Genomic DNA, 62719 nt, shown 5'->3' with positions numbered 1-62719 from the left:
CTAAAATAGATCTAAAAAAAAGAAATCTAATCTAAATAAATAATTTTCATAAGAACTTATTAATTTTTTTTAAAAAAATAGGCTTTTTTTATATCTTATAAAACATGTTTAGTAATATTACAGATTTTTAGTTATTTAGAAATATATTATTAATAATTTTAAATATATATATTTTTTATTAGGCTTTAGAGAAGTTAAATTGAACTTAGACTAAATTCACCATATTTGTGTAGTCTTTGCTTATAATGTCCTAGAAACTTTTGAAACATTTAACTTCTTTTCCATTTGGACTTGCAACTTTTTTTACTACCATATATTTTATAGGTAAGGCTAGATTTTCTTTAATAATAAATTTAATCAAACCAATATTCAAGTGATTTATAACCTTTGATTGAATAAGAATTAATACATTATCTATCACATTTTTTCTTATTTACATGTTAATTAGACTAATATAAAGATTAATATAGAATTCCTAATGTGCTTCTTTAATAAGACTTTTTCCATATTCTTTAATACCTTAGCCACTCTTAATATGTATAATCTTAAGTCTCAAATGTCTATCTTTAGTTATCTAAAAAAAACACCTTTATCCATTTATTATTATAAATTTTCTATCTTATATTTATTTTTAATTCTTAAAATAAGATTTTTTTTTTATTAGAATCAATTCATAATGCATTGTAAAATCATTGAAGAATACTTATAGCTTAAATTAGACTTACACCAATTCCTCTTCAAGTTCTATTTTTTAAAATCTATAATATGCTTAATCTTTAAAAAATAGATTACAAAAGCTTATATATTATTAAATTCTATTTTAAAAAGAACCATCATAATAGAAAGATATCAATATTTTACATATTTAGTCAACTATCTTTAAATTGTTAAAATAAAAGGCATTTCATTTATAACATGATCTTTGAATACTTATTTGATGAAGTTATATAGATAATTTTAGTGGTAGATGATTTAACATAATGATATTATCTCTTATTTTATAAAAATAAATATTTTTTTGAGAGCTAAAATAATTATTGGTGTAGAACCTATTTAGTCTTATCAATATGTAAAAAAAATCTATTTTACTATCGTAAAAGTGTTTAAGTAGCTTGTATATATAAAAAAGTCTTCTACTTGTAATCTTGATTATAAAAAATTTAATAATCATTTCTTGCTAGGATTAAACTACAATTTAAAGACTTATGTTAGTAAAGCTATGTCATATTCCAATCACCTCAAAGAATCTAAAGATAATCTAAAGGTACCACGTCTATAATATTTATATATAATCTAATATTATTTTTAAAGTTTGTTTAAAGAATAGATATTTGCCACTTATAATTTACTTCTTAGAATATTATTTTTATTATAATTTTTATATATATATATATATTTTTTATTGAAAAAAAATGAGAATGCACTTATCTCTTATTCCTACTCTATTTTGATTCTTTACAAATTTTGATACAACTTCAAGTATTAAAAAAACAATTTTTGGCCATAATTAATTTTATTACATAATATTTAATATTAAAGTAGTATTATATTGCATCTAAATATAAATATTTTATTTATAAAATTTTAGTGAATTATTTAAATAAAAAATATTATGAAAAAAAATATTCAACTTTATTTAATACAAAGAAATGAATAAAGAAAATCTAAATTTTATAAAAATTTTTTTTTAATAGATATTAGTTTATAATCTATTATTATATATGGCTCATAAAATTGAATAAATATAAGAATTTTATAAAAAGAGTAATTCTTCAATCTACTTTCTAACATCAATATGATACAATCTATGTAAAAAAGAGTGTTTATTTATTTATTTTAAAAAAATTATTTTCTTTACCATTAGTTGTTGCTTAGGAGGTTTATATCTATAAAAGAAGATTCTATATTTTTGTTTTGAATAATGTGTTATATATTGTTGTCTTATGCTTCCCTTTAATAATAGTTCTTGGAGCATCTTGAAACTTGTTCTTACTATCATGTTACATTTAAGATTTTACAATTTTTCTACTAATATTATTTTATAGAGTAGTAGAAGGGTAGTAGTTTCTATGCTAAAGCCAAATTGTAAAAAACTTATTATTATTGCTTAAAGACTATGTAATATTATTAAAAGAGTCTATTAAATATAATAGTAATTATTCTATTCTTTGCTTTGAGTTAACATTGTTGCTAACATCTTTGTAGTTATTTTAAAATTGACTACCAAAATCTTTTGCAACTACTTAGGCTCTCAATACTTTAGTGATATATTACAAAGTAACTTGTTTATTAATGTTTTTACTTATATTTTATACCAAATTAGTTGGATCATTTATTATAGAGATTAGAGTTGTTTTGTTGTTTTTTACTATTCAACTACCTTCTTAGTCATGAATTATTTGTGCCTTTTGTCTAATGATTGTAATCAAAGTTATTAAAAAATAACTTAAGTTGTAGTTATTATACTTAGTTCTTATTAAGCACTTACCTTCCAATCATCCATGTATTTTATTAATTAATGTAGTTAAAGCCTTAAAAAATAAAATTAATGCATATTCTTTTATATTATTATTTTATTTTATTTTATTTTTAATACATATATACCTTTTTGGAGTAAATTCTACTCATAAATCTTTAAGATTTCTGCCTAGTGCAATACCATAGGAATTGATGTCATTGATTCCTATTATAATTAAAATATACTTTAGTGTAATTGAAAAGATTTGAATTATAATAAAGATTATTATTGCCAACTTTGAGGATCCAATAGAGTGGATGTCAAGGTCATCAAAGCTACTCTAGTTTTGATAATATTCTTCTTGAGTAAATGGCTTGTGCATATAAATAAGTCCATCCAAGTTTTTGACACTATGATTCTAACTTATATTCTAATCTCACTTCAAGACTCTCTAGCTTATATTTGATAATAACAATTATAATTCTTTTCTATTTCAAATACAAAAATCCATGTAAAAGTAGAAAATTCTAGCGTTGTCTAAGAAAAATTAATCTAGTTCTAACTTTTAAGATATTCTGATCCAAATTATGATCACTAGACATCCAAAACACTTCTACTCGATAGACAAGATCAGCAACCTTACGAAGCTAAGATTGAAGTGGGTGGGGTGTACATCGGACAGTGAATCTCGAGGAATGTTCATCAATTTCTAACTACAGCAACTGGTTTGCCATCGCCATGTCATGGTACCCAAGTTATTTTTCCGAATTTGAACTTTGAAATGCAGCTTTACATCAACAAGTTGAACATAGGCAAAGTTCAATCCATGGAACACCTAAAAGGCATTTATGCTCGCTAAACACATGCCTATAACCAACGGATTGCTGGCATCTGTATAATCGCTCAATACTGAACAGATAGACCATTTTCCTAGACTGACCTAACCATTTGTGCGAAGAGATCCAGGTCATCCAACACGCAAGAGCGAGGAAGGAATTTCTCAAAACTTTCTTGGAAATTTGAACCAGTGGACTCTGAGGTCACAGCTAGCTTTACAACCCATACAGCGGTTATAAGACCACATAAATGTATAAATAATAATAAAAAAAGGGTAGCCAAGTACAAGAACTAAGAAGAATGAAATCATAGTGTAGAGCTACTGCAAAAGAAAATACCACAAGCACAGCACAGATTCTGAAGGTTTAACTGACGTGCTTCACAGCATAAACATGACAACATTCAAAACATTGAAAGCAAAAAAGAAAAACAAATAGATGAATCCCAAACAGCAGAGTGAACTTGCCAGCTGCAGCAGGAACATCTGTCACAGTTTAGTCAAGCTCCACCAGGTTGCATAAACCAGAAAAAAGTATCATTTTAGAATTAGTTTTGCGGCATCAGCACTGAATGCTGCACTACATTTGTCAATGACTTGAAGGGTAATCAAAATGCCGCGTAACTTGTTTACAACACCGAAACAAAATTTGATGTCATCTCAAAATTAAATCAAAGTCAACGGTCAACAATTCGTACTGGCTGCTGCTAGGATTAAATTCTGGAGCATCGAATAATTTATTACACACAACTAGGACATTTTCAACCCTATTCCTCAGTACTTCGATAATAGCTTGCGAAGATCTTTCCGAATTGCCAGAAGTTAGCTGTTCATCACTCTACATCAACCGATAGTAGTATAAACCCAATGCCATGTTGTGCATGTAGTATCTTGTGAAACTTAGCACAAGCGAGGTTCGAATGAATGTTCAATAAAATTGGTAAGGTAGGTCACCAAGAACTTGAAATCGACCTCTGAAACAACTCGATCCATACAATTTCGGAAGGAGTGGCCCGGTGCGGTTTGTCAGAAGGACATCGTCACGGTATTGTATAATGCACGAAAGTATAATCGAAACATTGCTTGAGCATTTAGAAAACACTAGTTGAGTCGGGCTTCACCTGATGGCTTCCGCTGAGGTCTTCATGCACTTCGTATCCTACAGGACCCATCAAACATATAGTCAGGGTAACCCTGTAGAGGTTCTAATGGAGGCAACATCAATAATCACAGAGGCTTGTATCGATTCCTGCAAATTCATTACATGTGCATCATCAGTATCAAGTCAGCAAAGAGATTACAAAGCGGCTGATCCTCACTCATGGGTTAAGCTAAACCTAAAGCCTCAACTTTTGAGTCAAACCCATGCTGCAAGGCTCATGACATGGATTAACCACCCACTGGAAAACTTCATAGAAACCTCTAAAACAAGGCTCAAAGTCACTGAGAATCTCGTAAAATTCCACTCCCCTAAGCAACCAAAGACCAGACATACCACGTAGGATAAGAAAATACGCCAAAACTGCAAAACTCGAAGCTAAAGAGGCAGTAGCTACGACTGATACGGAGAGAGAGGGGGGCGAAAACACATCCACTTCTAAAATGGGGTTGACAACACGAGAATGCCGAGCACTCTTAAGATGAACAATGAACTACAGCAAGAGAGACTTCAAGGAAACTAAATGAAGATTGTGGCTGCGAGGGTTGTGTGGCGAGCAAACAAAATATCCTTCTGCTTCCTTCTTCCTTTTCCTGGCCCCTGACTTGAGATTCTCTGCGTAGCTGCAGCGATGGCATCCATGCTGATGGCCGAAGCATCTAATCCAGCTTGTTCTGCGCTCACTTACTGAATCGGCATTGAAGCATTTAAATTATAATTCAATTTTTAGAATCTATAAGTTTTGAATTATACAAAAAGAAAACTATTCCAATTCATTTGAATGCAACTTAGTTCTTTTGAACGGTTTATATAAACATAGATATACATCTACTTATACATGTACTATAATTTTTTTATTAAAATATTATTTCAAAACACTAGTGAAATGTTTTTAATCATGTACCATCAAATTTATTTAAATTTACTTTTAAAATCATGCACTAAGATTGTTTAAAAAACTTGTTCTATGATTTTAAAAAAAATACTACTTACATGAATATATAAATATGCATAACTTCTTAAAATTAATAAAATAAAATAAAATAAAATAAAAATTAATACATCATTTTTTTTTTAGTGATTTTTAAAAATTTTCATGTCAAAGATATGAATAACAAACAATAAAAACCTCAATACACTCTTATGCCAATCTAAAAGAGTAGATATTCATTGAAAGTAGTATAGTATTAGAACTAGAATAGCTATTGCTAGAGACAAGAAGACTAAAGATTCTTGAAATTAGACTAAGAACAAGAAATGTGTTGATATGAGTAAAGAAGGCTTCATTCTTACATCCATATATACTACATAACTAAGAGCTATATGACAACATTCTATAAGACTTTCAACAAGTGGTTAACTTGCAAAACATATGTCTAACTTATAAGAGAAGTTTCCAACTTGTGTGGCACATAGTCAATATGTTGGTCCAATTTTTAACCTACTAATTAACTACAAATTTGTACAAAGTCAAATCCTTGTATATAAAGCTCTTAAGAAGCTTCTTCATAAGATATTATCAAATTTATTTATATTTATTTTCTTTCTTTTTTTTTTTTTTTTTTTTTTTTTATAATTATACATGTCCATGACATTGCTTCTTTTCCTTAGGATAAGTTCTACAATGAACAATGACCACATCTTGATTCTTTATTTTTAATTTTGATGGATGTTGTTAATAAAAAACATCAACCTTCATTCATACATTTGTAAGATTCTTGATTATTTCTTACATGTGTTCACTAATATTATATCCACATCAATGTGTAAGATATTCTATGATATTTTGGCATTGCTTTAAGTCCATGACTTCTTCAACCTCAAACTCTTGATTATTATTCACTTCTAAAGAAAGAGGTGGCTTTTGTCTATGTTTCAGTAAATTAATTTTCTTATATGGCTTAAAAAGAAACACATGCAACATGGGATGGATCTTCATAGACCTTGGTAGGTGTATATGAGAAGAAACTAAATTGATATATTTACAAATAAAAAATGATTCAAATCTACAATAATCCAACTTATCAAAAAGGTAATTAATCTTGATATTACAACAAAGTAATTATACCTTGCTACTTATGTGGAATTAAAGTTGTTCTTTGTAATAGATATGTGTCTTGCTCTTTTGTCGTTCTTAAGATTTTTTTAATTGTACCTTCATTGTTGCATGTAACTTTGATAAGCAATTTACTAAATCTTTTATCATAAGATTATTATATTTTGTGAAGTCAAAAATATCAAGTTTTAGATGATAACCATAAATAGCAAAAAAAATATTTGTTGATTAAAAAAATATATTATATTATTACAAGAAAACTTTGCTAATAATAAAAAAATTACTCAATTATCTTAATGGTAATTAATGCTACATTTCAAATATTACTCAAAAGCTTGATTCATCTATTTTATTTATCTATCAAATTAAAGAATAAAAGCCATAGATAGTTTTATATCCACCTTAAATATTTTGAAATTTTTTATCTAAAATCTTAATATAAATTGGATCCATCTATCAGATATAATGTTCCTTGATAATCTATAAGAATAATAAATATTATCAAGAAGATATTTAGTTGTTTCTTTATATGGAATAGATTTTGTACATTGCACAAAATGAGTCATTTTGGTAAAATAATATAATATCACAAATTTGTGAATCTTCTAATCTAAAATAATCTACTATCACAAATATAAAATCATAAGAATTTGAGACTAAAAGATCCATAATAAAATCTATAGAAATAAAAGTCCGTACCTGTATTAATAGTTATTATGATTAAAAAAGTCTAAGGTCGATGACGAGGAATATTTTTATCTCTAGCAAATGACACATCATTGTATAAAGTCTTTAATTTCCTTTCAAATTTGATGCCATTAAAAATCTTCAAATATGAGCTTGAAGGTTTTGTTGTATCCAAAATATCTTGCAATTAGGAAGTTGTGAAAGCTTGAAAAATATATAATTATACTTCACCTTTTAGAATATATAAGCATCCTTAAAAATAGAATAGATTACTTCTTGAATCTAAACATTGAAATATTGTGAGATTTAAATAGATTATTTTTAATATCATAAACAAGAAGATCTAAGAACATATTTGATTGAACTTGTTTAAAGAAAGTTGAATCAATAATCAATATTGATTTCATTATCTAAAAATGAAATTACTCTTGTTTTAAAAGGATTATTTTTTCTTGATAAAAAATTATTTTTCTTTCTTTTGGTACAAGATATGAATGTCTAAAAATGATATTTCACAAAACTTATTGTTTTTCTTATTGATTAGCGAATTCAAATTATAGTAAAGACATATTTTAACGGCCTTGGAATGATTTAAATTATGTAGTAACATATAATATTTAAGGTTCTTCTAATTTGTATGTATAATAATTAGATTTGAAGCTCTTTCTATATAATGAAGTTATTTTTGAAATGAATCTATAATTATAAGAAGTTTTTTTGCTATATCTTATAATTTATCTTAATTATTGAATATTTTTTAGAATAAAAAGCTACTTGGTGAAGTTTGTCATCTACTTTTATTTGTAATAATCTTGTTGTCATATAATAATAAAATTATATAGTGAAATAAATATATATATATATATATATATATATATATATTAAAATGGAGCTTAAATGAAAATATTTAAAAAAAACTATCTTATAAATATAGATAATAGATAAAGAAGTAGAAAAAAATTAATTAATATTGATGTTACAATTTTAAAGAAGAAACTTCTATTTATTTTTTAAGGACTTAAGTGAGTCAAATAAATATAAATAAGATAAATAATTAATATATATATTTTTTTAAAAATATATTTTAATAAAATTTACCTAAAAATATGAAGAATTGTTACTCAAAGAAGACCACTTGTGAACCAAGGTTAAAATCAAAACTCAAGATATAAAATTTCATAGCTATAGTAATTTTAGGATTTTTTGGCTCATCAAAAAAAAGAATGTTGTAGAATACTTAAGAAAATATTTTTGAGAGTTGATTTTATATAATTTAAAGATATTTTGAGGTTTTGAGGGCTTTTCAAAGTAAAAGATGTATTTAATAGATTTAAATTTTGAGAAATAAAAATAATTTTATAAACTTGATTCTTTTGTGAGTATTGTAAAATATTTATAAATGAAAACTTAGTAATTTTTTATTTTTTTTGTTTTAAATATATGTAAGAAATTTGATATCAATCAAGCTATTATATTGAAGGTTGTGAGAGTTTTTGTGGATTATGGCCTTTGATAATTGAAATTTAGGATCAATGAGGATTTTTGAGATCTTACAATATCTACTAGTTTGATTGAAGCAAAATTTTGTGAAAGCCATTTAGACTTAGAAATCTATTTATCAATAATTTTTAAAAAATAATTTAATAATTCAACATAGAAAAATTGTTGTTGAAAAATCAACATTCAATTTGGAAAAGGAAGACAACTAATATTTGAGAGGTTTTGGAAGCTTTTCTATCAATAATTGTTGATTCTTCTCAAATTTTGTGTACTTATTAATTATGTATAGATTAAAATTTAAGTAAAATTTGAATAAAATTTAATATTTCAATTAATATTTATTAAAAATTTAACATAGCTAAACTAGTTAATGAATATTAATTTAGGATTTTATTGATGTTATTAAGGATTTGATTAGGAATAGATTAAGATTTGGTCTAAGATTTGGTCTAGGATTTTTTTAGCATTTTATTAGAACTTCATTAAATGTCACAGTCATAGATTTATTATGAATTATTATTTAGATCATATGAATAGGTAGAAGTAGGTAAAAGTAGATTAATTTCATAATATCTTCTAGAAAAGCTTCCTAGAAGCTTCATAGACGTTGTTTTGACTTTACATGTGTTTATACTTGATTGATAGGTTAGAAACTTAGTCAACAAGTTAATCATGTGCGATACATGTTGGTAGCTTGCAAAACAAGCTAATTATGTAGCACCTATATAGAGAACTTGCCTTGCAAGTTAAGATACGTGTTGTACAAAATCAACACCTTTTCAGAGGTCCTATAGAACGTCACCACATAGCTCATAGGTAGATAGTATATATAGAGGCAATAGTGAAGCCTTCTTCACTCTTTTCAATTCCTTTCTTGCTTCAAGTCTAGTTTCAAGAGTCCCTAGTTTTCTTGTTTTTTGGCAATAGCCATTCTAGTTTCTTTCTTAATATATATATTTAATTATTTCTATTTTGTTATCTTTCTTTGAGAATAGTCTTATTTGTTTATTTATTTTTATCAAGTTCTTGTCCTTGACAGATTGACAAGAGTATACTTACAATATTAAAGTTTTGTCTAATCTTGATTAAGAGTAGATTATTCCTTTTTCTTGATAAGACATAAGCGTATTAGAAGTTGTGGATTATCCTCTTCTAAACTGATATTGTTCTTAGTATTTTCTTTGTTCTTAAGTCCTCTCCTCTATTTGTCTTGAGCAATATTAGTCATCTTCTCTTTTCTAAGTGTTATCATGGCAAAACTTGCTGAAATGAAGAATACAATGGCACAAATGCAAGAGTAATTGAGGGAGTTAATGCTTGCGATGCATCAACTCAATTTACCACCATAAGGAGCAAGAAGTTTATCAGGAAGTGAAGATATAGAAATAATTGGAGGTGCTTCAACATCTACACCAAATCATATCCCTTTTCCTCTGGTGGAATATCCTTTTAGTGTTAGAGAACCAAGAATTGTCCTATCTGAGAAGTTTGATGGCACCAAATCAAATTTTAGAGGATTTATTAATCAAATAAAACTTGTGATTGAACTTCAACTTAAAAGCTATCCAGTTCTAGGATCACAAGTTAGATTCATTGATATGCTTCTTTCAAGTTGAGCATTATCATGGTTTTCATCTTTTCTTGAACGACAAGATTGAGTATTGGATAATCTAGAGGCTTTTTTGGTAGAGTTTTGATCTATGTGTAGAGAACATGATACAATTTGTGTTGCAACCAACAAGATTCATATTTTGGGACAAGACAATTGATCAGTAACGTTGTATGATTCACAATTTTAACTTGCAACTGATATCAAGTGAGATGATGCTGTACTTATTAGCCAATTTCTTTACGGATTACAATGTGAGGTAAAAAAAATTAATACTCAACTTACTTGATCCTTAAACATTGAGTCAAACAATTGACTTTGGTGTGAAGTATGACAATTATTTTTTTGAATTTTGATGTAAGAACCATACAAGTGGACCTCAATGTTATTATAATTCAATGGCAATACCAACATCTCTTCAACACATACAATCAAAAGTAGAGGATATGCAAATTGATGCGGTACGTTTCAAACTTCTCATTGAGTAAAAAAAGACTAGTCGTTGTTAGGAAGAATTGTGCTTATATTATGGACAACTTAAGCACTCTACTCAATATTGTCTAAAGAAGCAATGCAACTACAAAATAACAAGTACGATTATCAAAGAAGATAGTATGTTGAAAAACGAGTTTGTCTAGCTACAATAGGAACTGTACAGTTGGAACCTTGTAGAACACCTAGTGAAGGTCCTATTCTCTCCTCAAACCCTCTCCTTGTTTTACGATAAATGTTATTTTAGGACCTAAGCATCACAAAGCCTCTGCCTTGTTAGATTCAAGAGCCTCAGCATGTTTTTTAGATGAAGAATTTGCTAAAAGATATAGTATACTTTTAGTGAAGAAAACTAAAGCTATTCATGTAGAAGTCATAGATGGTCGTCCGTTGTCTTTAGGAGATATTACTCATGAAACCATTCCTATAGAAGTAGCAACTAATGGTTATAGTAGCTTTATAATATTTAATATCATTAGATCTCCCTCTAATCTAATCATTTTAGGTTTATCATGGCTAGAAAAATATAATCCTAAAATAGATTGGACTTCTCATAGTCTTGAATTTTCTAAAATTATAACTAAGAGTATAGTTAATCAAGTAAAAAATCATAAGTCTAATATAATTAAATCTGTCTTTATAGGTGTAAGTGCTTTCTTACATAGTGTAAAAGAAGGATCACCTTGTATCATTTATGTTGCACCTGTTTCTATTAGTGGAAAGATTTTAAGTAGCATTCCAAGCTAATATCAAGATTTTTAAGATATATTTGAGAAGAAGAACGCAGATACTCTTCTGGAACATCGTTCCTATGATTGCTCAATTGACCTTCAAGAAAGAGTACAACTGCCATTTGGATCAATCTATAGTTTATCACAAAATGAGTTGGCTAAACTCAAGGAGTATATTGAAGAAAATCTGGCCAAGAATTTCATATGCCATTCCAAATCTCCAACAGTAGCTCTAATTTTATTTGTGAAGAAAAAATATGGATTAATGCGAATGTGTGTCGATTATCGAGGACTCAACAAAATCACCATCAAGAATAGGTATTTGTTACCTTTGATATCTGGACTCTTTGATCAATTGAATGAAGCTAAGATCTATAAAAAAATAGATCTACAAGGAGCATATAATTTGGTATGTATCAAAAAAGGAGATAAATGAAAGACTGCGTTTCGAATAAGGTATGGACATTTTGAATACAATATCATGTCTTTTGGACTTACAAATATACCATCAACATTCCAACATCTAATGAATGATGTCTTTTGGGAGTTTTTAGATGATTTTATTGTCTGTTACCTAGATAACATCTTAATCTATTTTAAGAATATAGAAGAATATAAACTTCATGTTCATCTTGTACTACAAAAAATAAGAGATAAGAGACTCTAAGCCAAGATAGAAAAGTATGTATTTTACACAACTCAAGTTGATTTCTTGGGATACATCATTTCAAATGATAGACTTATGATGGATCCTAAGAAAGTTCAAGCTATTATGGATTGAAAGATCCTAAAAACGGTAAGAGATGCCCAATGTTTTTTGGAATTTGCCAACTACTATCGGATCTTCATCAAAGACTTCTACCAAGTTGCAGCTTCACTTACATGTTTGACTTGTAAAAACAAACTTCAATGGAATCAAGAAGCGAAAGTAGCATTTGAAGCTTTGAAGTCAACCTTTATTTTTATACCAATCTTGTATCGTGTTGATTTTTCTAAGCTATTTTTTATAGAAATCGATGCATCAAACTTTACTTTGAATGTTGTATTATCACAAATAGGAAGAGATGATAAACTTCACCCAACAGCTTTTCATTCCAGAAAATTTTTAGTAGTCAAGATTAACTATAAGATCCACGACAAAGAACTTCTTGCAATCGTGGATTTGTTTCAAGAATGGTGCCATTATCTAGAATGTGCTCCTAATCTAATCATCGTATATACAGATCACAAGAACCTTAAATATTTTATGTCAACACGTGTTTTGAATTGTCGCTCAAGCCGATAGAGTATGTCTTTGTCAAGATTCAAGTCAACTATGTTCTTCTAATCCTCTTATTTGTGATATTAAGGAAAACCCTTCAAAGTCTCATGATACTTCCAAGTTTGAATTCAAGAATAATCTACTATATTTTGAGGGACGCTTATATGTTCCAAAAGGTGAAGCTCAATTACGTGTTCTTCAAGCTTGTCATAACTTTCTAGTAGTAGGACATTTTGGATATAATAAAACTTTGAAACTAATATCCAGAGATTTTTAGTGGCCACAAATGTGGAAGGTAGTCAAAGGTTTTATTCAATCATGCGATATTTGTTCAAGATCAAAAACTCCTCGTCATCAACCTTATGGACTTCTTCAACCATTATCTATTCTAGAACAACCATGGTCTTCTGTTTCTATGGATTTCAGTACAAATCTTTCAATCTCATATGCTTATGACTCTACATTCGTGATAATAGATCATTTTACTAAGATGGCTCATTTTTTACCATGTACAAAATCTATCATAGGTGAAGAAACAACTAATCTCTTTCTTGACAATATCTATCGCTATCATGGATTACCTAAGGATATTATATCAAATAGGGGAACTCAGTTTGTATCAAGATTTTGGCGAATTCTTTTTAAGATTCTAAAAGTAGATATAAAACTATCTTTGATATTCCATCCCCAAACTGATGGATAAATAGAGTGTGTTAATCAAGTTTTGGAATAGTATTTAAGATGTACCATCAACTACTAATAAGATGATTAGACAACTCTTTTGTCATTGGCACAGTTTGTTTATAATAATACGGTACATTCTTCTATAAAACAAACATCTTTCTTTACCAATTATGGTTACTATTCACGACTTGATACTTTTGACTTTTCAAAAGCTGATAATCTTGCAACAAAAGATTTAGCAAATCATTTGTCAAAGCTACATACAATAATGAATGCACAATTAAAAGAAGTTTAAGAACAATAAAAGATCAATGTAGATGTCTATCGAAAGGAAAAAAGACTATTCTATGCGAGTGACAAGGTATGATTACTTCATCATAATATCAAGACCACTCGTCCCTGTAACAAGTTGGACTATCGTAGACTTAGACCATTTTCTATTTCTGCACAAATCAATCTAGTTGCATATTATTTATACCTATCGGAGTCAATGAAAATCCATCTAATATTTTACATGTCTCTTCTTGAACCATATAAGATAGTAGACATACCAAGAAGAAGACAAGTTCCACTTCTTCCTGTAGAAGTGGAAAATAATGAAGTGTTTGAAGTGAAAGAAGTCCTAGATTCAAGGTGGCACCAAAATAAATTAAAATATCTTATCCAATAGCACGGATATGATATTAGTGAATGCACATGGGAGCTAGTAAAGAATCTTGCAAATGCAGCAAAGATGGTGGAGGCTTTTTTATCAATGACATCTATCAAAATCAGGATGAAAACCTTTCTTATAAAAGAAATAAGATCTAGGCAAGATAACATTCTACTTTCAATCCTTATTTGTAGCTTCTTTATAGTTGTGATACTAGGGAGATAGAGAACCAATAACTAGCAGGTTTGATTGAAGAGCCTTTATTTGTTGACTTGTTGAACAAGACATTACGATTGCCACAACCTTCAAGATGACACAATCAAGATGAAGATCCTCAAGAACAACATATTCTTTCTCGAAAAAATGGTAAGATATAATATATTTGGTATCACAATCTTGAAAGGGACTTTCAATGTTTGGTAATTTTATTAGAGGTACAAACAACTCTTGACGGTGTTCCAAATGTTGTATTTGAAGGAAGTTATGAAGGCCTCAACAATGATCAAATAGCTGGGTGGTCTTCTTGCCTTGGTATGGGACACTATCGATGGTTGAAAGGCCTTATCAATTATCTTCGAAGAGAACAAAGATTAGAGTATGTGGCAAATACAATTTACCGCATCTTGGACTTCCCTGACATGTGATCACCACTCTTCGTGGAACTCGTCCCTAGAAGGGGAGGTAATGTCACTGACATATATTTATGTAATTATTATCTAGATAATATGAATAGGTAGAAGTAGGTAAAAGTAGATTAATTTCATAATATCTTCTAGAAAAGCTTCCTAGAAGCTTCATAGACACTGCTTTGACTTTACATGTATTTATACTTGATTGATAGGTTAGAAACTTCGTCAACAAATTAACCATGTGCCACACATGTTGGTAGTTTGTAAAATAAGTTAACTATGTGGTGCCTACATAGAAAACTTACCTTGCAAGTTAAGATACGTGTTGTGCAAAGTCAATATGTTTTTGGAGGTCGTATAGAACGTCGTCACGTAGCTCCTAGGTAGATAGTATATATAGAGGCAAGAGTGAAGCCTTCTTTACTCTTGTCAACTCCTTTCTTGCTTCTAGTCTAGTTTCAAGGGTCTCTAGTTTTCTTGTCTTTTGGCAATAGCCATTCCAGTTTCTTTCTTAATATACATATTTAGTTATTTCTATTTTTTTTATCTTTCTTTGAGAAAAGTCTCACTTGTTTATTTGTTTTTATTAAGTTCTTATCCTTGACAATTGGTAGGCAAGAAAAAAAAACTTGATCTAATAAGCAACAAATTAAGTTTTGAGAAATATTTATCAAAATAATATCTGATTTCTTAGAAATTTCTTGTAGAAGAGAAAATTGAATTTTTTCAAGTTAAAGATTTTTTAAAATTCTACAACTTTGATGAAGCCTTCTTGCCAATGTGTCTCTTTTAATTATGTGATTCAATATGAATAATAACTCTAATAATTAGTTACTATTGTCTTATCTTATAAAAATTAACTTTATTTTTTTTAAAAAAAATTAAGACTTCTTCACCTAAATAATTATCTTTTATTATTAAATAATACAAGACTAATTATCTTCTAAGGTTTAAGCTACAAAAAGATCAAAGGTTTTAGAGAAGTGATAATAGTGGTTATAAAGTCAAAAGCTTCAAATAATAATAAAAAAGATACTAAAACATATTTTTTAATATAGTTTCAAGAAGAAAATTTTACCAAAAAACTTATTATATGCAAGCAAGAATTAATATTATGGATTTTACTACCAAAATTAACATAAAACTTTTATAAAAACAACATAAAATTTAGAACCTTCCTACAAGTAGATCAAGAGACTAATTTGATGATAATTCCAAATTTAAGTAGAAGATTTTTTTTATTCAAACCAAGGTATCTTAAAGAATTCATCTCAACTTGACTTATATACCATCATATTTTAGTAGTAAATACTAAGAAAGCATAACTAAATAAAAAATAAATCTTTTTTTGTCAACTTTATAACTTAGGACTTTTCAAAAATATTTTTCTATAGGTTTTATAAATTTCTATAGCCATAAGAGTTTAGAATTGGATCACTTCAATCATACACAAATTACTCACTAGTCCTAGAAAATTTGGACCATAGCCAATCTTTTCATGGATGCAATATATTTTTGCATTAAGACATTCTATCTAAATTCAAGAGACTAAAAAATAATATAATCTTTGAAAAAAGAACTCTTATGTTTATAACACAGAGGCAATGCAAAAATTCATCCTTTATTAAAAGAATATTATAAGACAAATAAGTAAGATCATAAATCTGGTGAAGCCTTATTAATTAAGATCAAATATTTTAGAGCCTTATCAAAGAAAAACTAGATAAAGAAGTGGATGAACTTTAAGTCCTACTACAAAGTTAGAATTGATTTTAGATAGCAAATGAGATGCTAGAAATTTGACATAGTAGAACAATATTTTAGAATCCAAAATTTCCACATAATAGATCAATTGAACATACTCATACAATCATTCACTAACCTTAAGGTGTATTAAACCTTTAGAATCAATACTTCTATTTTGTATCATTAGCAAGTTTTTAAGTCTTTAAAAGCATTTGTATTTATGTATATCCAGGCTCAATTTGTTTATAATATTTAACCGACACATGTATTCACAATAGGTCAAGATAATCAGGTATCAAAGAATGTGTCGAGCCATGTAACAACTGACCTTGACTTGATTGGACTTCCCGATGTTGATGAGTCAATCAACTCATTTTGTTGACGCGTAGTCATTCAGAATCGCAGTGAGCAGTAGCCATTTACATTTGTAACAATGTGGTACTGCAATCTGCCATTGTTCAGGATTGTTCTTGCAGTGTCTGATAGCCTAGAAAGCTAGTTTGTTTTTTGTTTTTTCCTGCGTATTTAACAGTCAGCATTATTAGGAGGAAGTCTTGGCTTCTACTGACATACCATCACTTAGCATTTTTTAAAAAGCTTCAAAAACACCCACGTCGCCAATTTGCTCTTGCTCGACGCCTGCAAACACTTGATTATTTCACCGGCACAAGAATAAATTTTTGTAACTTCTCTCGAACACCTCTGTTGTAGCTCACGCCTTTGTTGGGGCTATATTTGTTCCTGTGTGCACCTCATGCTGACTTCGTGGATTCTATCAAGTAGATTATATTCCAGCATTTTTACAATAATTATGGAGCCTAAGATAATAATAGGTCAACCAAGTGACGTCAGGTGGTAAAGAGCCACTTAGTGGTGTCGATGATCTGCATTTGGTATTTTTGATTCCGTAAAGCAACTTGCCAGCGAGTTTGTCCTGCTTTCTATCCAAACACACGCATCTATTGAAGTGGGTTTGTCATATTTTCCTTCACTCAGTTGAAAGAGCTTACTAAGGCCAATTGAATGTGTTTCTCCAGATTCTCTGTTCATGCCATGTATCTTTAGAACTGGCGTATGCATCAGAATTTGTAGTTTTGGTTGTGATGAAAGGAATGGCAAATTATCTGATTTCCTAGTTCGTTCCACAGCATGACATCACCATTGTTGCATCTAGTTACAATTTTCTTTTCAAAAGAGGTTGAAGTCAATTGGCTGATTAAAATTTTCTCACCAGAAATAGTTTTAAAATTTCCATTCGTGATATCTGGAAGTTCAGTATGTGGATCTTATTACAAGATCCTTTCAGTGTTCACGTAGATGATAGTTTTTCCCATGCAAATACTTCATTGTAATCATCATCCTTTTTGTTCAGTTTGCTCACTTCTCAAGTCATGACCACTCCGAACAAACCTAGAGCGAGATGCCTGATGAGGCGAGCTGTAAAGTTTTGGGCATAACGCTCAGGTGGTTTAAAATTATGGGTATGTTTTCACAGCTGCGGAATACTTGCACCACAATTAACCTGTTGAATCTAAGTACAACAAGCTCCAGAAATTTTCTGAATTTATCTAAAGCATTATTCTAGTACCACTTCGGGATCTAAAAATAGACTTTGAGATGCTCGGATTCAGGCCACAAATTGAGTCTCCATGAAGCAGATATATGGTGGTCCAAAAAAAGTTAAATATGCTCGGCGAATCACACAAATAACCGATATGTGACATAACGACCTGCAGTCTCACTGGACTGGATGATCTTCACCACTTGGCCTGGGTTAATTCCATAATATCGTGCAACAGGATCATTATGTTGCATCCAGGGAAGCTGCCAAAGAAATCAAACAATTTAATTAGATCCACTGAAAATGTATATAAAGTCTTTTGCCATAGTGTCTGTACTATACCCATCGGGAGCCAGCCCTGGGCACAATAGAGAAGATGGCGTTGATCCATGAAGACTTTGGCGTAGAATGAATGGAACTAGAAAACCATGTTAAATCAATTGCATATGATAACCAGGACAAGCATAACTGGGTTTCCTTCAGTGTAACGCTCTAGCAGAGTGTTCTTTTCTTCTGGGGTCAGAATCTCATGCAATGGAACAAGATAACACTCTGTGATATTCACTAGGAACTCTGGTTCCTGTGCAAACAAACCCCTCATCTCAATCGTCGTTCTAACCAGAATAAGAACTGGTCTTCAGAATAACATCAAAATATGTACTAGCGACTGGATTACATTGCCACTGTAGGTGACGGGACTAACCAGAAAAACTTCCAAGTGGTACTTCTGTGCCTTCCTGCTGATGTATTGTTTTGAAAGGGGTGTAATGTGCTGCTGCACAACAAATACAGCCCGAGGGACGTTCTCCCTCTTCATGCGTTTCTTACAAGTCTTGATGGTTTTCAACCCAACTCTCCCCTTCCCCCCCGTCTTTGGCCCCTTTGGCAAAGAACACAAAAATCTGGAAGCAAGACATTCAACACCCGCTGCTACATCATGAGCAGCACAGCAGAAGGATAACAGTGTAGGGAAAGGGGAAAAAAACTCATGGAAAACCATTACATGTTCTGCGTTGTTGGAGCTCTTCGGTTTCAGAATCATGAGATCCTCTTGCTTCGGGTCCTCTCGATACTTCTCACAAAACTGCTCGTTGGTGAGCGTCAGCTCGTTATCCGCCACAACGTAGTCGAGATCACGCATCATCTCCAGCACCTTCTTCCGAACTTGATATAAATGAGTGCTCTGTCTGTCCAGCACATGTTCAGCCATCGCTCGCTTACCTACAAATTTCTCCGACCTCTTCCCTAAGAAAAACCCAAATTCCTCTAGTTAAATTTAATATATTCTATTCTTCTTTGTATTACTTGATGTTGTATTGAACTAACTACTAATAATTATGTTAAACATTAAGTTGGTTCATGTTTAACTTAATTACTAGTAGTTTGTACATCTTCAAATACTCTTATCCTAAACATATAATGTTATACACTTTACATTATTTTAAATTGTTGTGCACCTTTATTTAAAATGTGCCCATGGCCCTAAAAGTATCAGTGAGATCTTAAAGTATCATCTATAATTATTTTGCGTTTTAGCACAGGCAGTCTTGATGAAGCATAGATAATAACTCCATATGCATAGATTGCTGAAAACTCCTTCATTTGGAAGCATAGATTAGAATGATTAAAAATTCAAAAATAATGCAAATCTAAAATAAAGAAAATTTTATTATTATTATTATTATTATTATTATCTTATTTTATTTTGATGCATCTATTTTTTTCATGTTCATATGCAAACATTCTGTTTTTAGTGCTATAATTTCGATTAAAATGTTTATCAGTTTGTACTTGGGTGACAAATGTGCTTCAATTATTTTAATTGATGTTAAAGTCAATCATGTGAGTTTTCTTATTTCATTATAAAGATCAATGCTTTTCCTATATATATAGCATTAATTTCTAAATTTTATATATGTACATATATATATACGAACATATATATATATATATATATATATATATATCTATATTTTATATTGTTTTTTCAAATTTCTGAAATCTTATACTTTTGTGTTTTTTCTGGATGTAAGCAAATATAAATCCACTGAGCTTTGCAGCATTCTCATAACATTAAAAATCAACAATGAAACACTTAAAACCAAGAAGAAGGCCATGTTTCCTCTGACAACTCTAGAATGTTTTTTTTTGAACTCGCCCCATTTCTCACTACAAATTTGTGTAATCATCATTAGCATTATTATTGTTATAAGTATCCCACACTCATCTTCCTCATGGTTGTTCTGTACCCCCTTAACCAAGTGGTTTGTACCAGTTCAGTCCTCTCCTTGAGCTTACTTGCTCATCAGGTGCCCCAGATGCCAAAGTTGGAACCCTCGCAAGGAAGGATTGGGAACGCGACGGGGAACAGACGGATGATTCACATCCAACTAGAGGCCATCATCCATCGACGTGGTGGATGAAAACCCTAAGCACGCGATTAAGGCACTTAAGGGTAATGAAGGGGGTTTAGAGCAGGAGGGGCAGCCCCCTCCTCCTCCTCATGCCGCTACGGAGCATCATCTGAGCCTCCTGGTCGCGTGCCCTGTTTCCAGCGCCACTGTTAGCTCACCGGATTCATTTTCCCCGCCCGCTTGCCATGATTAGAAATCGCCAGGCGCTTAATCATCACTCAGCGCAGCTTGCCGTATCCACACGGATCAGAATTGTGTGTGTGTTTTTTTTTTTTTTTTTTTTTTTTTTAATTTCATTTCGGTGCAGGAACGAATGTCTGCATCGGACAGTTCATTCCAGCCGCTGAGATTGCCCGCTATTCCGCCTCTTGTCTGGAGGAGGTATGTTGCACTGCGAGTGGATGGATTCATTGATTGTTTGGTTTTTGTAACAAATCGCGGCGTGAGAACATTTGCTAGCCTGCCGGATGCCGCTCGTCGGTGACTTTAAGAGGTCAAGGCATTGAGTGCTGTGCTTGATGTGACGTTCTAGTGACGATTAGGTTCGTGCTTCCCAGCTCCCAGTGCACGGCCGAGAGCGTGAGGTTTGGGGAGTTGAATAGGTGGATGAGTGTTCATCATGGTTGCTTTTTTCAGCGATCTGTAAGTTCGGGCATGGCGACATAGAATTACAGTGCCCTGGCGGGAGAGGGGGAGGCAGAGGAGTCACGGCCTGAGGAGGGATAGGAGCGTTTTTGTGGGCAGTTTCTTTCGGTTGCGCCGTACCTTTGATGATGCGAAAGATCCGTGTCTGTGTGTTTGCAGGAGGGGGTTGAGGTCGGTTGATATTTCCTGCCTCCCGCTACGTACTTGCGCCCTGGTGTTTTTACTGTTTGAATCTGATTTTGGTTTGAAAGAGTGCGCGTCACCGATTGAATTGAGATCCTTGCTCGTGAGGGTCTCCGACTAATGCCCTGAAGGAGTTTGTTGTCGAGACGTCCTCCTGTTGCATCAACACTCCAACGGATCGAGCAAGTAAGTGAGCTTCTCCCTGATCTGCCCTGGGTGATAGGCGTTGATGAGCTAAGTAAGTGCAGGTTATGTTAGAGGTTCTCTATTCTGATGGTGAAGTAAGCTTTAGGTGTTTTTTTTTGCTGCTTGTCAAGTTTGTTTGTTCAATTTCTCTTGGTAAATTTTTTCCTGTTCCACGACGCGTTCGTTGTTCCTCGTGCGGGGATCAGGTTGGCAAGATCCGCCCACTGGTTCTTGAATCTCGGAATTTACTACATATCCACACTTTGGACTTTTTAAGCTAGCGTCTGATGGGAAGATGAAATAGGTTCATTTTATCTTGATCAGATATGATGGCTGGAATGATAGTAAGATTCAATATGGAGTGCTAGTTGGAGAATATCCAGAAGTGCCGATTCAGAGAAATCTGTCGTGAATTACTTCCTCTTAGCTATTAGGTGGACAGCCTGAAGCTGAAATTTGTTGCCGGATTTCTAGGAACTATCCAACCGGTTACCGCATGAATTTGGTGTTACAAGGCCTTCGTCTAGTTGCCGGAGCTCATTTACTCGGTTGTTATCACTGAAAGGCTGCTATTGATTGGCTTCGTTCTGGAGGGAGTTAATTTTGTAAGCGTTATGCACTGTATATTGCTGCATTATGGCATGGCTATTAAGGAAGGATCATTTGCTGTGAACTAAAGTAATGTGCAGAGTCATCACACATCTCCGGATTTCTTTACTTATTTCTTGTTGCGGGGAGATGATACAGGTGGTCTGTATTCTCTGCGTGAGTTGGTTTTGAAGGCAACAGTAAAGGTTGGACTCTTAGGCTTAGGAGGCTGGTTTTCGTAGGGCTGTGCTATTCATGAAAAGGTAAAAGAATTTCAGGCAAGCCGGGCTTAAATCTTTTCATTTTAAAATTCTCCCTAGCATAGATACTACGACCGAGAGAGTTTAGTCCAGCTATGATGGATTGCGCATATCAGGGCGTTGATAGTGAGTATGTGGTACATCTTATGCCTTCTCGTTCACCTTTTTGATTTACCGAAGATTGGTTTTTCTAACCTAAAAATTCGTTGCTGTTTGAATGGTTTATAGTGGAGGATTGGTTGTGGCTTCTCCTAAGCCCAGAGACACGATGAAGCTGATAATAGCTATGCTATTTGGTGGACTGGTTGGTGCATTCGTCAGCATGTTTTTGATGCAGGAAAGTTACGAGTTACATATCTCCCACCTCTCTTATTTCATAGAAGGACCACAGTTGCATTATTGCCAACATAGGCTGGATTCACCTCTTTCCTTGCAACTAGAATTCGAGTTCACAGCTTGAATGTGATCACTTTGTTAACGTGAGAAGGGTTTGTTACAGTATGGAGCTACATCAAATCTTGGAATGCCATCAACTCAAACCCAGCTGCCTTCGTATCTCGATTTTCGACCCGACGCTCCTAGGGTAAGATTCTTATTATTCATTATTTCATTTTCATATAAAATTTCCTTTGAACTCTCGCTCCGATTTATTTGATTAGCTCATTTCAACATAAATTGTCAGGTTCAGATATGTTCAAATGTTGTGCTTGGTAGTGGTTGCTCGAATGGAGTGTTTAATAAAGTTGACCCCGCACACAAGCAGCAAGTGTTGGAGCTTCATCCTGAAATCACTGCCCACGTGCTTGCATAATCATGTTGCCTTGTACAAAAAACGTGGGTGACAGGAAATGGAACCGGCTACATGCACTAGAGGTAGACCACAGGGAACGGAATCCCTTCCGCCTGGCATCATCCACATTGAATCGGACCTCTTTCCCCGTAGGTTATGGGGGAAACCTGAAGAGGTATGATGAGGGTGTGTGTGTGTGTGTGTGTTTTTGAGTGTGAGTTCATTTCTTGCTTGATGACATGAATCCATTGAGATAAGACTGTGCCCTGACTGGTTTTGGTGCAGATCCTAACCTTCCCGTTTTTCTGGAGCGGTGTGCCTTGTCTCATCCGCAGTATATAAATGTAAAAATTAATAAAGAAAAATGTTTGGGATCACTGTGTAATATCAAAATGATTATTGTGCAGGATCTACCAGAGAAACCGAAATATCTTTTGGCACTTACTGTTGGTGTTGGTCAAAAGGCATTTGTTAACGAGGCAGTTCAGAAAGTGAGTTATTTGGAATTCCGTAGCAGCCGTCACGAAATGCATAGTTGACGTCAATTTATCTCGGCTTTCGTTGTATGGCATTAAAAATTTATGAACGTCCTGTGTGTGTGTTGTATCAATTTGATAAATGGACGTTTAGCATATAAGGCTAAGTGCAGATTGTCTCCCATCAATAGCGCCTTCTACTACAGTAAAGAAATGATGTCACAATACTTTCATTATTTTTAGCATGCAGCTCTGGTCTGAAATCTGTTGGTAAATGTATCTTTGGTCTCGTTTTTTGTTCATTGGAGCCTGTGAGACCGAAACACTAGATTGGTACGTGGCGAAAATGAGGGTACTCAGTTCTCGTTTATAATGTGGACTTGCAGTTCCCAAAGGAATGGCAAATATTGCTTTTCCATTATGATGGGAAAGTGTCTGAATGGGACGATTACGAGTGGTCGCGAAACGCTATCCATATAAGCACTCGTAGACAAGCGAAGTGGTATTTCTGCTTGCACTTTCATCACTGGTGACATGCTGTTTAGAGAAGTATGCATCAGAATAATTTTCTATGCATGTATGTGTTTGCCGCTTTGGTTAGAAACTTGATCTGATTAGACACCCGATCCGACAATAATTCCTGGCTTGTTTTTATTTTATTTTTTTTGTTTTCGGAATCGGATTTATTGATTATTGTTTGCTGTTATAGGTGGTATGCCAAGCGGTTTTTGCACCCCGATGTAGTGGCGCCGTATGAGTACATCTTCATTTGGGATGAGGATCTTGATTTGAGGCATTTTAATCCTAAGAGGCAAGTACATCTGCCGTATATTACTCCGACTAGCTCATTCGTCGATTTAGTAAAGCCTCATACGCATGTTTTAGAAGGATTCCTTTTCGCGGTTGCTCTCAAAGAGAAAAGTGAGACTTGAAACTTCTGAAGATTTTGGATTTATTGATACGGGTGGACTGGCTTCGCAGATACATAGAACTTGTTGAGAAGCACGGCCTTGAAGTTTCACAACCATCACTGGATGGTTCCCGAGGCACCACTTGGGCAATGACTAAGCATCGGGGCGACGTTGAGGTTCACAAGTATGTGGTGTGCTGATATATTTTGAGTGGTGCCATTTATGTTTTCATTGTAATTGTTCATGCTAAGTGTATAAGTGAGGAGCCTGTTTTCTTAGAGATCGTGTAGTTAATTTATTCCATGGATTTCTGGATTTTGGGGTTTGTATTCATGTTAGTTGGTCTTCTTGGGGTAATTTTTGGACGTCAGCTTAGCATGTTGTCACCATCCACAAGCTGTTATAGATTAGAAATATGCGTAACCTATTGGAATAGGAAATCTTGAACAATTAGTTGAAGTATTATTAGGAAAACCAAAGTAAATTGGGTATTAACCTTGTAAGTAAAACCTTCTGTATTTTCCAGGGAAGCAGTGGAGCATCCTGGTTGGTGTCCAGATCCGCACAAGCCTCCCTGTGCAGGGTAATAAGTCAACCTGTATTTAGTTAGTGATTCGTGTCTTACCTTCCTCCTTTGGTCGTTGAAATTTACTGTCTGTTAGTTGTTGGGTATTTACTTCTTGTTTAATACTGCAGATTTGTTGAGATCATGGCTCCTGTGTTTTCACGAAAAGCATGGCGTTGCATCTGGTACATAATACAGGTACATTACTATGACCTTCAATGATGTGTCCTCTTTAACTGAGACGGAACACTGGAGTGAGGATTTTCATCTAATTTTATTATTCTTGTTCCTGGTTACAGAACGACTTGGTACATGGCTGGGGTCTGGATTTCAGCTTGCGTCGTTGTGTTGAGGTAATGAAGTTTCCGAGAATTACTTTGTTAAATCCATGGCCAGTCAGCTAGTTATGACGGAATTTTGATCTTCAATTTATTCCCTGTATGACTGCTCTCTAAGTTCATCATGCATTTTGAATGCAGCCTGCGTATGAGAAAATTGGAGTAGTGGATGAACAGTGGATTATACATGTTGGTGTGCCGTCGCTCGGAAATCAGGTAGCCCACTTAGCGCATTTTGTGTAGCGCCGTCGCTTTGCTTGGATTATGTCTTTTGATCTTGATGACCTTACCGCAACTTGAATTCAACATGAGGAACTGAATTCTCTTTTTACAAGAATAACGAGGCAGTTTAAGTTTTCTAAGTGAATGCGGCCTTTTGTAGCTCAGTTCGTATTAGTTATGAATTCTCGGATATTTATGTTTGTCCCTGATCTAGCGTTTTCCCACAGTATCTAAGGCTTTTTCTGTTCACAGGGCGAAGCAACTGGAGGAAGGGCCCCATGGGAAGGAGTAAGCACTCACAGTTGTCCTCGACCTCATCTGTGTATATTGGCCTATATTGTCCTTCAAGCATGGTTTTGAACTTCTCTGGTACACTGACAATTTATCTGACCCCTGCAGGTGCGAGCGAGATGCAGATACGAATGGGATGTTTACACAAAGCGGTGGAATGCAGCCGATGCAAGACAAGCTGAATTAGACGCTACAAATACTAATCTACCTGTCACACCTGATCTCACCATCGGAAGTTAGTCCCGTGTGATCTATGTTATACATTACTGTTAAAGGGCTCCTTCCCTTGGTGAAAGCTATTTCCATTTCCTTATCTGGTGAAAGCTATTTCCATTCCCAATCTGGTGAGGCAATTCGGTATTCAGTCAAGAGTGGGAACGCATCGCAAGCATTTAGGTACGCACACATGGCGTGGAGTTTTTCGATAATAGTATTAATGGAGCCCAGTTGGGAGAGTTCTGGTCCTCTTCCGGATTCTTTGTTGGAAAATATAAAAAGAGTTCAATTCATTGGAGATTTTTTTTCCTCCTAAAGCACCATGCTGCACTATTGTATGTTGCAGTGTTTGTAAGATTATCTTGTTATTTTACTAAGTTTAAGTATTATTGAAAAGATTTACCAATCATCAGTCGATACAGATCGTGTGTGAAGAAATGCGTATAATATAAGTGTCAAACGCGGAGAAATCATGACGTTGGAACGAAGTAGAGGAACTCATGTTCAAACCATGTTCTATTGTATTTAGATCCGGCCAATCCTCGTTCCATTGCGCCTTTACCCTTCTGCAGTTCTGATATCCAGCCTTCTTTTGAATGTAATGGTAGGTCGTAGCCACCATGAGAATAGAGTTCACTCAAGATGGAAATAAGGTGAAGTGGAGAAGAAAATGTGTAATGCGACTTTACCTGTCACTCATGTGTGCACATAATTGTAATAATAATAATAATAATTCTAACATATCCTAGTAATCTCAAGTGGTCTCATGGATTTGTATTGTAAAAAACATGCCTCAATATATAGAAGTATAGAAGCATGTTTTTTGTTTTTTTAATAAAAAGTTATATATTTATACCCATGTTCTTATAACATCCTAGTTAGAAATTAGAAAAATAAAAAGAATATCCAATACATGCATTTTTTTCTTCTTAAAAACCGTGTCTTGGATTATCTTTTGAACTTTCTATTAGAAATACCTTCTTTGATAATAACTTTGTTAAAGCAAAGAAGGTGTCCATGTGTATTTGTGTTTATTATAGATGTTGATAAATCACTTAGTAGTTTCATCCTAACATATTGTTTTCTAGAAAAATATTTTCTTCTATATTTAAGACTTATAAAGACTTGTTGTTCATTCTTATACTTTACTTTAATAATATACAATTTGTTTACATCTACAAAATAAATTATTCTTAAATATTGCAAAATTAAAAGAATGAAATTTATTTTATTTTAAATGATTTACTACTACTACTCTAAAAGTTATTAGTGTCATTTCAAGGATTATACTTATTTATTTTCATTTGATATTGTTTTCTATTGATTTTATTTTATTATTTGATGAAAAAATAGAATATAGCCAATGCATTGATAAAGTGAAAAAAAATATACCAAACTAAAATCATATCCAAAAAACAAAGACAAGAGTACCAAGAGAAAATAACAACTATCAGACCTAATTCATTTATACTTTCCTATAAGATCACACAACATTAAGATATTTTAACATTCCATTTAATTATCTTATCCAATCTAGAATCAATTATATGTTTCACCATCCATGCTGTTTTTCATCTCTTGAGAATAATAGTCTCATATTGTGAGTGCTTTGCTAATTTCTTTTTGACAAACTTCTAACTATTTTGTCTTAATTCAGTTAATTATTCTCAAATCATGTTTTTAATATAGACCTTATTGCATGCTTTGTTTTTAAATACAATTTTATTTTTGTATATCCAATAGTTCATAAATAAATCCTCTTCACAAAAATTATAAACTACAAAAATATTTAAATTGACATGATCAATTTTTAGTAAAAATGGCTTATTTTCAAGTAAAGGATTTCTATGATCATCATTTCTAAGAGTTAGATGTCAATTTGAATAGATTAGATGTGGTTTTATTCTAAATATTATGGGCTTGATGTCATTCCTAGAACCTAAAGAGAATAGATTTTGGCTTTTAGGAGTAACACAAAGTATAGTGAATATCAACATGATGGTTGGTTTTATTTCTCCAAGTGTTAATTACCACATCTTTGTGCAACACAAGCCAAATAAATGTAGTCTCTTTATAGGAATGATGTTTGAACTAGATGACATTCCAAATAAATAAGAAAATTTGATTTAATAGTGAAGTCTATTGGAGTGCTAATAAGTTGATAGATGAGACATTGTTTTGAAGTACTTTCATACTAAGTTTGGCAAAGTTATGAGTTCTTTATAAGTTATCTAAGAAAATAATAGAACATTTTTATTTTCTTGACTTTTTTTTTAGATTAATTTGAAGTATTTTCAAAAACTTACCACTTAATTCTCATTGTCTATTAAATTTTGATTTTGATTTTTTTGATTTTTTTTAATAATAAAAATAAAAAATTTCAAATTAAAATCTAATTTAAAAAATTATAATACTAATAAGTCAAAGTAAGACCAACCATTTATGCTCTTTATTTTATATAGAATTAATATTTTATTTATAATACACATATATTGATCTTATGTTGTTCTTAAACTTCTTTTAATTGTGCCTTCATTATCGCATGTAGCTTTGATAAATAATTTGCTGAATCTTTTGCCATAAGATTATCAACTTTTAAAATATCAAAAGTATCAAATTATGAATGATAATCATAATCGACATAGAAAGGTGATTGTTAAGAAGAAGAATGTACCATGTTATTATAGGCATACTTTCCTAATTGGCAAAAGAATTGTCCAATCATCTAAATGGCAGTTGATTATAAATCTCAAAAATTGCTCAAAAACTTGATTCATTTGTTATGTTTGTCCATCAGTTTGACAATAGAAGGCCAAAGATAGCTTTATGTCTACCTTCAATATTTTGAAAAGAATTATTTAAAACCTAGATACAAATTAAATTCTTTTATATAATATAATATTCTATGGTAGTCTATGATAGCAATAAATATTATATAAAAAAAAAAAACTAGTTATTTTTTTCACTTATGATATTTTTTATATATAATATAAATATTATAAAAAGTAAATTACACATTCACAATGATAAAAATTATAAAAAAAAAATTAGATATATACAAATGTATTGTGTATGTAGTTTACTTCTTCCAAAGCTATATCTACATGAGGAATTTATAGCTCATAGCTTTATTGATAATACCTCTAAGGTACAACATACTTATTTTGGACTCACTTTTGTACTACAAAAAATTTCCTAAATATATTGAATCTTAATTCCAAATTTGGTTGGAACTATATCTTATTGAGCCTTTCAAATCAAAAATCTTAAGTCTAATTTTATATTTTAGCATTTATATTTCCATATTATAGGTGATTTGTACTATGGACCAAAGTCTTGTATTCCAATGAAGGAGGCTCTTGTCTTCTTGAACCCCTAATTGGAATTAGTCCAAAAACTTACAAAGATATTACTGTTTAATAAAATACAAGCTACTATCAATAATTTCCATCTCAGCTTGTATTTTAACTATTCAACATAGCTAATAGGATAGAGTTTCTAACATTCTACTAAATTAATTAAATTCAAATAAACCTTGAACTTTTCAACAAGCATAGATTTAGTGAATATATCATTAGCATTCTTTTTGGTACCAATCATTTATAATAAAATCTTGCCATCACTAATAATCTCTTTAATGTAATGATATTTGACATCAATATACTTTGTCTTAGCATTGAACTTCTCTTTCTTTGTAAGATGAATTGTACTTTGGTTGCCACAAAATATATATATATATATATATTCTTAAATTAATCTAAGTTTACTAATAAGTTACTTTAACCACATAGCTTCCTTTGTAACTTTTGCAGCAGCCATATATTTAACTTCTATTGTGGGTTGAGTTATTATTTTTTGTAGCATCAATCTCCAACTCACTAGTCCACCAAGAAGTAAATATACATACTTTGTGGTTGATCTTCTCTTGTTAAGATGTCTATGAAAATCAGCATCTACAAATCTTATAATTTCTTTGTTTCATTCTTTGTTCTTATTATGGACTATACTTACATGTACAATCAAATATTAAAGTATCAAATTCATATCTTATCAATGTTTTTTTTCTAAGATCTTATTTTTTTGGAACTATGAATCCTTCAGTTTAGTATATGTAGATATCTTCATTTAATTTACTATGCAAAAATGTAGTAGTGACATTAAGTTGTTCCAACTTCAAATAAAATATTGCTACTATATTATTTATTATAGATAATAAATAATATATAGAAATAATCTTTGTCATTGGTAAAAAGATTTTACTGAAGTTTATTCCCTCTTTTTGAGCATATTTCTTTGCCACTAGTATAGCTTTTTATTTAGTTCTATCAATTTCTAGAGCTATTTTCTTCTTTTTATATATACATTTGCAACAAATTATCTTATTATTTTTGGATAGTGGCACTAATGTCTAGGTCTTGTTTTTGTGCAAAGACTCTATTTTTTTTAATATTGTGATCTTTTTATCTATAGTATTCTTTGTCTTTTATTATTTTTTAAAAATTTGAGGATTCATCATTTTCTTAGGCCAATGCAAATGCAACTATATGTGCAAATCTATATTTGTTAAGGATTCTATAAATCCTTTGTGATCTATAAAGTTGAAATCTTTCTTATGATACTTTATCACTATTAGATTTACCATTCAAATTTAAGACTATCTCCTCATTTTTAGAAGATACTAAAACATCCATCTTTATTTGAACATCTTCTATTGCAACTTTACTTACATTTTTTTTCTATATACTATATTTATAAGTATTCCATAATAGAGTCTCATCAAATATTACATCTCTGGTAATAATGATCATACTTACAATAAGATCTCAACCTTGATATCTCTTTATAATTTTCTCATATCTAAGAAAGATGCACTTCCTTGCATTTGAATATAACTTATTCTTTTATACATCTAAGATATAAATATATGCAAGGCATCCAAATACTTGAAGTTTAGAGTAATCAACAAGCTTTTCACTTTAAACTTATTTTAGAATTTTACATGGAATTATAGAATATAATAAGAGATTCATCAAATAGCATATATTATTTACAACTTCAAAATAGAAGCTCTTCTATTGCCTCACATTATATGTTGCATGTCTTTTCCAACAAGATCATGTTTATTTTTTCTACTATTCCATTTTATTCAGATATACTTGGTATGGTAAAGTGATTTTTCAAGAATTTTATCATTTAATATAATATAAGCTATTATTAATAATCTCCACTTTGGATATTTTAATAAAATAATCTATACATATATATATATATATATATATATATATCATAAGAATTTGAGATAAAAAGATTTATGATAAAATTTATAGAAATAAAAGACCATGGTTGTTTTAATATAGGTAATGGTTAAAGAATTTAATAAGGCCATTTACAAGATTTTTTTTTATCTTTGATAAATATTACATGATTCTATAAAGAATTTCATTGCCTTGTATATTTGAAGCTATAAAAAAATTCTTTCAAATTTATTCCAAGGTCTTGTTGTATGCAAATTGTCTTGTATTCAAAAAAAAAAAATAGATGAGCTTAAAGAAAATATAATTGTGCTTCACCTATTGAAACATGTAAGCATTCTTTAAAAAAAATAAGTTATCTTTGAATTTATACTTAAAAGTATTATGAGATTTAGAATAATTATTTTTTGTATTATATATAAAAATACTTGAAGACATACTTAATTTAGTTTGATTAATAAATTTTGAATCAAAAATTTATATTGATTTAATTTCTTAAAGATAAAATTGCTCTAACTTCAAAGAATGGTTTATTATTTAGTAAAAGCTGTTTTTTTTTTTTTTTTTTTTTTTTTTTTTTATTTTTTATGCAAGATAAGAATGTCTAAAAAGGCCATTGAATAAATATTTTTATTTATTTGAATGATAAGTGATATTGAATAAAAATCTTGATAAAGACATACTTTAATAGACTTGATAATAATTCAAAATGCATTTTGATATAAAATACTTGAAGTTCTTGTGATTTATATAAAACATTATTCGATTAGGAGGGCATTTTAGATAATGGTGCCATTCTTGAAATGAATCCATAATTGCAAAAGGCTCTTTGTTGTAGATCTCATAATTAATCCTGGTTGCTAAAAATATTTTTAAATAAAAAGATATAAAATAAAGCTTATCATCTTCTCCTATTTATAACAATATTGCATCAAAGAAAAAATTCAATGCCCTTGTTTTTGTAAAAAATGCTGGAAAAAAAAAAAGAAGAAGAAATGTAATATAAGATTGATGTTGTAATAAATATTGTGTTCAATGCTTCAAATGTAGTTTCAATTTTTTTAATCTATTCAAGTTTGTCTTTACAAGTGAAACATATGATTAAAGTTATAACTTTTGAAAAGTTCTTAATAAAGATTTGATGTGATTAAAAAATTCCACAAACCATTAGATGTCATTAATTGTTCTTAAAATCTTTTAATTTATGATAGTTTGAACTTTCTAAAAATCCATCATAAGATCATCATTCTTAGAGTAGATTAGAATATTGTTTAGATAATAAACAAAAAAATCATCTAAAATTCTTAAGAAATATTATGTGTTAAATATTAAAAACCAATTGGTACATTTGTGAGTTCAAAATATATAAAATATATTCAAAATGTCTATATCCGATTCAAAATATATTCTTTTATTTATTTCTTTTTTAATAGATATAAGATTGTATATTTTTTATAGATCTTTACTTTATTTAATTGATCAAAAAAATATTAATACTAAAGATAGAAATTATCTATTTTTTATAATAATCTTACTTATACTTTGATAATTCACATCCATAATAATTTATATTTTTTCTTTAAAAATATAATTTGATCTCCTAATAGAAATTTTGAATAGCATATGAAGTTCTTAGCCAAATTTTTATCAATATACTCCTTAAGTGAAGCCAATTCATTTGTCATAAGCTATAGATTGGTCCAAATGGCAGTTAATCTTCTTCTTGAAGATCAATTGAACAATTATAAAGACAATACTCTAAAAAAAATATCTATTTTTTTTTTGCTCAAATATATCTTCATAATCTTTATATTATATTGAAATGCTACTTGAAGTCTTTTTACTATTAAAAATGAGTGTAAAATAAATAATAAAAAATGATTATTTTTTTTTTGCATATATGAAAGCTCTTGTACCTATAATATTAAATAATATTAAGCTATTATAATCATTTTTTATTACATATAAAAGAATAGTTTTATGCAAAATATGTCTAAAAATTAAATGACAACCATCTATGACTTCTATATGTACAATCTTAGTTTTTATATCAAAGATATTTTATATCTTTTAATAATTTTTTTATTTAAAAAATAAGTTGAGACTTTTCAATTGTAATAAAATATGTTTATTTAGGATTTAAAAATCACAAAGCTTTTATCTCAAATCCTAAATAAACATCTATTGTAAAATAAAAGTGATGATTTTGATGAAAAAATAAGATCTTTATTAGATATTGCACAAGATTCTAATTATATGGTCTCTATAGTAGTTGAACAAACTCATTTTTGATACATTGTCTTCATTAATAACTATTTTTTTTATTTTGCAGTTACATTATTATTTTAGACAATGTTAAATACTATACTTGGATTTTTTATAATATAAGTATAATCTTTTTTAACAATGATGATTTTTTTCTTGCTTAGTGAGAAATTTAACACATACTACATCAATTTATATTTCTTCTACTTCTAAATGTATATACCAAAGCAAATATATTTGTATTGCCATTGAATTATAAAGATAATAGAGTATACTTATGTGGCTTTTAGATCAAATTCAAAAAATAAATAAATTTTCGATTTTTAATTTAATTTTTTTTTCTAACATCTTAAATATATTTTTAAAAATTAATTTTAAAAATTAAAATAATCTAATTAAAAATATGAAATATATTTTATAGATATATGTCATGAATAAAATGAGATAATATGTATTTTTAAGAAAAAATTGAAATAACTATTGTCAAATATAAGAAAGTTACAAACTCTTGAAACCAGAGTAGGAGCAAAAAAAAAATTGATAAAAGTGACAAAGGTTTCACTCTTGCTTATGTACATACTATCTAACTAAAGAGCTACTTAGTAAGGTTCTATATTTCATCTTACACTTGTCCAACTTGCAAGGCAAGTTTTTAACATGTACACTAAATAGCTAACTTGCATGATAAGTGCCCAATTTGTTGATTAAGTTTTTAACCTACCAATCACCTAACGACACATATAAAATCAAATTTGTATCTATGAAGCTTTTAAAAAGATTTTTTACAAGATGTTATTAAATTAATTTACTTCTAATTATTCCTATCTAATTCTTCTTATGTTTATTAGTATTGATATATCCATGATAAGACCTCTACAATCTATTTAGAAAAAATTGCTTTAGTGGTTTTTTTTAGTTTATTGATACAAAGACAGCCATTATCACAATCTTTACAACAAATTAACTATGCTACATTGGATCATATTGAAGAAGCAATGTTTTTCTATTATTTTTTTTAAAAAATTTTTATCTTAGATTTAATTTTAAAAATACCTTTTATATAGCTTATTTATATTTCCAAAAATAATTATAATATTTAAAATAAATTTTATTCACCATAATAGTTCTAATTATTACATTAGTTTTGATAAAATACTAATTATTTAAATTTATATATCATTTTATTGATTAAAAATTATTTAATATCATACATATTTTAAAGAAGGTAAAAAATAATATATTAGCTTAAAAATATTTATATGAAATTTCCGTGTCTATTTAAATTTATTATTTAATGTTATTTTGTCAAATTTTTAAATTTCAAATAAAAATTTATTTAGCTCAATTAATTTAGAAGCTTGAAGTTATGCTAAATAGTTTTATTATTTATACAAGTGCAAAATAAATATTTTTTCTTTGATAGTAATAATAGAATCGTCTATCTATTTGCTTTTGATTTGTTAAAAAAGGCTCTAAAAAATATTTATACGAAGAAGATAATGATGTTTGATTATATTCTTAGTATTACTGTTAAGAATTTCACTAACCAAGATGAAAAGATATGGTGCTATTAGATCAGCTTTTTTCACTCTTCTTTTAAATAATTTTTTTTTGATAAAAGACTTCTTGATGCCAATTAAAATACTAGTTCTTTGGAGACTAAATTTAATCATATGTTAAAAAAATCATTAAATTTAAGTTTTTTTAAGGATTTAAATATAAAATTTTGTCATACTTTTTTTTAAAGCTTTGGAATAATAATTTTATAGAAGGAGGGGTTGTTTAAAGTTTTAATGTAATTTATAGTTTCTTGAGTGACTAATACATTGTCTAATATAAATTTTAGAAAAAAAATATAATTTAGTCAAGATATATTATTTCTATAAATGGTAATTAGAACCTTTATTGAATTTAAAAAAGAGCAATATATCTTTTGATAATGCTTTAGAAAAACCAATTAGTAGCCAAAACTTGGTTGATCATTGAAATATAATCATCTCTTATCATATACAAGAACATTTGAAATAATATGATGTCAATGCCATCTAAGCTTTGTGCTTTATTTTTAGCTTTATTATCAATTATTTCTTCAAATTAATTTCAATTAAATAGCATATATAAAGTATAATTCATTTTCTTAGTAACTTTGTAATTTCCACTCTTTTTATAAAACCGTATTTTTTTAAACACATTAGAATAAAAATTTAAACATGTAGTGTTAAGACCTTAGAGATCCTTTTATAACTCACTTTGAAAATTTAGAGTTCTTCAATAGTAAATTTGGATTAAAATTCTTACCAAAATTCTTAATTTTTTTATTATTATTGCCTATTTTTCTCCATTTGATTTATGATTTGATTAGCTTCTTTTCCTCTTGCCAATCCTCAAATTGGTTGATAAAGATTTGAAGTTCTTTAAGATAAGTTATTATATAAGTATCTAAAGGATTTTTGTGAATAATAATAATAATAATAATAATAATAATTGATTTTAGATTTTGATATATTTTCTTTTATATAAAAATAACTTATTTATATAAATAAAAATAAATATAAATATAAATTATCAAAAGACATAAAATATTTTATAAAATTGAAGAAAAAACTTCTTCTATTATATTGTATCTTTGTCACCAATATACATATTTACTCTAATATTTACCTATATGATTAAGTAGAAATAAATAAAAGTAGATTTATTTCATAATATTTTTTAGAAAAGCTTCCTAGAAGCTTCATAGATACTGCTTTGACTTTATATGTATTTAAAATTGATTAGTAGGTTAGAAATTTGGTCAACAAGTTAACCATGTATTGATAGCTTAAAGAATAAGCTAACTATATAGCACATATATAGAAAACTTGTCTTGCAAGTTAAGATATGTGTCTTATAAAGTCAACACGTTTCAAGGTCCTATAAGACATCGCCAGGTAGCTCTTAATTAAAAGTATATATAGAGGCAAGAAAGAAGCCTTCTTCACTCTTGTCAACGTCTTTTTAGTCTTTAGTCTTGTTTCAAGACTTTTAAAGTCTTCTTGTCTTTGGCAATAATCATTTTAGTTGAATACTAAATCATCTTTGATTGAATTTATTGTCTTTTCAAGTGGCACAAGAATATATTGACATTTTAATTCTTTGAGATTCATGTCCTTGATAATTTTAGTCTCATTAATAAATTAAAGAATTCAATGATCATTTAAATATATATATATATATATATATATATATATATATTAAAATATAAAGATCTAAATTCGGATTTTGAGATTGAAAAAAATCAATGAAAAGATAATTGCATGAAGTACAATCACCTCTTATATAATAACTATAAATTTAATTAATTTATAATGAAGTAGAATTAACATAGAATCTATCTAACCTAGCAAATTCACATATTATATCTCTTTTTTTGTCTTTAGAATAATTAAGGAGGTTGTTATATTTAAAAGATTCAATAAGAAAATAAAAATTTGAAAAAATTCCATTTATTTTTCTTGTCATTTAGAAGAATCTTCTCACAAAAAGAAGATTTTTCTTGTGCATATTTGACCATATTTTAATCTCTTTTAAAAATATAAGAAATATAAGAGAGTAATAATTCTATTATGTCAAGCTATATTTAGTTACATTCTTGATATTTATTAGAAGCAAAGAGATTGTCAATACATATAGAGTTACTAGAGATATTATTAAGAGTGATCTAAAGAAATTAATTGTCTATAAGAAAGCTAATGTTATGAATCAAGTGTTTAATTAAAAGAAATAGAAGAATATATATTTTACCAATATTAATATTGTTTAGATTTTATACATATTTAAATGAAAATTATAAAACAAAAAATATCATTAAATCAAAGTTTATTATTTAATTACTAAACTCTTAAGCTATAAATTTTATATTTTGTAAAAAAACCAATACTACATCTTATGGAAATATTTTGAGTATAACTTCTAAATTAGCAAATTTTTGGTAGATTATGTAATTTGGATATATTTTAAAAGATGAATTTTTAATTTATGAGTTGATCAAAGAATAAGAGACATATTGATACAAATTAATCAATAATTGACATGAAGGAAATTTAATATATTCTCAATATTAAGATGAGATTTTTTTTATTTATATTTTTTTTTTTCCTTTGTTCCTTCTTATTCTAAGTAATCATAAAAAAAGAAAAATCTTTGCTATAACTTCCTAAATTATTATCATGAAATTAATCAAAATTTGAATAAAAATTAGAATTAGAATAAGGAATTACTTGTTGACAAGAGTATAATAAGTTCTATTGACTTTAATGATATTAGAGAGAAAGTCCATTCTTCTTCTTACTTAAACTTGGTTTCTTTATTTGTATAGTTTTTAATGTTCTTATTAATCTTTTACTCTATTCATATGTCTTAATTTGAATAATATTTATCTTGGTCGATCTTAGAAGAGTTTATTTCCATAAATAAAGAAATAATATCAAAGACTTGAAATTCAAGCTCCCTCAAAATTGTATCTTAAAAAGATAATAAAATCATGGAAAATAAAGTATCACCACAAATTGGACTAAATGGAAAATATATGACTGTCATAAATTTTTTCTCAAGCATTTGGATCATCAAGTGAGAAAGAACCCATCTTACACTCTTCTACATAGTCTATAGAAAGGAATTATACTAGTTGTCTCCAAATTTGACCTAATATTGGAGCCATGCATTCAATATTGGCAAGGTATGGTCTTTTTTGTGTAGATGTGATAAAAGTACTAGTTAACTAAGGTCCTTCTACCTTGTCCAAAGTACCTCAAGTAGAATATTTTTGGATATCAATATGTATGTAGCCGTTTGTATCCAAATGGATTGTGATAAGATACTTGACAATATTCTGTAATAAATTTGTGAATTATTCAAAAAAATTGCATTATCAAAAATAAGTGTAGCCAAAAGAATTGCTAGCATGTAAAATAATATGGATGAGGCTCTTGTAACAGCAGAAGATTCCACCAATTATTGTTTTGTTGTGTAAAATTTAGCTTAAGAATGTACTAGGCATCTGACTATTGAAATTTTCAATTAAGTTTAAGTTTCTTCTTACAATCCTAAAAAATACATGAGGTATTTAAAAACATTGGTCTTTGAAACCTTGATTCTCTTAGAATCTTTGATTTAATCAATTTTCACTACTATCAACTTTAAATTACTACTCATGCAATCATAAACAATCTAAATAAGGTTCTAAGTAAGTCCTAAGATACCTTAAGTATATCCTATCAATCCTAGAGAAACTATAGATATATTTTATCAAATCCTAATTGAAGTCCAAACAACTCTTAAGTAAACTGTAAGAAATTTTATACAATTCTTATTAGACCTTAAAATAAGCCAATCAAACCTTAGCAAAATCTTAAATAAATTCTAAATGAATCTTAACAAATTATAACCAAATCCTAATCAATCCTTAAAAAATTCAATCCTTAAAAAATTCAAATCAAAATTAATTAATTCTTAAGAAATCTAGACCAAATCTTAATTATTCCTAAAAAATCATAAAGAGATCCAAATCAAATCCTAATTAAATCCTAACAATCTCAATTAAGCCTAAGTAGATATAAAAACATATTATAATTTTATAACTTTTAAAAATTAATTCTTGATTTTATGTCTAATTTTGTACACCTTTTAATCTTTTAATCAATAAAAAGCTTAATAATTTTAAAAAGAATTGCACCTATAGATGGAAAAAAAAAATACAATCAAATTGCTTAGATATTGCACGACCTCCTTTTCCAATCTTTTCATATGTATTTTTAACTCCTAACCTAAGTTGGAATCCAACTCTATACAAAATTTGAGCTCTAGAGACTTATCATTACTTGGACCTTGATCCAATATCTTCTAAGTCAGACCATAATTTGTAGATCCACTACTAAAAACACTTTTGAGATACTTTTTTAAATGTAATCTATATTAGGATCTTACAAGAATAGAAATAATGAGTACCTTTCAAATTCCATATTGCTTTCAAGTCAAATATAAGGTTCTAATATTAAAATATAAAGAAGCCAAGTTTAGACCTAAATAGTAATAAGATTAAAATCCATCAAATAAAAATACAAATAGAGTTACAAAAAAGAGCCAACTTTTCATTTAAAGCTTAATAACTACTTTTTATTGTCTCATAATTATTATTTTGTAACTATAAGATTAAAAATATATTCTCTTATTTTTGTAATATAGAACACAACTTTTGATGATTTCATACATATATTCTATATTTAAAAAGTTGTTCTCAATTAAAATGGCTTGATGATATTTAACACAAAAAGTATTCATCATAAATAATGCATGTCTTATAATTTAGTATAAAATTTGGAATTCATTTCAATACATAAATTTCTTATACATAAACTTTTTTTTGAATATAATTTTTTGAAAGTTCTTTGGTTTTTATTAGAGTCTTTGAAATATTATTTATCCAGCTTTTAAGCATATTGTGGTAAATCTTAAAACAAATAATATTATATTAAGAATTACCAATGATTCTTTAATCAATATTTTATTTATAATACATTTGAGATAATAATATTAAATCAAGTGTTTTTTTTGGAATTTATTGCAAAATGATGAATATTTTATAAGGCTATTGCAGAAGTAGTATTGCAAAAGAGATTTTTGAGCAAAACTTATAAGTCATCAAATTGAAATGGTGCATGCTATCAATAGCTCGAAAAATCCCCACCATTATCTTGCATTCAATCAAAATATCAAAGATATTCATCAATTTTCTTGTTTGTAAAAATACACAATAGATTTAAATATCATCGCTTCCTGCGAAACTTGCCACTGAAACTGGTAATCATGAACCTTGCCTCTCCGTCCACCAACCCCCTCGCAATAATATTTTTCAATAGAATTTTTAAATCACCTTCATTATGACTTCAAAACAAAATTGATAAAAGATTTCCACGTTGAATTCTTCAATCGGTGACACTATTTCACCTTCATTAAATGCCGCATTCCACCAAAATAAATGCCTCGAAGAAAAAAGAATACAGACTGCACTTGAAACTTCTCATTCTCTAAAAAAACTAAAACAAATGTGATTGGGTTTGTCCAAATCGAGATACAGCCATCAATTAAAACGTGCATTAGGTGGAAAAAAACAGTTCACACTGACATCACATGAGACAATTTCACAGCCTCGCAGCAACAGCAAGTGGCAGAATAATTACAAAAAAGAAATAATGGACCAAACACCTGGGACAAATGTATCATACCACAAGGATAATATAGCTAACAAACAAAGTTCGAGATCAGTGTATCAGAATTGTGTTCGAAGATTTTGGCACTATCCCTGGAATTCACAATTTAAACTGAGGATGTGTGTCATGTGCACTCAACGAAGTACTGACACAAGAAAGCCAAAATGATAAGAACAGTTTATTGCCAGACATGACCTACTCGAATAAAATATCTTTAATTCCTACAATCTACACGCTGCTGAAATTTTACTTTTTAAAAAAGAAACAAAATTTTCTTCCTCGTGTTAAGGGAGGCATAAGAAATGCTAAAAATTCTCACTCGAGGTATCTATATGCTCACCGGCGGTTGGGATGTAGCAGCAATTTCTCTGCTCCCACTTGCCGTGTTTTTTAAATTTTCGTGCAGGCTCTCACTCAACTGCAGACAAACAAAGTCTTTGCTTGTGTTAGTCGAAGGCAAGCGGGAGAGCTGCATAGTTCGCAACGTGACTGTATCACAGACAACACTCATGGACATCAACCAAGCCACTGCCTTCGCCGTCAGCCCTGAACTGTGATTGTTCAATAAGACCATTTAGACTCCATCGAATTGCCAAAAATCTTGGGTGGTACGATTTTTTCTGAGATACAATTTGGATGATGAACAGTCGAATGATGCAGATAGACTACAGTGGTGGCAAGGAAGTAGTTCCACTCGTGAATAGTTGATCAAGGAGGGGTAAAGACCGCCTTCTGCCTGATAATGTTCCAACTCTATTCGAACTTGCCGCAGGTAGAGGCCTTATCAAAATATGAAACATTTCCTGCATAGCTCCCTACAAAACACAAAACTCACTCCAATAAATCCCTTATCTGGCAATGTTACACGCATGTAAAGAAGTAGTATCCTAGGTGACACGTCAACAAAAACCAGGTGCTAATCTATGCATGCAGATCCAAACTAACAACTTTAGGTCCTCCCCTATCATTATTACTCACTAGAGTGACTTGTGCCGTTGAGCACAAAATTGTGTCCTAGTCCGAGTTCTCCAAAAAACAAAATCTTAGAGTAATAGTTGTCTTTAAATATATTCAAAATTGGATATCTTGCAAAACCAGCACAGTGCACCTGTGATCTCCAAGTGGCTTCTAATGATACTAAACACATGGCAAGGGGACTCACCCTTTAAAAGCTACAAACGTTCATCGCAAACCAAACGAAATATCAATCATAAAATACACATGAAACATAGAAAAAGTTGCAGGATGTGCTGGTCTACCTAAAATCTACGCCTCTATGACCTTTAAAAAGCGAATAAAGTGGCTTTACGACACGAAGTAAAATATACCTGAACCTGATGCATGTTAAATGAGCCGGCCCCAATATTAGCACCAGGACGAAGTGGATCATCAATCGTCAAAGGAGCTGGACTTGATGTCTTGTCATGGTAAAACAACCCTCCACTACCACCGTTACCCTGTAACAAGAATATAACCACGATATCTTAAAAAATGCAGAAAAAAAGAAAAAGAAAAGAAAAGAAAGGAAAAGTGATAGAGCTTGTTGACCTTGTCGCAGTTCTGTAAGCTTTCATAATTTCAAAAGCTGCTCAATTAATTTTAAAAGCTGTAGAGTCTAAAATCTACCTACTGCAGATAATCAAAATGGAAAATAACTCTCCTAATAGGTGATACATATTCAGTTACCTTTTCGCAGTTTCTGCTCCTACAGTCACAAAAATGAAAATAAAAGGAAAAGATTTAACAGATGTAAAATTCAAGTCTGGAAGGGTAAGAATAAGAAATAAAATCATGTCACTCTCAATACCCATCACAAGCTGGTAACTTTAACAAGTAGCAAGAAACCAAGAAGTAGTACCTTTGTCACAAGACGCACTTGAGTGAAATCTATTGCCCAACCAAATATCTGTAGGAAGCCAATCAACAGGGTTCCAAGATTTGGAGATGCAACATAATGCATTGAAGCCAGCAACTGCTCTATAATCCCTCCTGTCCATTGATTACAACGCCCAGACTTGGAGACATCCCCAGTTAATTGAATATGACCCGCGGCTGTTGCTCCTGTTCACCGTCCATTCATGACGTTAGGACGGTACGACATGTAAAACAATCATTTGTTGTGAACCATATAATGTTTGAACATTCCCATAGAACTCAACTCATTCAAACAACCAGCATCCTGGAACTCCGAGGTGAAGCCTTCAGATGATGTCAAACAAGAGACAGCAAATTTTATATACCCACCATTTACTAATGAGCCTTCAGAAGTGGAACAGGATGCTGACGCCCTATTTGATACCGAGACTGAATCAGTTGTGGTAGTTGAGCAAGAAGACTCTTCCTCACAAGAACCCAAGAAATCAATACCAGGTGGCGCGGAGGTCAAATTTGTGATGTCAGGAGATGACGTAGAGCTGACAAGCGCATTCGAGGGTGCAAGACTCTGTGCCCTCACTTCCTGGGATGTGACACACGAAATGGGCACGCGCTGCCACCATCAAAGAAAATTTAATAAATGAGTTAATTAAGATACACTTATTGTCATTCTTAACATTATAATCACAAAACATATCACAGTAACACACTTCCTGTCTTGCTGGAAAAAAACCTCAAAGTAAGCACAGTTGGATCACAAATGTAAGGTGCAGTGCTGTCCAGAAACAAAGTCAATAAATGGTTCAAACAAGGACACTTGACTTCGTGAAAGATGAAGAATACATTTCATACAAACATACTGATGCCAAATAAAACACAGGTTTCACATTTTAAAGAATACCGATGACATACCTCTAAATAGAAGACAAGCATAATAGTCAAAGAAAACGATCCAAGACCTCCTGTGTAAACATCTTTGAGCCCTTTCGATTGCAGATATGACTTCAAAAGTAAAACCTGTTTATAGTATTCCAAGACCGTCAGTTCAAATCCGAAGATCAACGTAATAATTCGATCCAGCCTGTTGAGCTTCACTTGGTACCTAGATTTATATGCAGAACCAAAAACACCAACTTTGTGGCACATAAATCTTTTTAGTTAACAAAGAAATGCACATGTTACTAGCGCTATATTAAAGGGAAGATTAGAATACCAAGGGAGCTAGAGCAGGTTGTTGTTGAAGTCTCTTAATGACATACTCCCTTGCTGCAGCACCATTGTGAAACTTCCTTGCAAGTTCAAATTGAGAATCCACATGCCTGCTGGTTTCAGACCCTTCACTGCTCTGTGATGCAGTAGCAACTGCTTCCTCATTGGTCTTCTTTCCACCAATAGTGATATCAATTTTCACGACAGGAGCAGCAGGATCCAAAGAAGTAACTAAAGGTCTACATTGAAGCTTGATCACAGGCATCGTTGCAGAATCAATAGTGCGGATACTCTTACACCAATCATAATCTTGTAAGGCTGCTCCTAACAAACGAATAGATGGTGCCAGAAGTGATGCAACTAATCGTGTTCCAGTAAGCCCTGTTGTATCAGGTAATTTAAGCGGAGGTGGGGCATCGACGACTACCACATCCACATCGCTATGAGATAGGCATAGCCCAGTAGCATAGGACCCGAAAACCTGAACAAAGCGTGGAAGGCCCTTGTCAGCTGATTATCCAATTAGTCATGTATAGACTAACATAAAATTTCCCTCAAATCGGCAAGCACATACCTCGACGTCAGCGTTTGGCCAGAGTTTCTTTACAGCACCCCTTACACAGTCGATAGCAGCTTCTGCACAACTCCTTGCCTCCGCAGAGGGGCTTGCTGTGTGTGCAAACTCCAAGATTTCCGAGTGCAATTCTTCCACATTGGTCAGAAATTGTTGCGATGGAAGTGGAAACATGCCATTTAGACCAAGCCGATAACCATGCGGAATCATTGATATCGCGGGTGTAGGCACGCCCCAGCCACCTTGAAATCCGTTTTGAAGTCCGTGTTCTCCGTCTCGTAAGCCACTCGGGATTGGTCGATAGGTAGGGCCATGATACACATCTACAGATCATGCACCACATATCACATTTGAAAAATGAGTCATACAAATTAAAATGAATCGTAGTAGCCACGATGAAAAACAAAGCTCGTCTCTGTAATAACACATTCGAGCAAGCGTCCAACGCCTAAACTGAAATCAGAAGCAACTAAAGCAAGCACATGGTAAAACGAGAATCCAGCACCTGATCCGTTACGACGATCGGAAAAATTTCCATTGAGATCCGGTGATTGAGTAGGATGATATTGCTGCTGAGAAGACTGCAGCGGTGGAGTTGATATCCTCACAGGAATCAGGTTTTGTCCAGGCTGACGCTGTGGTATCATAGTTGGAACTTGGTCAGGAGAGGGTGATTGCGTCCTGCGAAAATCTCTGTCTTTCAAAAGGTTGTACTGTTGAACTCTTCGAAAATCATTTGAAGCCCTGGTCGGCAGTGGTATCGGTCCCTGTACTTGAGCCTTCGTTGAGATACTGGAGGACATACCAGGACTTTGTTCTGATTGCAACGTACCCTGCTCCACATCACTAAATACCATACTAACAAGCCCGGCTATCTGACTTGCTTCTTGCGGCAGTGAGCTAGTTTTGATAACAGAGTCAGGTAGTCTTGCTGAGATATCAGGATGAGTTTGTGTATGTTGTCCAGAGGACACAACAGGCACCGGAGTTCCAATATTTGAACTTGAGCCAGGGTCAATCAAACGGCGAAGCACGATTGCATCGTTTCCTTGCCAAGGAGTCTTCTTACACCCATTTTCTGAAGTCACACTTTTTTTTCCTACATTATCCTTAAAACTAGGCTTGCCTTGACTACTTGAATTTCCTTTACCAGTTCTTTCATTGTCCTCGAGCAGCGTACCGTCTGCTAAAGACTCCTTTCCCTTGGTACTGGCATCTACCGAGTGACCCTTTCCCAGGAGATTACTACCTTCAATCATTCTTCCACCAATACTTCCGCTATCAATATTATATGCCCTATTCCCTCTATCTGGAGCTGCCATTGTGACAGCCAAAGATAATTTATTATCATTCCATACCGATCTATTTTCTGCTTTCTTTGTTTCTCCATCCGAACGTAAAAATTTACCGTCTTCCCTTTCTTGCCATACTGGATCACATCCATTGTAAGATCCCAAAACTGGTTGCGTACCACTGCCAAAGTTTTCAGAATTGGCAGACGGCCTTCTACTCCCTACCGCCTCAATATGTTTACCGCTCCCTAGTTTACTACCGTCTCCGACAAAATCTGCGATTACACTCGAGGAGACAGCAACATTAACACTTGATGCAACTCTAACAGAAACGGTCTGCCCACTTTCACAAGCTCCATTTGAATCAACACTATCACCACTACCTACTTCCGCCGAAGCACCTGCCATTCCAGCTTTCAGCGCTGCACTATATGAAGCAAATCCGGGACGATTGGGAGACTGAGATTCTAATTGCGCCTCTCCTCCGACACCACATCTTGTTCCATTAGAGTCTGTATTTAGGTCATCTGAATCTGCCCTATAATTCCTTTCACTCCCATTTTCACACAATCCATTGGTGTGCTCATAGCTCTTCAGAGTACTTGCGTTGTGTAGTTCGAGATACTCACCTGCTCTAACTACATCATTCGCCTCTCCACACATTACAACATTCTCTTTCATGCCCTTCTTGGGCCTATCCTCATCATGCGAGGCCCAACTGGATGTTGATATTCCAGCACTAGACGATCCGCTCCAAGAATCTGAGTCAGATCTCCATCGTTGCGCCGCATCAGCCCTGGTTTCCCTACTACGTCCGAAGTCACTATTTGAAGAATAATGAGCAGTAGTATGCGACACATTGCTACTGATGCTCGAACCATTCACAGGCGGACCCAGTCTTCTCCTTCCTGAGGAAGAGTTTGGGGAGCTTGATCTCTTAGTAGGATTAGGACGATGAACTCGAGTACCACTGCCTTTGTTCTTAAATTTCACCCTCTCCCACTCACCTCCAAAGTCATCCTGTGCCTTATCCATTTTCTGGGAGCTAGAACTGCCAAAAATCTTTAACAAATCTTCGGCCTGCAAATTGCACACAGATATTGAGATAATGAGATACAAGCAGCAGATAGAATAATTCTTGAACCTTATACATGCAGGGATTCAACTCTCCTACTCTTGCTTTCTATCAGCATAAGTGCACGATATTTCCGTAGTATTGAATTCGAAGGTCCAAATCCTAGTTTTCAAAATTGGTCTAGATAAGCTTCGGCTAAAACGGACTGCGGTAGGACTAATTGAATGGTGGTTGAAAGCAGACAGGACTCGAAAAGTCAAGATGCAAGAATTAAAATAATAATCCTGTGTTTAGCAAAATCGAGCATACCTCAGACACTGTGAGCTCTAATCTGAATTTGGGACCATCGTAATGATGAAGTAAAGGACGGAATTTAGCTTCTTCCAAGGGAGGTCTTTCCTCTCGCAAACGCACTCTAACCTGTATAACCAATACGCAAAAAAGTTACCATTCCAGGTCATATCGTATAAAACTCCAGTGCACATGAATACACAAACGGCAACCACACTGCTGAAATGAAATCCAGATCGATAAAGGATGATCATTGCATGCGGAAAAAATCATGAGAACACAACAAAAGCCAACATGCCAAATGTACACTAAACACTAGAAGACAACATCATTTCTGCTACTAACCATAAAAAATGAATATACGAAAGACACCAAAATAGACACTTCAAACAACTGAGGAGCATTATAACCCCATTGACGTACAGGCAGAAACACTTGCCTGAGCAGGGTAACGAGACACTGGTCCTCCACCCTTTTTAGTCTCTTTATTCTCCCAAGCCTCAGGATCAATATTCAAGCCTCCATCACTCGTAGCCTGTAGAAGATAGAATATTTATAAGGAAGACGGCTAAAAGGATGATTCCTAATGGACAGAAGCAACACAAGTAGCTTCCAACACTGGTAGGAAGTGTGAAAAAAAAGCTCAAAATGGCAATGTGATGTACACCATCAGGAGCCATCCGTGCAAGCCAAAAAAACGAGTAAGATATTCTACATATTTACTACGATTATTGTTATCCTCATCATGTACGCACTCTTCCGATTACAGAATCAATTCTGTTTCGTTCACCCACTTACTTCGTAGACGCCATGTAGATATTTTGTGGAGTAGTTGTAAAGAAAAAGCGGAAGCCCGGGCGTTATGGCCCTTACAGAATCTTGATACCTTTGAGTAAGCCCTGTAAACAAGTGAGAAATGATTGAGAAGCAACCTTAGATCATAGGCAATTTATCGAACCAATACTTCATCACCTAGTGCTCTGAGATAGACCACACTGTACAGACACATGTATGCCTCAGAGAACCAACAGTAAGACAAATTGAAACGATGCACGGTAAACGATTGCAGTGGTAGGACCTTAGACCAGAAGCATCCCTACTTGAAACAATGCAAAATGCACAAAAATGTTGAGACATCTCTACGGTTCTCAACAAAGTGCGACCTGCCTACTGGTTGGGCACGCTCTTGGTAGGGGCACCTACCTTGTAAACGCAGCGATTCCCTCACCAACCATGAGATACTAGGTTCTGCAAATTATTCAGGACAAAGGTGATTGAGCAGACCTTGTATCAGAGACAAACCTAATCCACGTGAAATAATTCTTTTCTTTGTAGATTCTCATCTGAATCGGACTACATTTTGTCCCAAGTGAAGGACGTTATTTTTCATCCTTCCATTCCAATGTTACGAGTCTCTCACTTGGCTACCTTAAATAATCTCAATATCTAAACTGAGTGGGAATACTCCAACAGCTGGACATTTACCCTGCATGAAACTCCGACACATACGTGACCGGATCCTGAAATTATGGTGACTCCCAGTGCCCAGAGCACAAAGAAGATTGCAGCTTGCAATGAGAGCTTTCTTCGTGACACAAAGGAGAATCACAACATCAAATCTCATGCAGTGATCACGGTATTCCATCCATGTAGTCTAAACACCGCCCAAATTTTTAACACATAATCCATTCATAAGCTGCAAATTTCTTCACCTACACCGAAAGCATCGTTCAGATTCCACATCATACCACAAAACGTGAAGACGTAAAATCTTCAGGAGATATTTGTGGTCGTAAATTCCAGATGAGAATGAAATATGATAGCGGCACTATGTCTGAGTCTCTGATATGAATAAACGCGCCAGTGATTACGACTTCCGGTAGCACTTATCGAGGTACTTCAGAATATTTACAACGTGTATATCGCGCACCGCAACTTCAAACAGACCCTTCTCCCTATACCAATCCCCACACTTAACGGGTATGGATAACGTGGTAGTGACTGCATTAAGTGAGATCATCACGTTAATAACAGGGTATTCAATAGCAAAACCGATACTCTGGACTCTATGTAACGGCTCTACACAACCATGTGCGATGTCTTTCGTCATGTCAATACATGAAATAGTTCCTCAAACTCTTCGACAACACCACAATCAACGCTGACAAATTCGACGATGGGACGTTCTTAAACAGTTTCTCGAACTACCAAATTCAGGAAGATGCCCAGATTTCGTTTTCAAACTCCTAAATCAAGGAGAGGCGGACGACAGATGCAGACTGCTCAAGAATACTATACACTCCATTACTTTATGAATAATGGACATTACCGCTGCGACCGACGCTTACTACCTGGACACGAATGAAGAGATACAATGGGTCAATAACGCAGTAACAAGGCAGTGATCAGAAAAATATGAAAGCAATAAGGTAGCACTCTTCCGCGATATAAACAACAAAATTGAAAGTGATGCTCGTGTGATTAAGTGATACGGTCCGACACGCTCAAGTGTGAGATTCCAATACAAGACGTAAGAAAGACCTGCGTGGATATGAAGTATGGCTATCGTCATCCCAGCAATCGAACCCTTACGGATAGCCTGAAAACCTAACGCCACGTAGAAAGTACGCGCCCAAGGAAAACCTCAACACATCAATCGAAGGAAAATCAACAGTCGAATAAAGAGTGAACATAAATCACTACAACACAATTATGAACGTAGACGAACTGAAAGGGAAGGAAGAGAATGTACCGAACAACTGACGCTCCAAGTCCTCGGGCATGGTTTCGTTGTTGCACATGAAGATAAAGCCGCCGAGAGGCTCATTCAGACCTACAGCAGCAGGACCGCCGGCATTAACAGCAACACCTCCATCTAATGCCCTTCCCTTCCTCTCCTTCATGTGCGTCAAGTCCACCTGGTGAGCCGCCACCGGGCCTTGGCGATGGTATCTGTTGGTAGAGCCCACCATCCTCACAACTACGTCCACGACACTGGTTCTCTCCCAGCCCTTCGCCTAATTTCCTCCACCCCTCTCTGTCACACCATAATCGTCATTAACCACCGACGTCTGACCAATCACTAGTGCCGCAACCACGTCAATTTCCACTGCCACGCACCCTAGGGTTTCAGTCCCCAACTACCCGCAATCTCCCCTCTCGCAATGCAGGTCGTCAAACCTCCAAAACAAAAGAAGAGGAAACTAAGGGGAAAAAAAAAAAAAAAAAAAAAAAAAAACGAACTACTCAAGCGACTTAAAACTACCGCTCTCCTCCCTGCGGCACCTCGCCGTCGACAGATCGCAACTGACACATGCGGCCGCAATCCTCACACCTACAATCGCCGCTCTCTCACCGGAAATCGACAGCCTCAATCGAAAATGCTATCGAATACCCGAGAGGTCACATGCAAACGAGTAGCAAGCACAGCAGACACTTAATATGGACATGGAGGGGGCGCTAAGCCGCGTGGAAGAGAGCGCGAAATGGCTCGTTGGAAAGACAGCGAGGAGAGCAGATAGGGCTTGAATCCTTGGGGGGGGGGGGTTGAGGCAACCGGCGATGATGAGGATGGAAAACTCGCCAGAGAGACAGACAGAAAGTCGACAAGAGTTTCATGTGGGGTTGGGGGGGGGGGGGGGGGGGGGGTGCTGGCTGCAGAAGCCAGAAGGAGAAAGGAGGTGCAGGCACAGGACCTCCACCCCCATCCCCATCCCCATGTTATTCCATCCCATTCCATACCAACCCATGCCCTTCCCATCCTCATCGTCTGCATGCCAACGATATTTCAGCCCAGGGCCTGACCGGAAGGTCTCTCAGGCAATTTCGCCAGTTTCTTTCGTCGCGGGCAGGAAGGGCTCACCGGGCAGTAGGCTAAAACCTAATGTCTCAGAGTTGCTTGGGGGCAAATTCTATGCCCAAAGTGAGCCAGAATATGTGAAAAGTTGGCTACAGCTAGACTGTTTCACATCTGACTATGACCATTCCAATCATAATGCTTGTTCCTAAAAAAACAACCTCTGAAAATTCATACTTTCTCAATCTTGAGAGCATTTTCAATAAGAGCTCAAAGATTTTGGTACTTCAAGTTATATGTAACCAATTAAAGACATTAAAGAAAAAGAATAAAAATAAATAAATAAATCTCATATCTTATTTATTAGTTGTAATAAATTTGTACTTAAAGCATAAGATTCTTCTAGTTAGAATTATATTACTATATATATATATATTTTTTTTTCTTTGAAGTATCTAATTATATATTTTAACTACTATAATAAATATTTTAAAATGACTAATTTATATTACATAATAAGTATTGCATGTGAATTATGTATGTGTATCATTTTCTATGACATTCATATAATTGAAAATCTAGTAATATTTATCCACTTTTTATATCAAGTCTATTAAGTAAACACAATACAAGATTGGTGTAGAAAAAAAAAAAAAAAAAAAAAACTGTCTTTAAATCTTCATCTATTGCTTCAATTTCTTTATTTCACTTAAGTTTGTTTTTACAAGCCAAATATCTAAATAGAGTTCCAAGTTGAAAATTTTCTTAATAAAGATCCAATAATAGTTGACAAATCTCAAAAAACATTAAACATCTCTTACTATTTTTGAAATCTTTTAATCCATGATAGTTTGAATTTTCTAAGAATCTATTACAAGGCCATCATTTAAAATCATATATCCTAAGAAATCAACTTGTGTAGTGTGGAATACATTATTTTCCATCTAAATGTATAGTTCTATATGTCTAAGTTATTGTAACAAATATAAAGTTTAGATTCTTTTATGTTTTTAGATTAGATTAAGATGTCATTTAAATAACAAACAACAAAACTATTAAGAAATATCTCATCATTTATAAGATATTGAAAAGCATTTGATGCATTTGTGAGTCCAAAAGGCATGACATTATGTTTGAAATGTCTATGTCTAGTTTGAAATGCAATCTTCAATTTATTTCTTTCTTTGATGTATACCAAGTTGTATGTTCCTAATAGATTTATTTTTGTACAGATCTTGACTTAATACAATTGATCAAGAAGTCATGATATTAAAGATATATAATACTTATTCTTCATGGTGATCTTGTTGAATCTTCAATAATTCACATACATCCACATTCATCAATTTTTTTCTTCACAAATAAGATAAGAGCTCTTGTTAGAGATTTTGAATGGAGTATAAAGTTTAAACTAGATTCTTATTAATGTACTCTTAAAATGCAACCAAATTATTCTATAATAAGCTATAAATTGGTCCAAATAACTATTGAATTCTTTCTTAAAGTTTAATTGAGGAAACATAAGAAAAATGTTCTTGAATAATATCAACATTATCTTAGATGTATTAGACTTATGACTTTCTATTCAAATAATAGAAATTTAAATTATAGTATTAAAAAAATAAGTATTTGAAGAAATCCAATCTATTTTTAAATTATATTTTTTAAAATATTATAAATAAAAAATAACTATATTAGAGAGATATTTCATAATATTAAATATTACTAAGCTATTATGACTATTAGTTTTTATATCTAAATAAATAATTTTATAGATAACATCTCCAAAAGATAATAAATAATCATCTATGATTTCTACATATATAAAATTAATTTTTTTAACTTAAGATGTTTCTTGATTTTTAATAAAATCTATATCTATGAAATAAATTAAGGCTCTTGAATCTAAGAAGGCGTAGGCTTTGTAATTCTTTTGTCCTAAATATACATCTATTATAAAATGAAATGAAGGATCTTATGCCAAGGACACAAACTAAAAGAAGATGCACAAAGTCGTAGAATCTGTGTCAAAAAGAAAGTGAAAAAATAGAAGAAAGAATGTACATTCAAAGAAGAACTAGAATGGCTATTGTCAAAGACTAGAAAACATAAGACTCTTGAAACTAAAATAAAAAGCAAGAAAGAAATTGACAAGAGTGAAGAAGGCCTCACTCTTGCCTCTATATATACTACTTAACTAAGAAATACATGGCGACATGCTATAAGACCTCTAATATGCATCGAATTTGCAAGACACATGTCTAATTTGCAAGGTAAGTTTTCTAGGTGTGCACCATATATCCAACTTGTACTACAAGTGTTCAACATGTCAACATGTGGCCTCCTTGTTGGCCAAGTTTTCAACCTATCAATCACCTATAGATATGTATAAAGGAAAAACAACATCTATGAATCTTCTAAGAAGCTTTTTATAAGCTATTATCATATTTATTTATTTTGACTTATTTTTAATTATTCTTATTATCTAAATAATTATCAAGATAAATATGTATGTCTATGACATTATCCCTCTTTTTAGGGACGAGTTTTACAAGGAGTAGTGATTATATGCTGATGAAGTCCAAGATGCACCAAACTGTATTTGTCAAGTACTTTGATCTTTGTTTCCTTTAAAGGTAGTTGATAGGTTCTTTCAACCATTGATAATGTTTCATACTAGGGCGAGAAGACCACCCTGATATTTGATCATTATTGAAGCCTTCATAACTTCTTTCAAACAAAATATTAGTAATACCATCAAGAGTGGTTCCTACCTCCAAAAGTATTATTAAACATTGAGAATTCATTCCAAGGTCATGGTATCAAATACGTTGTATCTCGCCATCTATTAAACAAAGAACATGTCATTCTTGAGGATCTTCATTTCAATTTTGCCGTCTTGAAGGTTGTGATAGTCATAATGTCTAGTCTGGTGGCTCAACAAATGATAGCTCTTGAATTGAATCTGCTGGTTATTGGTTCTCTATCTTCTAAGTATTAAAAAATCCAAAGAAAAAATTATTCAAGATATAATGAAATCTCCATTGGGCTTGTTTTGCTTTATAGCAAAGATTTTTTTGACTCTTCATCTTGGTTTTGTCACGGACACAGAAATACAGACTCGAGATCTAACAAGAGGTTCAAGAAGAATTGTCACGGATACAGAAATACAGACTCGAGATCTAACAAGAAGTTCAAGGAGAATTGTCATGGATATAGAAATACAGACTCGAGATCTAACAAGAAATTCAAGAAGAACTAGCAAGAACTAGATTAATTAGATGAATACAAGAACAATACCAAAGAGGTGAGCTAGAGCTCCAAGAGATGTGTTGTCAAGACTGAAGAACTCTTCAACCTCGATTCCAATATATACTCCTATTTAAGAAGCTTCTCAAGCGACTTCTACCAACTAGGAAGCTTCTAGACACTTGCTTCTAGAAGGTTCTAAGGACTATGTCCCTAACATCTTCTACTAACTAGGAAGCTTCTAGAAGGTTCCAGAGACTTGCTTCTAGAAGGTTCTAGAAACTTGTCTCAAGAAGGTTCTAAGGACTATGTCCCTAACATCACCCCCTCCTTTAGCTTCGAGGTCTCTGAGAAGCAATGTTGTTGTTAATCAATACCAACGCAAGAAAATAAAGATCTATCGCATAACGCCTGCTATGAACTCCAACTGTTGTTCACGAGGCAAGTGGTTCATTGGCCCTTGAAGCCAACGGTAGTGGCCCACTCCTTCGACTTCTGACCAAACATGAACTTCCATGTCCTCATTGTGAAATTGTCCTGCAAACACGCCTTCTGGCTGACCATCGTAAGCAGGCTCGAACTCAGATACAATCACCAATGATCGGTTACTTGGTATCCTCTATCGTCGTTGTGGTATAGGCAGTTCTTCATCTCGGGGTCGTCTTCGTGAGCTAGTTAGTTGAGATAATCTAACTGGCATAGTATCTATTTCTTGGCTATCCATATCAGAAGACCAAACTATGGCTACTAAAAAAATTCTACTTTATCTTGGAGAAAATAACTACATCAACTACAAATTTTGGTGGTGCTCTCCCCCTTTCTTATATTCTTGGGTGAGCAAGCTTTAGAAGGAAGCTATCATCGAACCGACTTAGGTTTATGAGGATGTTGTTGATGAAACTCCTCTACCTTTTACGGTGCATTGGCGAGATTTTCAGCTGGCTTCCACGTTCATTCATTAATGTCGTAGCCGCACCAATGAACAAGATATTCCAATTTGTCCCACCTTCGCCGTGAATCCAGTACCTTTTCAACCTCATATTCTTCGTGGTTCTCAATTTCAATACTAGGTGGTAGACATTGCATTCTTCCAAGAAAAGACGACTCTTGATAAGGCTCCAATAGAGAAACATGAAAGACTGGATGTACCTTCATAGAAGCCGGTAATTCCATACAGTATGCCACTGGATTGATTTGCTTCTGGATGATAAATGGTCCCAATCTTTGATAGTCCAACTTATCACATGGTCGCTTGGTCTTGATATTTCATCGAAGAAGCCATGCTTTATCTCCAATTTTGAAAGTAGGTATTTGATTTCGAAATCTATCTGTAGACGCCTTGTAGGATTCTTAAGCAGATTGTAATTGAAGCTTCAACGTATTTTGAAACTCTGATAGTTGTTTTGCAAATCCTTCAGCTGCTGGATTGTTATTTGTTCATAGACTCAATAAATCAAGCTTCGGATGATACCCATAGTTAGAAAAAAATGGTATGTATTAAGTCGACGCATGGAGGGTGTTGTTATATGCAAACTCGGCTAGCGACAGATATGTGGTCCAATCATCTTGCTAATAGTTGATGCTGCATCGTAAATATTATTCCAAGACTTGGTTCACCCATTCCGTTTGGCCGTCAGTTTGAGCATGAAAAGCCGAAGAAAGCTTGATATCCACCTTCAGTATCTCAAAGAGAGATCTTCAAAACTTTGATACGAACTGGGTTCCTCAATCTGATATGATATCATCTGATAGTCCATGATATCGATATACATTATCAAGAAAGAGCCTTGTTGTGACTTCATTGGACGATGTCTTCTTGTAAGGGACAAAGTGTGCCATCTTTGTAAGCCGATCTACCACGACAAAGATGTTGTCAAATGAGTTCGATGATGGCAGGTCCGTGATGAAGTCCATGGAAACTGAAGACCATGATCAACATGTAATCGAGAATGGTTGTAGGAGTCCATAAGGACGATGTTGAGGATTCTTGGATCTTGAACAAATGTCGCAGGAGAGGACAAAATCTTTCACATCCTTCCACATTTGGGGCCACCAAAAATCTCGAGAAATAAGCTTTAAGGTCTTGTTGAATCCAAAATGTCCCGCAGTTAAAAAATTGTGGCGAGATTCAAGAACTCGGAGTCGTGCTGGTCCTTTTGGGATATACAACTGCTCCTCAAAGTGTAAAAGATCTCCATCCACCTTGAACTTGTCGTCATTGGCATGCTGCTTGATATCAATGGCTACTGAATCTTCAATGGTCACGGCACGTACCTGATTCAGGAAGTCAGTATCAATTGATATAATAGTAGCGCAAAGCCGAAATTGCTCTGGCTTCAACAACTTTGTACATTGATGATCAAACGTTGCTTCTCCTGCCTTTGGTATAAGATACGATCTCCTCAATAAGGCATCAGATAGTCCTTGCTGCTTTCCAGGTCGATAAGTAATAACAAAATCGAACCTAGATAGCAACATACTCCACTGAGTTTAACATCTATTTAGAACTCGAGCCGACATGAAATACTCCAAATTCTTGTGATCTGTGTATATGGTCACTGGGTGTGTAGCTCCTTCAAGAAAGTGACGCCATTCTTAGAAAGAATCCACTATAGCAAGAAGTTCCTTATCGTGGATCTCATAATTGATTTCAACAGCAGAGAACTTTCGAGAATAGAATGTAATCAGATGGAGCTTCTTGTCTTCTCCCATTTGTGAAAGTACAGCTCCCAAAGCAAAATCCGAAGCATCAGTTTCTAAATAAAAGGCCTTTGTAAAGTCTGGATGTACCGAGATTGGAGCCGTAGTAAATACGATCTTCAGGTCTTGAAACGCCTTCTCCGCTAGAGGTCCACATTCCAGCTTATCCTTGCATGTCAACTGAGTGAGAGGAGCAGCAACTTGAGAGTAATTCTTGATGAAGATCCGATAGAAGTTGGCAAAACCAAGAAAACATTGTACGTCTCTCACCGTCTTCGAAACCTCCCAGGACATGATTGCTTCTACGTTCTTGGGGTCCATCTTCAAGCCTTCTGTAGTCGCAACGAATCCCAGAAACTCCATCTCTATTTGGTGAAATAAACACTTCTCCAACTTGGCATATAGTCCTCGCTCGCGTAGTTTCTCTATGACCAAACGAACATACTTTTTATGCTCTTCTTCGTTTTTGGAGAATATAAGAATATCATCTAAATAGATGACAACAAAATCATCAAGGTGCTCTCGAAAAATATAATTCATCATATGTTGAAAGACCGCTGGAGCATTGGTAAGACCAAAGGGCATGACATTATACTCAAAATGGCCATACCTTGTACGGAACGGTGTCTTCCATTCATCTCCTTTCTTGATTCGTACGAGGTTATAAGCTCCCCTTAAATCAATTTTTGTAAAGATCCTTGCACGTCCAAGTTGTTCTAAGAGACCAGAAATCAAGGGTAATGGGTAACGATTCTTCTTTGTTAGCTTGTTGAGGCCTTGATAGTCCACACACATCCGCAACGAGCCATCTTTCTTCTTCACAAATAAGATGGGTGCTCCAACTGACGATTTTGAATGACGGATGAAGTTTTTGGCTAGATTCTCGTCGATGTACTTCCGTAACTCCGCCAACTTCCTCTGCGATAGATTGTAGATTAGGCCAAAAGGCGATTGTGCTCCTTCTTGTAAGTCTATGGCGCAATCATATGATCGGTGTTCCGGTAGCATGTCGGCATTCTTCTTTTGAAACACGTCTTTAAAATCCTTATATTTCTCAGGTATACTTGCTGTCGAGATCTTTTCCATGGTAGTTGGAGCCACATAAATGACAAACGGTGTGTCTTCCTTGGACGATCTTATAAACACTCTTGCTCCAATGAATAAGGATTTTTTTATTCGGGGTTTTTTACTAGGCTTGCTCTTAGGTGGTTTTGTGAGAAAGGTCATCTTCCGCAACCTCCAATCTATGGATGGATTATGCTTTTTCAACTAGGATAGACCAAGAATAATAGGATTTGATAGGATTCTAATAATATTGAAAATAATGTAACTACTATGGCCCTTAAACGTCACTTCTATAGGTTTTGATTCATAGGTGACACTACTAGACAATAAAGATCGTCCATCTATTACCTTAACTTGAACAGGTTTGGATTTTTGTACTAAAGGGATCTTATGATGCTTCGCAAATTCTTTGTCTAAGAAACAAGCAGATGCTCCTGAATCTAATAATGCTAAGGTTCTCAGTTTTTGAGGGCCAATAAGCAAAGGAATTGTAAAACAAAGGGCAAGTTGAGCGGAAAGAAAGGAACCTGGTTGTTGCTGCGATATTTCATTGTACAGCCGCACGGTTCCTATTGTGGCTGGGCATCCTCGTTTTCTTGAACAAACGTGCCCTTAGTCCTGACAATACATCGATTTTGCTTCTTGGGGCAGTTTCCAACTTTGTGGCCTTCTTCACTGCAATACAAGCATAGACCTTCCTCTATACGCCGCTTTTTTTTTTCTAGAGTAAGGGATTTGATACTTACCGCATCAATTTGCATGTCTTCTACCTCTGAATGTGAATTCACACTACTTGCCGACATAGTTGGGGCGTGGCGAATTGTATGTTGTCTTGAACGTTGGTCTTGGCAGCGTTGGAATAGGTAATTATCGTACTTCACAGCTTGGCTAATAGCTTCGTTGAGAGTTTGTGGATCAGGAAGAGTTAACAGCAAATCCTTCACATCGTCTCTTAAATCCCAATAGAATAGACTCATCAATGCTTCTTCGTCCCAATTGATGTTGCATACTAATTGCCTGAAGTCTGATGCATAGATTGATGTAGAGCGCATCCCTTGTTGTAGTGACCGGATCTTTGTTGTAGCCCATTGAACCTTATCGTGTTCACCAAATGCTTCCGCAAATGCCTCCAAAAAGGTTTCAAAGTTTTTTAGTATGGATGATTGTTTCTCAAACAAAGGAGCAAACCATGATAGAGCTTGCCTTGTAAGTAAGGTTCCAACAAGTCCAACATGTGATTCCTCTGTTGGTTAGCGTTCGGGCTATAAAACTGTTATTAACTTGATTTGATTGACGAATCCTCGAAACTTGGAACGCGTACCATCGAACTTATCCGGAAGGCTAACTAGGGGCTCTTTATGTTGTAGAACCAGAGGTGCTTGTCAAACCTAAGGCAAAGTTGCTTTTCCAAGTGCAAAAGTTTGAGGCTGGTGCAACTTAGATTGTGCCATCTCAGATACTCCATCATTATGAAGCCTTGCCACGACTCCTTCAATCTTTGCAGTTCTTTGCGATAATGTAGCAAAGGCATTCTTGATAGCATCCAACTTGGACTCCAAACTTTCCGTCATACTAATGTCTTGACCTCCGACCATTCTAAGAGAAGGACAGAAATGACTGTACAAGAAGACAATATTGGTTTAGAGGAAGGTACTCCGCAACCTCTAAAATGCCTTAAGTGCTTCAAGAAAAGGGGTAATCCATTCTCTCCAAGAAGAATAAGACTCCAATATTGTAATAATAGAAGTATCAGTTTAGAGGAAGGTAATCTGCAACCTCTAAAATGCTAATACACTTCCAAGCAGAGGGATAATTCACACTCTAACGAAGAAGAAACTAGCTCTGATATCTGAGGTGAGTGAAGTTTCGACAAATTGTTATGGACACAAAAATACAGACTCGAGATCTAACAAGAAGTTCAAGAAGAACTGGCAAGAACTAGATTAATCAGATGAATACAAGAACAACACTAGAGAGGTGAGCTAGAGCTCCAAGAGATGTGTTGTTGAGACTGAAGAACTCTTTAGCCTCAATTCTAATATATACTCCTATTTAGGAAGCTTCTCAAGCGACTTCTATTAACTAGGAAGCTTCTAGAAGGTTCCATAGACTTGCTTCTAGAAGGTTCTAAGGACTACGTCCCTAATATCTTCTACCAACTAAGAAGCTTCTAGAAGGTTTCAGAGACTTGCTTCTAGAAGGTTCTAGAAACTTGTCTCTAGAAGGTTCTAAGGACTATGTCCCTAACATGTTTTGATAGATGTTCTTGATGAAAAGCTTTAACATTGATTGATGCATTTCTTAGATTCTTGGATGGCTCCCATGTACATTCATTAATGTCATATCTATGCCAATGTACCAGATATTGTCATCTATTTTGGCACCGTCTTAAATCTAAGACTTTTGCTACCTCAAATTCTTTATTATTGTCCACTTCTATAAGAGGTGGTGGCATTTGTTTCCTTCCTTGTATATCCATTGTCTTGTATGGCTCAAATAAAGACACATAGAATACATGATGGATTTTCATAGATTCTCATAGGTATAATGGATAAGCAATTGGATTGATTTGTTTACAAATTAAAAATGGTCTAAGCCTACAACAATCTAGCTTGTCACAAGGACAAATAGTTTTAATATTATGACGAAGTAACCATATCTAATCCCCCACATAGAATTGAGGTTGTTCCTTGCGATAGACATTTGCATTAGTTTTTTATCGTTCTTGAACTTTTTTTAATTATGTCTTTATTGTTACATGTAGCTTTGTCAATCAAGTTATCACATCTTTTGCCATAAGATTATCAACTTTTAAAAAGTCAAAAGTGTCAAATTATGGATGATAATTATAATTGGCAAAGAGAGGTGTTTGTTGAGTAGAAGAATGTACCAAATACTATAAGCAAACTTTGCCAATGGCAAAAGAGTTGTCCAATCATTTTATTGATGGTTGATTGTACACTTCAAATATTGCTCTAAAACTTGATTTATCAATTCTATTTGTCTATCAGTTTGAAGATGGAAAGCCAAAGATAATTTTATATCTACCTTCAATATCTTGAAAAGAGTTCTTTAAAATCTCGATAAAAATTGTGTTCCTTTATTTGATATAATATCCTTTGGTAATCCATGATAGCAATAGATGTTATCAAAAAAGAGTCTAATTGTTCCTTCATCTGTGATAGATTTTGTACATGGTACAAAATATGCTATCTTGGTGAAACAATCTACAATCACGAATATAGAATCATATAAACTTGAAGTTGGAAGATTCGTGATTAAATCCATAGAAACAAAAGACCATCATTGTTTTGGTATAGGTAATGGTTGAAAGAGTTGATAAGATCGATGACAAAGAGTTTTTGATCTTGAACAAATATGACATGTCTCCACAAATTCTTTAATAACCTTCCACATTTGAGGCTACCAAAAATCTCTGGATATAAGCTCCAAAGTCTTATTATATCTAAAATTTCTTGCTATAGAAAAATTGTGACGAGCTTCAAGAGCACAAAATCAAGCTTCTCTTTTTGGAACATATAAGCATCTTTCAAAATAGAATAGGTTCTCTTTAAACTCAAACTTGGAAGTATCTTGAGACTTAGAGAAATTATTTTTAATATCATGAACAAGAAGGTCTGAGGATACAACTTCTTGGATCTATTGGAAAAAAGTCAAATCAACAGTCAGTGTTGATTTTATTGCTTCGGCATGAAATTGTTCTAGCTTCAATAAAATTGTCTTTTATTGGTAAAAAACTACTTCTCTTTCTTTTGATATAAGATAAGAATGTCTAGAAAGGGCATTAGACAAACCTTGTTGTTTTCTTGGCCGATAAGTGATATTAAACTCAAATCTTGATAAAGAGATACTCTAACGAGTTTGGTGACAATTCAAAACACATGTTGACATAAAATATTTAAGATTCTTGTGATCTATATACACAATGATTAGAGTTGAAGCGCCTTCTAAATAATGACACCATTCTTGAAAAGAATCCACAATTACAAGAAGTTTCTTGTCATGGATCCCATAATTAATGTCGGTTGCTGAAAATTTTCTTAAATAAAAAGCTATTGGATGAAGTTTGTCATCTACACCTATTTGTGATAAGACTACATCTAAGGAAAAATCAGATGCATCTATCTCCATAAAAAATGTTTTGGAGAAGTTGACGTGATATAGGATTGGTGTATAAGTAAAAGCTTTCTTCAAAGCTTCAAATGATGCTTTTGCTTCTTTACTCCACTTGAGCTTGTCTTTACAAGTTAAGCATGTAAGTAGTGCTGCAACTTGAAAAAATTTCTTGATAAAGATCCAATAGTTATTGATGAATTTTAAAAAGTATTATATATCTCAAACTGTTTTTGGAATCTTCCAGTCCATGATTGTGTGAAGTTTTTTAAGATCCATCATTAGACCATTGTTTGAAATGATGTATCCTAAAAAGTCAATTTGAGTAGTGTGGAATACACACTTTTCTATCTTGGCATACAATCTCGCATCTCTAAGTTTTTGTAACACATGACAAATATGAACTTCATATTCTTCTACATTCTTAGAGTAGATTAAAATGTTGTCTAAGTAACAAATAATAAAATCATCTAAAAACTTACAAAAAACATCATTTATAAGATGTTGAAAAGTAGCTCGTGAATTTGTGAGTCCAAATGGCATGACATTA

At 32.7% G+C, this 62719-nt stretch overlaps 3 protein-coding genes and 1 long non-coding RNA gene across 12 annotated transcripts; 1 reads left to right on the top strand and 3 right to left on the bottom strand.

Annotated features, from left to right (window-relative positions):
* Positions 1-3815: 3815 nt before the first annotated feature.
* On the bottom strand, positions 3816-4980 carry LOC149986338 (uncharacterized). Its single transcript, XR_016500979.1, has 2 exons — positions 4789-4980; positions 3816-4542 (listed from the first exon to the last, which is right to left on the bottom strand). It is a non-coding gene; the product is annotated as an uncharacterized LOC149986338 (long non-coding RNA).
* Positions 4981-17893: 12913 nt separating this feature from the next.
* LOC112277363 (DNA-directed RNA polymerases II and IV subunit 5A) lies at positions 17894-19270 on the bottom strand. Its single transcript, XM_073531311.2, has 2 exons — positions 18764-19270; positions 17894-18323 (listed from the first exon to the last, which is right to left on the bottom strand). The coding sequence occupies exons 1-2, from the start codon at positions 19268-19270 to the stop codon at positions 18198-18200; spliced, it is 633 nt and encodes a 210-aa protein (XP_073387412.2). The 3' UTR covers positions 17894-18197.
* Positions 19271-20726: 1456 nt separating this feature from the next.
* LOC112277536 (uncharacterized) lies at positions 20727-26462 on the top strand. Of its 5 annotated transcripts, none has more exons than XM_090247285.1 (17): positions 20727-20855; positions 21279-21488; positions 21963-22093; positions 22236-22339; positions 22565-22673; positions 22836-22919; positions 23182-23301; positions 23534-23617; positions 23989-24104; positions 24312-24413; positions 24584-24697; positions 25040-25096; positions 25210-25276; positions 25378-25431; positions 25558-25632; positions 25891-25926; positions 26038-26462. In XM_090247285.1, exons 4-17 carry the CDS (start codon positions 22332-22334, stop codon positions 26167-26169), a joined length of 1158 nt encoding a protein of 385 aa, XP_090103411.1. In that variant the 5' UTR covers positions 20727-20855; positions 21279-21488; positions 21963-22093; positions 22236-22331; the 3' UTR covers positions 26170-26462. The 5 variants fall into 5 exon arrangements, with proteins under 5 accessions (XP_090103411.1, XP_090103409.1, XP_024365760.1 ...); XM_090247284.1 differs by lacking the exon at positions 20727-20855 and adding an exon at positions 20864-21016; XM_090247283.1 differs by lacking the exon at positions 21963-22093 and having other exon boundaries at positions 20838-21016.
* A 14504-nt stretch (positions 26463-40966) lies between these two features.
* LOC112277319 (uncharacterized) lies at positions 40967-50706 on the bottom strand. 5 transcript variants are annotated; one of them, XM_024509472.3, is made up of 14 exons: positions 49978-50343; positions 48429-48473; positions 48024-48124; positions 47665-47760; positions 47244-47354; positions 46489-46939; positions 45073-46134; positions 44568-44890; positions 43998-44474; positions 43697-43801; positions 43154-43397; positions 42768-42970; positions 42238-42366; positions 40967-41724 (listed from the first exon to the last, which is right to left on the bottom strand). In XM_024509472.3, the coding sequence occupies exons 1-14, from the start codon at positions 50195-50197 to the stop codon at positions 41575-41577; spliced, it is 3717 nt and encodes a 1238-aa protein (XP_024365240.1). In that variant the 5' UTR covers positions 50198-50343; the 3' UTR covers positions 40967-41574. The 5 variants fall into 5 exon arrangements, with proteins under 5 accessions (XP_024365240.1, XP_024365239.1, XP_090103483.1 ...); XM_024509471.3 differs by having other exon boundaries at positions 43277-43397; positions 45073-46939; positions 49978-50706; XM_090247357.1 differs by lacking the exon at positions 48429-48473 and having other exon boundaries at positions 49978-50697.
* Positions 50707-62719: the final 12013 nt, after the last annotated feature.

This window comes from Physcomitrium patens, chromosome 25 (genome assembly GCF_059467195.1).
Source record: "Physcomitrium patens ecotype Gransden chromosome 25, ASM5946719v1, whole genome shotgun sequence".
Taxonomy (NCBI): Eukaryota; Viridiplantae; Streptophyta; class Bryopsida; order Funariales; family Funariaceae; genus Physcomitrium; species Physcomitrium patens.
This window is presented reverse-complemented; position numbering and strand designations above follow the sequence as displayed.

Coding starts and splice junctions, on each gene's coding strand:
- LOC112277363 (XM_073531311.2), bottom strand. CDS start 19,270: ATGGCTGAACATGTGCTGGACAGACAGAGCACTCATTTATATCAAGTT. Junction 18,324..18,763: donor ACCACTTGGAAGTTTTTCTG/GTTAGTCCCGTC, acceptor TTTCTTTGGCAG/CTTCCCTGGATGCAACATAA.
- LOC112277536 (XM_090247285.1), top strand. Junction 25,277..25,377: donor GCATCTGGTACATAATACAG/GTACATTACTAT, acceptor TCCTGGTTACAG/AACGACTTGGTACATGGCTG. Junction 25,432..25,557: donor GCTTGCGTCGTTGTGTTGAG/GTAATGAAGTTT, acceptor TTTTGAATGCAG/CCTGCGTATGAGAAAATTGG.
- LOC112277319 (XM_024509468.3), bottom strand. CDS start 50,197: ATGGTGGGCTCTACCAACAGATACCATCGCCAAGGCCCGGTGGCGGCT. Junction 48,125..48,428: donor GGAATCGCTGCGTTTACAAG/GTAGGTGCCCCT, acceptor ACTTGTTTACAG/GGCTTACTCAAAGGTATCAA. Junction 42,367..42,767: donor AAGTGCGTCTTGTGACAAAG/GTACTACTTCTT, acceptor TTCTTGTTACAG/GGTAACGGTGGTAGTGGAGG.